At 39.2% G+C, this 72,089-nt stretch overlaps 2 protein-coding genes across 2 annotated transcripts; both read left to right on the top strand.

The window, feature by feature from the left end:
* Positions 1–2,618: 2,618 nt before the first annotated feature.
* On the top strand, positions 2,619–37,720 carry CPLX4 (complexin 4). The gene is made up of 3 exons (XM_001373890.4): positions 2,619–4,216; positions 9,873–9,960; positions 36,607–37,720. Exons 1-3 carry the CDS (start codon positions 4,050–4,052, stop codon positions 36,832–36,834), a joined length of 483 nt encoding a protein of 160 aa, XP_001373927.1. The 5' UTR covers positions 2,619–4,049; the 3' UTR covers positions 36,835–37,720.
* Positions 37,721–61,214: 23,494 nt separating this feature from the next.
* On the top strand, positions 61,215–67,070 carry RAX (retina and anterior neural fold homeobox). Its single transcript, XM_007487510.3, has 3 exons — positions 61,215–61,705; positions 62,102–62,355; positions 65,340–67,070. Exons 1-3 carry the CDS (start codon positions 61,381–61,383, stop codon positions 65,847–65,849), a joined length of 1,089 nt encoding a protein of 362 aa, XP_007487572.1. The 5' UTR covers positions 61,215–61,380; the 3' UTR covers positions 65,850–67,070.
* The last annotated feature ends 5,019 nt before the right edge of the window (positions 67,071–72,089 follow it).

Raw genomic sequence — 72,089 nt, 5'->3', positions numbered from 1 at the left:
ACTATTATCAAATTTTGTCATTTTTGACAATTTGCAGAACTTGAGGAAATAAGTTTTGAATTTTTCTTTCCTCATTAGTAATTTGGAGCATTTTAAAATGTAGTTGTGAATACTTTGGGGTTCTTTTATGAACTTTTTGTTCATATCCTTTGACCACTTATCTAGTGGGAAATGGCTATTAGTCATGTATATTCATAAAATTTTTATATCTTGGATATCAAACTCTTATCAGAGAAAGCTGATACAAAGATTTTTTTCCCATTCAAACACTTCCCATCTTAGTCTAAATGCATTAATGTTGTCTGTCTTGATTTAATCAAGTTTAAGACTGTATAGTTTTTCATTTTGTTGGTTTGTTTGATGCATTTACCTTTGAAGATATGAGATTTATTTTTTCCCCTCCATTTGTGGCTAAAATTCTTTTTTGGTGTGTGTGTGTGTGTGTGTGTTTCCCACTTTCCTGCTGAAAATACACTGTTATGCTCCTTCAGTTACTTTAATCTTTTTTTTTTTTAAGATGATCTTGATTCCCACTGGCTGTCTTCCCCCTATCCTGATTCTCAACCTTTCTCTTTAGGATTTTGTTTATTAGTCCCTTTCTCTCTTCCCTGCCTAGTTATATATTTCTTTCTCTCTTTTTTCCTTCTCAGTTAGTTACTTTGCACTTCTCTCCTTCAGTTAGTTCTGTTCATAAGTTTAAGAAAATTTTTAGAATCATTTTTCAAAAAGATTTTCTCTCCTTATCTTCATTCTCTCTACCTACTTTAGACTCTCATTCTTTGATTCATGATCCATATAATATTGTTCTTTCTCTACTCTATTCGTGTAATCAAAGCTTCCAAGATATCCATTCTAGGCTCTTTCCCTGTTAGTGGCTTTCTGCTCGTGCCTTGTAGGGTTTAATCCATGCATTCCCCCTTTCTATTCTGCCTCACCTTCAGAACTGTACCATTTATTGCAGTACCAGAAATGACCCTGCCCCATGATAAGACTCTTCCCTAACAATGTCCCTGATTATGCAGCCTGCCACTGAGTTACATCTTCTTGGGGTTTTTTTCCTGCATTTGCTTGGAAATCTCCCCATGTCCATTTTTTCCCATCTTTCAAGTGCTAGTTGCCCCTAGAGGTTCCAACTCTTCCACCTCCCAGAACGAATATATTTTCAAGTACCAAATCCTCCCGGCTTCATCCAATTCTCATCTCTTTATCAATTACCGCTTTACCCATAGGAGTATCCATCAGTGGAATGCCCTCTCACCTCTAAAATAAAGCTTCATTTCTTCTCCACCTTTTCCAACCTTCCTTCTCACTCCCTAGCCTCTAGTCTCTCCTCTTTCTGAGACCACACAGGTTGCTCCTACCATGGCACACCACACATTCCTCCCTATCCCCTTGTTCCTCTTGCCCCCTCCCATGTAGTTATGTCCAAATAAAAAGGAACAATTTACCTGAAGACAGTGTGTCATCAGATTCTGTCCATTACTCCCCTTGTCTGTCTCTTCACTGTTACCTCTGCCAAATTTCCACCTTCACTTTTCCCCTTTTTTTGTACATTTGGAAAGTCATCCCCTATTGGTGGTCTTGTCACTCCACTGCTATTGCTATTCTTGCCTGACATAATTATTTGCTGCTCCTGCATTTCTGTTGTGTGGGTATTTGAGAAGTAAATGACCTCCTCAGTTCTAGCTATCTTTCTAAAAAAATGTTTGAACCTCTTCTTTATTATGGGACATACATACGTTTCTTATCCTGTATGGCTATGCTCAGTTTTGCAAGACAGGTCACCTGATTGTTATCCTGAGGGCCATTGCTCTTCAGAACCTATTATTCCATTCTTTTCTCCGTTCACGAATGGGCTTTGTCTTGGATTACTTGAATGTACATTCCTATCTAGTTGAAGCTCCTCCAGATGGCTTGCAGAACTTGTTTCTGAATTGAATTGCTAAATGTAACCACTTGGTGTCTTGAAGTTTGCAGTCTTTGGCTTATTTGTTGTTACAGTTGTTTTCTAGAGGTGGCTTGTGAATGCTTTCCGTTGGAATTTCATTTTCTTTGTTCAGAAGTTGTTTTCTTCATTATGGGGGAAGGTTTCTGGTCTTGTCATATTCTTATGGGAGATCTTTGATCTTTAGGTTGTCTCTACACAACCCAGATTAATATGTTTTGCTTTGCATAGCAAGCATATATTCTTTTAATGTTCTTTTTTTTTCCTTTTCTTCTTTGATTGCCCTTCATTTTTCTATCTTTGCAATCCCTGTTCTTTTGTTTCTTTCATGACGGTTGCCACTTATGAGTCAAATTTTTCTGTTTGGCTCATTATTTTTCCTTTGCAAGATGTGCATTCTGCTCTCATGATTCCCGTCTCTTTTAAACCACTTAGGAATAACATACTATAATTTCATGTTATCAAGTTTTGCAAAATCCTGGGTCATCAAGAAGTGGATTATTTTATTTTGCAATACTTTGGTATAGAAGCCTAAATTCATTTTCTAGATCTGGAGACCTATTTCCTACTTTTTGTAACTTTTCTCCATTGATTTATCTATTTATGTTCAAGGGCTTTGATTTTGTTCTTTCTGAAATCTTTGGTACTTTTGTACTTTGCCCTTATTTTCCTTATCACTCATTTCCTGATTCATCTATCTGAAGGTGGTTTCCTTGAGTCCGGATCTCAGAGTGTCTCAGCCTCCTCCCACACTGGTCAATTCGTGCTCCAGCAGCCTAAGTCTGCCTCAAGAGACTTTTGGGTGGTCAGAACTGACCCTAGCTGGATGCAGTATTCTTTCCCTTAGGCTTGCTAAAGTAGCACAGATCCTCACATCCATGGTGCCATATTTTGGAGACCCCACCACTCATTCTTTTCCTACATTCTATGGTCCAGCACTGGCAGTTCAAAGCCTATTTGCCCTGGCACTGTCACTTCAGAGCTGTACAGTGCTGGTGCTCCTGAGTGGCAGCCCCTGGCAGGCTGTTGTTCCTGAAGGGTTAGAGCCAAGCTGACTGTCAAGGGCCAAGGAAACTTCCACTGTCTAGAGCTAGGGTGCCCATGACACTGGAAAGAACCTTCTCTGGGGTGTAGGAAGGGGTTTGATGTAAGCCTAGGTTGTGTCCTTAGATCTGCTTATGCAGCCTTACCGCTGGTAGGGTGAGAGGTAGGGGATGGGTGCTGAGTAAGTTCAGGGTTAGGGAGCATTAGTTCCTGGTTTTTTTTTTAATCTTCCTTTGGATTCTGGAGGTCCTGGACAACAGAGACAGCTGGCATTATCTTTGGTGTATAATTTCTTTTGGAGAGGTTCACAAGGTCATTGAGATTGCAGAAACGTCCAGTCCACCGGCTTGTTGCTTATGGGACCCAGGAGTCATCCATCCACCACTGCACCCAGTCACAGTTCAAGGGACCACTCAGTTTCCTTTTGGATTTAGAAATAAGTTTGTCATGGTATCCAGCACAGTAGGTATTGAGCAGGATAGAAACCAAGAAAGCTCAAAAGCAAATCCTTGCCCAGTGCTTAGAGCCCAGTGAGATAAAATGATAGATAAAAAAGGATTATTTTTGCTTAATGAAGCATTCTGGTTCTCAAAGCTCATTGCACTGTTTTCAATAGAAATGTTGTGCTAAGGGGCTGGAATTTGGAAATTCCTCTACGGCCAACTAATCGGGCTGCTCTGATTCTTTTAATAGAAACGGTTCCTGATAGGAACCTGCTGCACTTGTAATGAAGAAATTTTGAAATAGAAAAAAAGAAAAGGAAAAAAAAGGTATCAAAAGTAGTCTATTCTATCTAATGATGGTAGGAAGGGCTTTCCCCCAGAGTAATCTGAACCATCTGCCTCTATACACTAAGGAGTTCGCCACTTTAATCCAGCTTATGGCCGACAAACCATTTTTGGTATCCTCTTTTCCCTATCATTATGCCCTTGAAGAGCTGATGAGGCTGTGTAGAAAGCCCTTTGCTGTTAAATTACTTGCTCTCTTTGGGGAAGTTTTGAGAATTTTAATTTATTTTTTAAGTTTTGAGGCTTAGTTTTCACTTTTTTGGGATAAGACCATGACTTTCTTCATCAAAAGCATGCTAAGTGACCAGGTCAAGAATTTAGGCCTTGGCGGTGGTACGGAAGAGAAAAAAGAAGAAGGAGGCACCTCTGATCCTGCAGCTGCAAAGGGAATGACTAGAGAGGAGTATGAGGAATATCAGAAGCAAATGATTGAGGAGAAGTGAGTACATGCACCTTCATTCATTCCCCTTTCTAAACATTGCCCATTTGAAAGTCATTTCCTCTTCCTCCCAGATGCTGAGCTCCCCCCTTTGCACAGAGCTCCATTCAGAAAAGCAATACTCAAAATAGGGGCAAAACTACCGAAGAAATCTCAAAAGACAGCATCAAACCTTCCCCATCTTCATGGAGTGGTCTAGGAATCCCTAGCTGGCTTGCTTATATTCTGCTGTGATGAAGGATTCATTCTGAAGCAAATTCAAGTCTAAATTCCAGTGTCACATCCAGGAATGAACAGGAAGGGATCTTACAGGTGATCTAGTAGAGTTCCCACATGATGAGGAAACAGTCCCAGAGAGGTCCAATGCCTTCCCTATAATTAATTGTTGTAGATGACAAGAGTTGAACCCAGGTTTGCTTTCTCTCAATTGAGTGCTCTTTCCCCCCGTGGCAACTGCTAGGTATGACCCATTTTCTATTCTTTCCTTCCTTTCTTTTTTTTTTTAATGAAAAATGAGCCCAATCTGATTGCAGTACATGGAAGACAAAGAGTTCAGAATTAGAGAGTAATGAAGTGTTAGCATAGAAGAACTTAAAGATCACCTACTTGGACCTCTTCCTTTTACAAATAGTAACCTAAGACTCAGACCGATTTATGACACTTTCATTTGGAGAAGTGAAAAGTGCAGAGAGCTCATAAAAATTACCTTCTGGAAAGGTTCCATAAAATTTAAAAAAGGAAAAAGCAAAGGAATCTGGCAATATTCCAATTGAACACATTCAAGGAAATGGAAATGTATGTATTTTTTGAATGTTTGTGATAATGATAATGTGATGATAATGAAAACTCATTTGGGAGAAAACTTCTTTCCAAGTTGGGGAATTAGCTATTAATAATGCTTAGGAAAACCGATCTTTTTTCAGTGCCAAGCTAATTAAAAGTGTGTTTAAAAGTCAACTCCGAAGCGAAACAAACACCCATAACTGCGAGTATGATTTCAAGGACAAGCATCTCTAATGCGGTGCTTTGCCTTTGCAGCTAGTTCACTAATAATTATGTAATGATTTTCTAAATCTGATGCTAAGGTGATTATGGGTGAGAACGTTAATGACCCAAAGGAATCTAAGGCTCGGAAAGGGTTAGATTTAATGGTCACCATTCCCATTGTTTTGTCGAGAAAGGCAGGAATAGTTCTGTCCAGCCCAAAGTGGGCCGGGGGCTAATGGGGATGAAGCAAAGGGAATGCTTCCGTAAGGCAAGGTTCCGGGGCAAAGGCAGGCCAGGCAATCAAATGGAAAGAAGCTGCTTTATACCAGTTGGAAGCCCTTCAAGCCTGCAGGACACATCGTTAGAAAAGCAATAAAAAAAATTTAATGAGAAGAGTGACGGTGTTTTACATATTTTTGCCAGTCTCTTTAATGTCTGCCTTAACGAGAGACAGCTGGGTTCTCATATCTGCTTCTGCATTCACTCTGGTTCTGGTTGAAGTACACAAAGAAAGTACAGCCTCACACAGGTATAGCGCTGGAACAGGAAGGAGCCGTTCTTAGGCAAAGAATGGCTTGGTATTAATACTAATTATTAGGAAAAGGGTCCTCAGATCCCATTCTGAGAACTCCTGCTTTAGAAACCAGCTCCTCAAGGAGCTCAGTCTCAGTCTTGATGTCTATACTAATCTATACAGAGAGAGAAGGAGAGAGAGAACGGTATCGGTCTTTACACTGACAGATGCAGGCAAAGCTTTGCCCTCGTAGGTATATGCGCACGTGTCCGGGGACGAGCATGGGCGTGGGGATTGGGTGCATATATATATTATATATATATACCGGATATTCCCACATAACCCCGCTCTAATCAAAGAAGAGCAGCCTCTGCTTAGCTGCCAGTCCCGGTGCTCGGCATAGAGGAAAACCCAGCACCACGCCACAGCACTGGCGCTCGGAGCAGGGGAGGCTTAGCTCACATCCCTGCTTGCTTTAATTTTTGCCTCTGACCAGACCATACCTCGGAGGAGTCAAAAGGCAGAGATCAGCCGCACCGCCCGAGCGAGGGGGCAAGTCCTAGTCTCTCCCCCCGGCAGGGCAGGGCGGGGCGGGGGAGGGGGGTGGGGGGGAAGGGAGGAAGGCCGCACAAGAAACTTAGGAAATGAATCTGTTAATAGTTCAGCCATTACGTCTGCAATGAAAGGGCAGCTCACCTGGCCCAACCCCCTTCTTCAAGAAGATTGCCCTCATTTGGCTTTTAAGTCATCCCCTGATTGGATAGTCACTACGCAGGGGTCACCCTCAGACGGAGGAGGAAAACGGAATCGATGAGTGAGCAGGGCCTTTGCCGCTCTTAATAACTACAGACATCAGATCTTCACCTTTATAGAAAACTTTATTTACAAAATGCATCGCATCTGCGACCACATATTTATAACACTTTATCAAATTGCTAAGGAGGGACGGAGGGAATTTGGAATTCAAACTTTTAGAAAATAACGAATATTTTCCCAATATTTACATGAAATTGAGAAAAATGGAATATTATTTTTAAAAGCTTTGGATACATTGTCTCATCTGAACCTCACAATAATTCTGTGAAGTACATCTGTCATCCCTTCCCCCCCCTTTCTCTCTCTCTCTCTCCCTCTCTCTCTCTTCCTTCCTCCCTCCCTCCCCCCTCTCTCCTCCCCCTCTGTCTGTCTGTCTCTCTCCTTCCCTCCCTCCTTCCCTCCCTCCCTCCCTCCCTTTCCCGCTCTCTTTCTACTCTCTCACTCTCCCCATCTCTGTCTCCCTCCCTCTCTCTTTCCTCCCTTTCCCCTCCCTCTCTCCCCTCTCCTTCTTTCTTTCCCCTCCCTCCCTCCTTCCTTCTCTCCCCCTCTCTTCTTCCCTTCTCTCCCTCGCTCTCTCTCCTTCCCGCTCTCGCTCTCTCCCCCCCTCTCTTTCTCTGTCTCTGTCTCTCTCTCCTCTCTCTTTCTTTCCCTCCCCCTCTTGTCTCTCACTCCCTACCCCCTCCCTCTCTGTCCCTCTCTCCCTTCCCCCCATCCCTCACTTTGTCTGTCTGTCTTTTTTGATGAGGTAGATCACAGTGATTCACTCAGGTTAACTTGAGGGCCCTAAAAGGATTCATCAGGAGCAGGATGGCCCAAAAGACAGGACTGGATTCAAATTCTGCCTCTGCTTAAAGACTAGTTGGGTGACATCAGCAACTCACATAACCTTCCCATGGTCCAGTCAATGTTCTAAGACTGGAAGTTGAAGACAAATTTCAGATTTGCTTTTTCAAAGTTAGTTCTCTCCATTGATGAGATAAATGATTTCTATAACATTACATTCGTATTTAATTTTTTCAAAATTGGTTTTGTCTAACTGGACAGTATTCTGAGAATTTGCTTTTTTTAGTTGCTCAACAGTTAGATGCAACTGTTGCTTTACAAAATTAAACATGATTCAGAACATTGCTTTATTTCAGTTCTTCAGTAGGAATTTGCTGAGGACTTGAGTTTGCCTGTTATAATATGCAATGCTTTGTGCCTGGGAAAAGTGACTCAAAATGTATGACTTTTGTGTCTGGGGCAAGTTAAATCCATCCATTTCCATGGATGGAAGGTCAATGCAGAATTCTCAGAGGGTACAGCCACTGGGAAGCAAGGGAAGAGAGCGTTATAAGAGGAGGCTTTGGGGAGTTTTTTGAGCAGAGGGCAGTATGAATATTAGTTGAGAAACTGTTTACAGTCTGGAAAATTCATGCTTTTATAGCATGAGGTGATAAGATTATGGAATGGGGTGCTAGCTAGGGTAATGGAGAAAAAGGATTTGGATCAGAGATAATAATAAAGTGGTTATTTAACCTTTTAAAATTTTATTGCTAGCTTTTACTCTCATATGATCATCATTCTCCAATATTTATTCCTTCCTTCCTCCAAGAGAGCCAGGCTTTGTAAAAAGAATAAAAAAGAGGTGTGTGGGGGGGGAACCCTTAATAGTTAAGCAAAATTAATCGGCACATCAACTGGGTCTAATGTTATGTGCCCCTTTCCAAGACCAGAAGCCCTGACCTCTGAAAAAAGGGGAGAAAAGTTCATTTTCATATCTTTTGAGGGGAGCCAAGCTTGATTATTATACTCACACAGCATTCAGTTTCAACTTGTGGTTGCTGTCTTTCCATTTACATTGCTGTAATAATCTTATGTTCCATTTTCCTCCCTCTGCTTACTTCATATTATATTAAGTTTCCTACATTTCCCCATGCTTTTCTATATTCTTACTTAACATTTTATTTTCAACATTTTAACATTTCAGTTGAATATAAGATGTTAATTTAAGAAGGTATAAAGTTTACTTTGTGGTATTGACTTTTATTTCAAACTTTCACATTTTACTAATTAACACTTTCCCATTCTACCTTTTTTTTTTTATAAAAAACAACAACAACAACAACCTTTTCTTTCTGTTTTAGAATTGATACCTGGTTGCAGGACCAAAGGATGGAGGTTAAGTGACTCTACTAGGGTCACACAACTAGGACATAGTTAAGGTCAAATTTGAACCTAGGACTCTACCAAGAGACATACCAAAAGACATTCTTTTTTCATACACATTCATCCAGAGACATAATTAATTTCAAATTATTTTTAATTAATTTCAAATTGATTTTATTTATTTTTATTTTATATTTAAAATTTTTAATTATATTATAATTTTAAGTAATTTCAAAATGATTAGACATCATCAATTTGTAGGCTCTATCTTATCATGCCCAGTAGGAAATCTTTCCTTATCCTTTAGGGTTTAACACTAGGGATAAAAAATTCAGTTACTACAACAGAGGGAAAAGGGATTTTTTTTTTTTAAAGATTCATAGGATCATAGATCTAGAGCCAGACAGGAACTGACAGATCATATAATTTAACCTCTTCATTTTATGAATGATGAGAAAACTGAGATCTGGAGAGGTATAGTGACTTGGCCAAGATCATATAGTCAACAAGCACTTGTTTCTGTTCTATATTTACATATTAAAATATCTTATATATCATAGATAACATTTATATATGATGTAGGCATATAAGATATTTTCACTCTTTTGACCCTAAAAGCATCTTGATCTTTAACCTCATCTATCTCTGTGTATGTATATTTATGTTCTACAATATAGTATAACATCTATATATATATCTATAATAATACTTATATCATAAATGTTATGTACATTATATAACATTTATTCATTTAAAAAAATATATAAAGACATTTTCATTCCTTTTAAGTATAGATATTTTCCATTCCTTTTAAATATGGTATACATAGATTATATATATGTAAATTATTTATTTTAATTTAAAATTTTTAAAAAATAATATTTATAATATATTTTATATGATATATAATAAATATAATATTTATAAAAATAAATAATAATAAATAAAAATTAAAAATTTTAATAGTTTTACATTTAAAATATATTTTAAATAAGTATATGTATATTTATATATGCAGTACAGTTGATATCTGGGGGATGGGGGATGCTCTTCATCTCTACTTGATTCTATTGACATTGCCTCCTTGTGGGCTTTTTTGGGTTCAGAACCTTCCCAGCAGTTCTCTTCAGTCTTTTTCACTCTGCTTTCTCCTCGCACCCTTGTTTATTCTGGCTCTGTTCTGACTTTCAGAATGGAAAGGGACGCTGCATTTACACAGAAAAAGGCGGAAAGGGCATGCCTCAGAGTTCATCTCAGAGAAAAATATCGCCTCCCAAAGGTAAGATATCTGACAAGAATAATATTCTTTTTTTTTAATTATTAAACATTATTTTATTTGGTCATTTCCAAACATTGTTCATTGGAAACAAAGATCATTTTCTTTTCCTCCCCCCCCCCCCCCCCACCTCTCCCATAGCCGACACATGATTCCACTGGGTGTCAGATGTGTTCTTGATTCGAACCCATTCTTTAAGAATATATAACTATTCTGTCTACTCTGGGGGGCGGGAGGAAGAAGAGAAAGAACAATTTGTTTGCTATTTTTAAAATTGATACAAATATCCATTCCAAGACAGAAAAGCAGTCAGGGCTAGGTCATTAGGATTAAGTGACTTGCCCAGGGTCACACAGCTAGGAAATCTCTGAGGCCAAATTTGAACCCAGGAAGAGGAGAATCTATGCGATGATGTGATCTCCTCCCCAATCAGGACCTTCTGGGTTGGGGGGGGGCGGCAGTTCCAGAGCCGGGGCTCTCGGGTCTCAAGGTCATTGTGGCTTCTGGGAGATCTAGTGACCAGGAGGGAACAAAGTGGAAGCCCAGAGAGATGATAGGACTGCAGACCAAGGGTCTGACCTGGCATCCTCTCATTTCAGATTCAGTGGGCATTTTTCTAACCTTATCACCCTGCCATCCCAGGCTCCAGGAGAAAGAAGCAGTTGGCATGAGGGCAGTTGGAGGGAGGGTCTTCATTCTGGGGACTAAGAATATAACTGTGGTCCAAATTGAAAGAAGAGAGAAGTTTCCAAGGAAAAACAATATATTCAATGGGATTTTAGGCTTTATAAAAGTGTGGCCATTAATAATGATATCTTATAACGTGTTTCTTTCATGCTTTTTTGTCTGAGCCCAGACCTCATTGTCCCTAGGCGCCTAGTTCTTGAGCTGGAAGGGGTCGCAGAGGCCACCTGGTACACCTTTCTCACTTTACAGATGAGGAAACTGAGGCCTCAGGAGATTAAATGACTGGCCCAAGGTCACACAATTTTGGAAAGCACCAAAATTAACTTTGGAATCCAAGCCCTCTGATACCAAAACTTTGTACCAAGTCAGTGAAGAGAAGAGAAATGAACAGAGATAAAATTGAAAGGAGGTGGCAGATAACTAACCACTCCTACCTCTGCTTTAGCCCACCCATACAAGACTCCAGGCTGGGTCCACTGATAGAAAGATGGTGGCATCAGTAGGAGCAGAGATACTGAGATAGATAAAATTTCAGGGAAGAGGATGAATTCCATGTGGGATATGTTCATTTTGAGGTGTTGATAGGCCCTATAGGTAGAGAGGACCTGTGACAATTTTTTTAAAATTTTAAATAAAAAAATTTTTAATTAAAAATTTTAAAATTTTAAAATGTTTTTAATTTTAAATTTAAAAATATCAGGGTAAAGTTGGGAAAAGAGATATAGATTTGGAAATCAGAGACCATGAAAGCCTTCTAATCAATCAATATTTATTAAGTACCTACTATGTGCTGGGCACTGCTAGGCACTAAAAGAAGATAAGGCCAACGAAAGTCACTCCAGGACAGCTTTCTGGGGAGTTTATGTAGGAGGTTTGACCCCCAAAGTAGACCCCTCATTTCCTCCACTCCCCAGCCTCAGGAAGTTATTGTTGAAGCTGCTCTTCAGAGAAACACAGTGTAATTCTAAAAGGTCCATCACTGGGCAATTGTCTGGGAGGTCAGGAGAAATGGGGCTGTGTTTCAGGTCGTTTCACCTCAGTAGGCAGCAACAGGAAAGACTTTGAGGATTCTAGCCAAGGGTATTCAAACAGACCACTGTTCCGCTCAGGAAATGGAAGGTGCCACCAAACTGGTCAATCCTCTGTATTCTGAAGGCTACTGCTGACAATGCAGTGTGTGTGTGTGTGTGTGTGTGTGTGTGTGTGTGTGTGTGTGTGTGTGCCGGCCCCCAGAGGATTAAAACCAAACAGGCTAGGATAGTATCTAGTGCCATGGGGATGGGGTACCTTGCTGCCCTCCATTTCCACCAAAGCCCCCCAAGAGAGCATAGCTCAAGGGTCTTCAAGCAGACTTTAGCAAAAGCCTCCCCTTGCTGGTGGCAATGAGCTACTGGTATGTGCTTGCCCAGGATCTTCTTCCCTGGAAAATTTTGAGAAGAGAGAAGATTAGATAAGGCTGTTTGTTTATTTTTTAAACCCTTAGCTTCTGTCTTAAAATCAGTACTGTGTATTGGTTCCCAGGCAAAAGAGCCAGTAAAAGCACTAGGCAATGGGAGTTAAGTGAATTGCCCAGTGTCACCCAGCTAGTAAGTATCTGATTCTGGATTTGAACCCAGGACCTTCCATCTCTAGGCTGGGCTCTAAATCCATTGATCCACCTAGCTACCCCATGGGTCTAAGGTTTGATCCAGGACTCCATGGTATGACAATATTGTTTCCCCAGCATGTTTATGGTCTGAAGATTCCCCTTTCCCAAGACTGTCTAAAACTGATAGTGTTTTTGAATTCCTGTAATATTATGCCTGATTTTTTTTTTTTTTTTTGGTGTGGAAACCTAGATTGATAGAGCTAGAAAAGGCCTTAGAAAACATCTAGCTCAGACCTCTCATTTTATGGATGAGGAGCCTGAGACCAGGACTTGCTCATCCAGAAGATTAATTAACATGTCTAGAATCAGGATTCACTCTTTAAACTTCAGGGCAATTCACTCATTCAAGAAGATGGGGCATGTGCTCCAATATTTTAGTGGAAAGCCAACACAAAGATGTGCAGAACACAATACTCTACCAACTCCATTCTAGACACACTTGTTTCCCCAGCATCCTTTGTTATGACTTTCTGAGGGCCCAACCAGAGAGGCATGGGGGTCAATATTTGAAAGAAAAACCAAATTCATAATTTAAACAAATAAACTAGCATGTGATAATTCACTTATAAGCAAAGAAGTCACTAAGTTTCCTTTAAATAGAGCTCCCTCTAGTGTATTGAAAACCAGTTATTCTTACCAACAATGTTACCCATTACTTTTTCAGAAAAATATCTATTGTATAAAAGGCAAATCACTGGAACTAGATATATATGTATATATATATATATATGTATAAAGTACTTTTTCCATTTTCTTTATTGTCATGCAAACACACTTCCATAATGATCATTATTGTAAGAAAGAGCACATTCATATATAACCAAAACCCCAAAATAAAGCCATAAATACATTGCTGTAAAAGACAACTCCAACAGTTCTTTCTCTGGAGATGGATAGCATCCTCCATCATAGGTCTTTCAGGATTGTCCCAACTCATTGCATGGCTGAGAGGAGCCAAGTTTTCACAGATAGTCATCGTCCAATATTGCTGTTCCTGTGTACAATGTTCTCCCAGTTTGAAACAAAGCACTTTTGCATGTTGCAGTGATGGGCATACCATTATACTTTTAAAAATAAGAAATTAAAATTTTAAAACTTGAAACACCAATTTTTTTATTCTTCTGCTAAGTCTACTTCGTCCTAGTTTGTCCAGTTCTGTTTTCATAATGTCAAACAATGTACTCTTAATTTCCTTTTGATAAAAGGGATTTTTGAAATACTTGTTTGTAGAGGGAAATCCAATGTGCTTTAGTTTATAAAATATTCTTTCTCACTTTATATCTCCTTGACAATCTTCTCTTAAAACATCTATGCAAGAAGAATAAAATCATCTCAATAAAAAAAAGCCTTGGGTAACTTGATATCAGTAATGCACTCATAGCAGCCCACATTTAGGTGTATTTATGGGTTACCAAATGGTTTCCTTCCATCTGGGCGACAGATTATCTGTCCTATCTGAGCCTCAGTCTTCTCATCTGTAAAACGAAGGGAAGGACTAAATGGTCTCATTGCCCTGAGCTGAGTTCCTGTCCCATATTTTTTCTAGAGGTGGCTGAGACCGTTTAGTCCTTCCCTTGGTTTTACAGATGAGAAGACTGAGGCTCAGAGAACTTCAATGACTTGTATTAAGCATGATAGCATGATGGCTGGGTTTTGAATCCAGGTCCTCTTTGTCCAGACCCACTGCACTCCAACTTTTCTGATTATTAGTCCAGGGAAAATGAACCCTGGGTTTTCTGCTCCTGACAAGCCGTTGGGGGTGGCCATCATAAAGACGTGTCCCTTAATCACCGAGAGTTCCTCCTAGAGACAGCCAGCTCCCGACCCTCTTGCTTCTGCCCCGCAAGGAAGGAAAATTGACTTTTGAATGTCGGTCTAGTCTGTCCCGTTGTAAAAGGTACCTTCAGCAGCCCCCGCGAGAGGAAGCGAGATGCTGGTGAAAGCTCAGGGATTCAGGTGGACAGCATGTGGCACAGCCCTCCCTGTGCCGCCTCGGAGCAGGGAACACATGGAGCCCACGTGGGGGATTAGGGGAGCATCTGGTCCCCACTGGTCGCAATCCCAGGGTCTGACCCGGTGCGCCACCTGGTGTTCCTGTTACAAACAGCCGGTGCGGCGTCCTGTTAGTGATGGGAAAGAAATTCACTAGGAACCAGATGGAGAAATGGGCTGAGAGAGTTCTTTGTACGAGACTGCGGATTGGAGGTGGCGCGTCCAAAGTGGAGCAACAGTAGTTCAGAAATATCCAAATGAGACTTCGGGTAGTTTTTGGTTTGTTCCTGTGAGTGAAGGCTGGAAAATAGAAATCTGGAGCAATCGGGAAATATCCTCCTGAAAAAACAAAAACATGAAATCATAGATCAAACTAGACAGGACCTCAAGACACAAAAGACAATTGACTCCCCCACTTTGTCTCCAAGCAACTGAATAAGAGTGTGAAAGAAGATTGGAACATATTTAAGAAATCATGTATTTTCAATGATTCCAAGTTACTCCGTGATTGCCCGAATCCATCTTTTTTAGTTCCATTGTTTCCCCAGAGATGCTCTATAGTTACAAATCAAAGAATACTGCAGCAATCAAAAAGTTAAAAATGCAAGCGATCCAGAGAGCAAAGTAGAACCAGAGTATAGAAGTATAAGCAGGCTACAATGATGTGGGCTTAAGAAGTAGTAAAAAAAAAAGAAACAAACCAAAAAAAGGAATTTCATGTAATGGAAGAAGGTTCCTATAAATAGATACAGAATAAAATAATAAGAACCATAAAACATTTTCTCAATGACTGCAGTAAGATAAATGGAAATGATACTAAAACAAAACCTTAAAACCTATTTAAGTATTATGTCCAATCTTGGTATGGAGAAAAGACAATGAAATATATTTTCCTCCCTTCCTTGGAGAAGTGGAGGAATTATGGGTGCGGAATATTACATATGCTATGTTGTTCAGTTTTGCCAGGCCTAGCGATGGGAGGCACTGGGTTCAAATCTGGTCTCAGACACTTCCTAGCTGTGTGACCCTGGACAAGTCACTTAACCTGCATTGCCTACCCCTTACCCACTCTTCTGCCTTGGAATAATACATAGCATTGAGTCTAAAACAGAAGGTATGGATTTTTTTCCCCAAAAAGAATATATCTTAGTTTTCCCAGGATGGGGTGGGGGGAATAATGTATTGGATTACTATTCTTACTGTGTTTTGTTTTGAGCTAATTATGTCTACTGGTTGGCCATTAATGGGAAATGCATCAATGAGGGTTTGTGAGCTATAAATCCATAGATTACACTCTAGAACTTGGAAGTAGCAACTACCCTCTGGGAAATTAGCTCAGAGGAGGGCACTAGATGAGCCAAAGGGGAAGACTCACTGGATGAACAGTGGATTCAGAATGGTTGTGATACAAAATAAATAAATAAAGAAAGAAGTGATTAAAAAAAGATGTGACTGAAAAAGTATCTCTGCTAAATCATTAAGGAATGAAAGAGATAATGGATGAACAGTCTGAATGCTGCAACATAAAACACCTTCAAGGAAGACCCTTAGTATTTTAAGTAGATTCTCTGTGGGGAAATTTATGGAAGTACAAACACACACACATATAGACAAGAAGGCCTGGGTGGACAGTGACCCGTACTTTTGGAGGCAGCATACCTGTATATGTGATCCATTAACTGACCAGCTGGTATTTATTAAGTTTCAACCATATGCCAATACAATACAAATACAATAAAGGAAATAATCGCTCCCTACAAGAAGCTTACATTCCATTGGAGAAAAGGAGAGAAATCACAGATCAATTATTGTAGGGAAGCAAATATATTTGCTTCACAGAGTTTTTATGTGAAAAGTGTTTTGTAACAACAATAAATATTTCTTAAGCCCCTACTATGTGCTAGACTCCTGATATAAATAAAATGAGTGTTATCACATACACCCCAAGACACAAAGATACAAAGTAATTTTCTGAAGGAAGGGTAAGAATTGGCACTCAGGAAGGACTTCGAGTGGGAGCTAAGCCTTGTTAACCACCAGGTGTCATTGATAGCCACTATTCTGATTCTGTTTAATAGCTGGATCAGAAGCTGGGCTAGTGCTTGTGGTTGAGTGAAACTGCTGGCGAAATACTGTTTTCTTTTTTGTTATTATTCAATTATCTTAGTCAAGCCCTATTCTGGGGTTTTCTTAGATACTGAGTGATTTGCCATTTCATTCTTCAGCTCATTTGACAGATGAACAAACTGAGGCAAACAGGGTTAAATGACTTACCCAAGGTCACATAGCTAGTAAATGTTGGAGGTCACATCTGAACTCAGGAAGATGAGTCTTTCTGATTCCAGACTGGGTGCTCTATCCATTATGCCACCTAACTTTTTTGGATCTAAAACTATTAATGACTTTCTATCTTCCAGTTCTACTTCTTTCGAAGAGGCTGTGTTGACTCATGATCTAGAGCTGTATATTCTTATGGATTTATCTAACTGAAGATCCCACCTCTGGCAAATCCCTCCTCTTCCCTGAACTTGCTATTTCAATAATAACTAGTTATGTAACCTGGGAAATCCTGGAGTGGCATCCCCACAGTAATGGATAGGTAAATTTACTTGGATTCTGCCTATAATTCTTCATTTCCAACATTGAATCAATTAAAGCAGCGAGAACAATATATTAAAAATAAATCTTTAGACTTTGAAGCCATGCCCCAGTGTGAATAGTTTCATCCTCCTCATTTCAGCTCCCTTTGGTACCTTTGTCTTTCTCCATTAGAATGTAAGTTCCCTGTACCCAAAGGGTTTTAAAACTGTGCATACCTTTTGATCTGGTAATACTACTGCTGGGTCTGTACCCCAGAGACAATAAAAAAAGAGGAAAGGACCTACATGCACAAAAATATTTAGAGCTTTTTTTTTTTTTTGGTGGCAAAGAATTGGAAAGTGAAGGGATGTCCATCAGTTGGGGAATGACTGAGCATATTAAGGTACCTGTTGCTGATGGAATACTATTGTGCTATAAGAAATGATAAGATGTGATCAATGACACATGTAAAACCCAGTGGAATTACATGTTGGTTATGGGAGGGGGTGAGGGGAAAGGGAGGGAAAGAACATGAATCTTTGTAACCATAGTAAAATATTCTGAATTAATTAATTAAATAAAAGTTTCCAAATTAAAAAAAAAAGGAATGATAAGATGATTTCAGAAAAAGCTGGAAAGATCCGAGGAAACGGATGCAGAGTGAAATAAACAGAACTGGGAGAACACTGTACACAGTTACAGCAATATTGGATGATGATTATCTGTGAAAACTTGCCTGCTCTCAGCAATGCACTGATCTGGGACAATCCTGAAAGACTTATGATGGAGAATGCTCTCCACCTCCAGAGAGAGAACTGTTGGAGTCATCTTTCACATCAGTGTATTTACGGTTTTATTTTGGGGTTTGGGCTATATATGAGTGTGCTCTTACCAGTGTGTTTTGCAAGACAATTAAAAAAAAAAGAATGTAAGTTCCTAGAGGGCAGGAACTGTCTTTCTGTTTGCTTGCATTTGTATCCTCAGTGCTTAGCCCAATGCCACACAAATAGTAAACACTTAAAACATTCTCATTGCTTTGCCCAAAATAGTAAAAACGTTACCCTTTGGCTGCCTCTTCCCTCATTGTCCTAGACTCAGGCAACTTTTAGTTACTACACAAGCCACTTGGAACACAAGAGTTCTAGAAAACACAGTTTGGTTTGCTTGAACCCCATGGCCACTTCTGTAAATGGGCAAAGAAGTCCAGACAGGGCAACATAGCTGGTAACTGAGGTTCTGACTCATGCAGTAGATGAGAAGTCAGAAATGGAGGGGCTTGGACAAGGCATGGCCTTAGATCTTGTGTGATATGGTCCTCCTGGAGGCTGGTGCTATTCCATTAGTGTCTTATTGTTGGCAGGGACTGCCACTTGAGCCTGTTTTTCTCTGTAGCTAGCAAAGAGAAGGACTACTCCTTTGCCAGTGATTGGGATAAAGGTAGAAAGAATGGAGAATAGGGATTATCATATTAGAGAGAATAGGAGATAGAAAGAAGGGAGGAGTGCTTGGGACAGATGGCCTCTCTTTTCTTAGTAAGTGTGGAGCCTAGGTTCTCTTTTAACAGTGAAAAGGGAAGAAGATTTGTATTGAAGAATTGAGAAGAAAAGAGAAGGATTGTAAGGACTGCTGTGGGCAGTACAATTGTAAAAATTAAAAAATAAAGAAGAGCATCAATGACAGAAGGATAAGATTACCCTGCAGCAGTCAAGAGAAATAATTCATGATTTTGTAGTGGCTCCAGTTGGCATGGTTATTTGACTTCTTGGAGCAGTTTTTAGGAACATGTGAGTAGATGTTAAGAAGGTTGATGGTGGAGTTAGCCCAAGATTAAAGTTGGACAAAACTGAGTTATGAAGGGACAAGGGGAATTAAGGGTGTAAGATAGAGTGTGACTGAACTGATTCTCCCTAGGGTCAAGGTCCTCAACTATCTTTATCTGAGACCTGAAGGGGTTCAAGAGAGGAGGATAGTGTAGAACTGAATTGGTTCACCAAGAAGGCAATGGAGAGAAGAGGAGAGAATGACTAGTGCAGGGGAAATGACCAGGAAGAGAACTGAGTGGTTAAGGGATTGGAGGTCATTGAAGGATAGGGTTATGTAAAGGAAGGCAGAGGGAGTGATAAAGAGCCAGTAGATTATGGTCAGATAAGGAGATTTCAGAATTCTTGAACATAGAAGCGGTGCATTTGTGTGTGATGGACAATTAAAGGTTATGTGGCTAAGGTTGTGCATGGCTAAGGTTGGATGGAGGAGTAGATCTTGAGAGATGAATAGGTTAAAGTACTAAGTGGCTAGGATATTTGAGGGAGAATCAATAAGTATAGTGAAGCCTCCTAGTGGGAGGGCAGGATAGAAAAATTGTAAGCCAAGTATTAAACTCACAGGAGAAGGATCTCTAGGCAATAGATACTGGGATTTTGATTGAATGGTAGATATGAATAGCATGAACCTCAAAGGAAGAGGTTTACTGAGTGATGGAGGAAGAGAGAGAACCTGGAAGTGGCAATGGGGAGCAAGATCAACTCCCCTACCTTGAGCAGTGATCTGAGGAGAATGAGTAGAGGTGCAATCAGTACTGGAAAGGGTGGCCAGAGAGGCTGCATAATTAAGGGGAAGTGTGGTTTCAGTAAGAGCTAGTAGGTGGAAGGAATGAGAAGAAGAAAAGATTTAAGACGAAGGGATCTTTGTTACCTATGGAACAGGCATTCCAGAAGGCACAGGGAAAGGACTGGGTAGAACAAGGATGAAACTTTGGGATGGGAGGATTGAAGGAAATGGGAATGAAGAACAGTGGTAGAAGGTGAGAAATGAAGTTTGGTTGATGATTTCCAGGAGATCAGAGTTGCTGGGATGTGAAGGACATGTGAGAATGTTCACCACTGAGCAGAGAGGGCCAATCTTCTATCCTCATAGAATAGGTGCAGTAAAATCCTGAAGTCAATGGGAGGATTGTTCTTTTCACTGGAGGTTCTCCCCATTCCAGTTGGAAGACTGGGCTGGCAACAAGACAGGGAAGATGCTTTGTGCTGCGACAGATGGAAGTATTGGCAAGTCACTTAACTTCTATTTGCCTTGATTTCCTTGAGTATAAAATGAGGATTATAATAGCACGTCCCTCCCAGGGTTATGAGGACCAAATGAAATAATATTCACAAAGCCCTTAACATGGTGCCTAGAATATAGTAGGTATTTAATAAATGCTTGTTTCTTTCCAATTAAAAGTGGAATAGATTGTCTCAGGATTTCTCTCCCTGGTTACCTTTTATGGTATGTACTGGATGACCATTTGGAGATGTTGCTGAGGGGATTCTCATTTAGGTAGGGAGTGGGTTAGATGAATGAGATCATAGATCCATTTGAGTATTTAGGAGAATAGACAATGGAAGCTGGGGTATTTCATGAGTGAAACATATAAAAGAGACTTTTAAGTCCCTTTCAGCTCTGTGATTCTGTATTAGAGAGCAAGGTCTCATAAAGCAAACTGGGGCCACTAATACCCCTCTGACCACTGGTTTTGAAGACTGTTGCCTTAGAGCCTGTTAAGAAGTCCTTGTAATCTTATAACATCTATATCAATTAGGAAGCAATAATGACATTAATAAGCCACAGGGAGTGCAACACATTCAAAATGTCCTCAAGCTAACAAACAATTAATCCCTTCAGATGCTTCATTCATAATTGCTCTGGGTTACCATCCCAGAGGTTAAATAACAGCAGGATTCAGTTCTTGGCCCCCAGGACAGCTCCCTTATTAAGGCCTAACTTAGGAAAAAAATTGAGGAAAATGGCCTCCTAGGAGCTGTCACATCTTATAAAGATTACTTTCCCAAATTTTCGATTGGGGAGTGAATTTTCTAAAAGAACGATTTGACTGGGATCTCTTGTTAAAAGGGCCATACTCTGCTGACTGGGGAAAAACAAACTGGGTGACAATTAAATGGAATGACTGACTTACTTTGACAGGAACTAGAAGTCATCTTATGATTGATTATATTTTCTTATTCCCTATTTATGTGTGTTATCAAGCAAACTGATAAACCTATCAAACATTTAAAATACCACTAAAAAGAAAAGAATAGTCATAAACAAGGACATGGCAAAAATGAACAAGTAGCTAGTTTTCAGATTCTTAAAGATCCCCCCCCAAAAATTCACACTTCATTTGGAAATATATTGGACAAGATGATCTCTAGTCTTTCAGGTCTAAAATTCTATTATCCTATGACTCTGAAAGTAACCCAGAGTTAAATTCAAACTTAGCTTCACACAATGAGTATGACTCAGTGAGGGTATTCTCTCTAATATACAATGGGGATCGCAATCATACATGCCTTCTCCATTCTATTGGGCTTTTTGTCCATATATTTCTCTAAAATCTTCCACAGGTAGACAGCCTCATCTTACTGGGAACTTTTGATCTTCCTTTCTAGATCTTTTAGATTTTTTGTTATTGTGTGGGTACCAATACAATGTATGACCCATCCATCTTTGATTTCTCACTATTGCTACAGAAATAGAACAACCTCATTTCCCAGGCATACATTTTTTACTGATTCTTTTTGTTGTTTTACCACTTCATTTCTGGAGGTATACCTTTCTTCTGCCCATCCCAGATAATCATCCCTTGCAACAAGATGTTTAAACAGGTTGGGGAAAGCAGTTCAGCAAAAACCAATCAACATGTCAACCATTTTTTCCAGAATATGTAATATGGCATACTTAGAGTCCTCCATGATGATATATTTTGTATTTTTATTTACATAAAATTTATCACTAGTTGCAGGCTGCAATATATACACAATCACCATGTGCCTTCTCTCAGATGACCTTTAGTTCTCATTCCTCAGAAGTTATGGTAAACTATGATTCTAAGCCATATAGCATCACTGCAAAACTATTGGTCTTCTAATACCATTCCAATGGTCCTTTCAAGGACCATTCAAAATATGGTCCTTTCTTCAGAGAAACTGTCAGGTTTATTCCCAGCTAAAATCCAACCCCTTTCTTAATGTGAGTAAAATTCATTGTCTAGTTCCAGTGCCTGTCAAAAAATATGTATTGATTGACCAGCTATATGAAGAATCCACCCCAATGACTTTTTTTTAAACCATTACCCTTACCTTCTGTCTTGGAGTCAATACTGTATATTGGCTCCAAGGCAGAAGAGTGGTAAGGGTAGGCAATGGGGGTCAAGTGACTTGCCCAGGGTCACACAGCTGGGAAGTGTCTGAGGCCAGATTTAAACCTAGGACCTCCCATCTCTAGGCCTGGCTCTCAATCCACTGAGCTACCCAGCTGCCCCGACCAATGACTTTTTTAAAAAGGAAATTCCATTTTGGATCTCAGCTCCTCAAGGATGCAAGTTCTTAAATAATACAACAGGCAGGAATGTTAAACAATCTCTATAATTGTAGCTATACTTTTTATAAAGGGAACCTATAATTGTATATGTGTCTTCTGATTTCTATTAAAATCCTTATTCTTTGTGACATGGAATTGATCTGGGGTTCAACCTGAGACAATGCCATTGGAGCACAAACTCTACCAATTCTTCCCAAACAAGAAAGATTAATATGAGCCTTGTGAGAGACCGTATGTCTGTCGTCTAAGAACTAATCATGAATTCATAGACGGGCATTACTAGTTTGGTCAAAGGGTGATGATTCTTTTAGCTGCAGCAACTCTTGAAGACCATTTACTAAGTTGTCATAGTTATATTATTAGATACAGTGGATATACTGATTACATCATGGTTCCTTGAAGGATTGAAGTATATATTAGTTACAGACCAGTGGATCTTATTCTAGGAAGACATTGAAATGGTATTTTTTTTTATCATCAAAGGGGACTTGAACCAAATGAGTTATTGGGTTTTTCTTTTGTTCAATATCCATATTGTATGATGAGGAAGATAACATGGTTGCCTACATTGGGTGATTGGAGGGGATGATCTAAATATCCTCCTCTCTCGTAAAACAAAATCATGTCACTGTTAGAATTTCATTTCTTTGGGTTCCATTCCCCAATAACACTTTTAAAAAATCATAATAGAAAAGAAGTGAGTGATCAAATCTCTTTCTCTAGATAGAAGAGATGGGGCAGTAGAGTTTTCCTTTCCAAATTGTACTTAGGGAAGGCCCTGTACAGGTTTTGAAAAGATAAAAGATTTAGTCCTGATTAGCACAGATTTGTTAGACAGTTTAAAAACAAAAGAGAACTTTGCATCCATGGATCAGTATGAAAAAAATTTGGGGGTTTGGTTTTCTTTGAGGTTCAGCAAATTAGAGTGATTTGTTTTGACTTTTGATGAATAATTTGGATCAAATCCCTGTTTTTCTGAAAAGATTGTGCAAATCAATAGAGTTATTAAAACTGATCTAAGTGAAAAAGAATATTCTAAGGTAATCAAAGAAACTCAAACACCCCAGAGAGAAGAATATAAAACCAATGGAAATATGTTCTCTGCCACAAGTCATATTCATATTAGTTCCTTTAAGACTTACAAGTCATGGTGCTTAATTTTTATTTTAAAGTAAGTGATGTTCTTACTATAAGGGACAATTGATGTTACTAGATTCATATCAAAATGTTATAATTTTTCTTCCTCTTAAATAAAATAAACAAAACCACCAGACTGTTTTGAGACTAAAACGTGCCCCTCCTCTTAGCAAACCCCAAATCCATATGCAAGTCAAACCAAATTAATAAAAGAAAAGAGTTCCATAATGAACCTTAATCCTATTAACAGAATTGTCAATCTTGGTTAGTCATTGAAAAAAATGTCTCACCCCCCACTGAGGAATATGATTTATTTACACCTGGTGTTTGTCTCATCTATGTAGGGCATCATTTGTTTTGAATTGACTATGGGTTTTCTCTGAATAGCATAGAAAATGTATTGAATAAAGCAGCACTGTCTTTAAAAAGTGTTCCATTTAGGGAAAAAATGTATTATCACAGGAGTCTGCTTTGAGAATTTAATCCTTGAATTGTTTTCAGAAAAGAAAGAAGTCCCAAATGTCCATAGCTTGAACCTTGGAGCATTGCACTCGTCCATTATTCAATACAGTGTCTAGCCCATGATAGACATTCAGTGAACACAAATCATCCGAATCCATTTTCTAACAATTAAATCCCAAGCCAGTGTAGGAAGGGGTTGACTGAATGATTGAGGAAGGGAAGAACAGTAGCAGCAACAATAGCAGCAGCAGCAGTAAACCTCTGATTCTCTTCTCAAACACAGCAAAGATTTCGGATACATTTCCACAGTATCCAAAATCTTTGCTGCCTTTGACAAATACATGTATCTAGTCTTTTGTAGTCCACTTCCCAAATTATTTTGCCTTTGACTCTTTTTTTTTTTTGCCTACAGCAATAATTTCCTAGGTGTGTAGAATTTCCACTATAATATCCAGTCTCAATTGCTTGGAACAACAGGTATAAGAGGATATAATAGAATAGGGTAAATGACTTGCCCACAGTCCCATAGTGTTAGAGGAAGGAATTGAACTCAGGATGACATCAAGGTCTTTCCTCTATCCATTATATTATGACTTTTTCCTTGACACATGTTTACATGGAATGCTACTTAGTCAATGTTTCTGCTGAAAGATTTTTGTTCTTTGTATGGCCTCTATGTTTGGGCATTTCAATGTGTATGTCTTTGATTATATGCTTCTTGAGGATAGAAACCATCCTAGTTTACATCCTGCATACCCCACACCTCTGATGTTTTTTTACCCTATTGGTACCATCCACAGCTGGGCATCCAATGAATATTTTTTCCAGTAATCACAAAGACAATTCTCATTAATGCTGTGGCTCTGCAATGGCAAAATAAGTAGCCAAAACACAATGAAACAAAACAATTCATTATACTAGTTACTTGTTATCATGTAGACCACAATATCAAGTGTTTACTGAAATAAACTGGTTTTTGACTGACTTTAGTCAAACTGATTTTTGTTTATGGACAAAACTTTTTACCATGTAGAAACTGAGGTATGGTGAATGTAAGTCCTGCTGAAGAATTTGGGACCTCACTTCAGAAACCAGTGGATACAATCATCGTGACATGGATTTAGAGTCATAGTTCAATTTTGGTGCAAAAAAGAATGCCATTTTAAGGATCTGTGGAGTGGCAAAGGCTGAATAAAACTCATAACAAGGGAACAATAAATAGTCACATTAATTTTTAGGAGAAAATCAACAGTAAATGACAGTAGGAAAAAAGTAATCCTTTAAGGAGGAGAGTGGATTCTGGGCAAGTCACTTAATCCCAATTGCCTAGTACCACTCTTCTACCAATACTTAATATTGATTTGAAGACAGAAGTTAAGGGTTTTTGGAAGGAGGGTTTTAGGAAGGAAGGAGGGAGGGAGGGAAGGATGGAAAGAAGGAAGGATGGAAGGAGAGAAGGAAAGAAGAATAGGGCAAATCTAATCACTATAGGACAAAATAGAGAACAGAAGGCTAATTCTATAATGGGCAAAAAAATTAATAGGTTATTTTCTCAGTTTAAAAAATGCTGATGATAGAATTTGCAGATAGGTTTCCAAACACTAAAGAGTATACCATGGGGCTCTAGAGTTTCTAGGTAAATAAATGGTTAACATTAATCGGTCCCCCCTTACTCAAGGAAAAAAATATGGGAAGAGCCTAGCAGCCCCCTGATGTTGCTAGTCTTTCATTCATTCATCCATTGGTTTATTCAGACTTGGGACGTCCGTCCCCTCTTGAACACTTCCTGCTGCTAGCACTGATGTTGGCTCATATCAGCTTGTAACCACTGTCATGTCTCATTTTAGGGATGTAATGAGGCATTAATGCTGATCTTTGATGTGTGAGCTGTGTCAAAATATCCTGGGTTCTCCAGCTTTGGATTGGTCCACAGCAACAGAGAAGTTGGACAAAACAGTCATTGTTTGAGTTACCAACACTCTCCATCAGGAGAGCTGTTCAGCAGGAAAACAGGAAATGGGCCTGAGTAAGACCCACCATATATACTCCACTTCTGTTCTCTTCATTCCTCTATCCTGGCTCTTTCTTTCAGGCTTAGTTAGTTCCATTTCCATGTTGCTATTTGTTGTATTCTTCACCCATGTGCTCATTTAGCAGAAGGTTCTGATGCTGAGAAACGAAACTGTATACTAGAAAGAGGATTCTAAAGACTTAGAATGGGAAGACACAGTTCAATGTAGTCACTAACCTGTATTAGTTATCTGCACGAGAGCTAATCCCTCTGGATTCCTTGGTTTCCGTTTCCTCTTATGTAAGTGGAGAAAATACCTGCCTTTCCTTGTAAATTTAAAACTTTACTCTGCCATCAGGAACAAGAAAAATGAAGGTCTTTTGAGAGATCTGAAGATCCGTTCTTTTTTTTTTTTTTTTCATTAGACAGTGAGTTCCTTGAGGGCAGAGACTGCTTTTTGGCTCTTTTTATATCCCTAGTGCTTAGCACAGTATGATGGTACATAGCAGATATTGAATAAATATTGCTTGATTTGATGGGTTTTCCTATCAAAAGCACAAAATACTTTTTAAAAAACAAGGTGAAAATCTATGCAGTAAAAGTTAGAAAAATAATCATACTTTTTGATCCAATAATTCCATTGTTGGCAATATACCCTGAAAGGATTATTGAAAGCAAAAAGGAGTTATCTGAGATTTTCAGAGCAGTCTTATAGGCAATTTCAAAAAACTGAAAGCCACCTGGATGTTCAACAAGGGGATGCTTAAACAAATAATGGTTCCCTAAAGTAACTGAGTACTATACCAAAATTAAAAGTGACAATCAAGAGGACTACAAAGAAATATGCAAACACTTTCATGAAATAGTACAAAGCAATTAAAATAGCGGTGGAAGAATAGAATATATCTTAACTATGACCATAGTTATATGGAGGAGGAAAAGTGCATGAGAATGAATAGAAAAAGAATGCTGATGAGAACTGACTGAAAAATTATGATGACATTTTCTGCATTGGCCTTGATTTGTGCACAGTTACTAAAAAAGCATATATAATTGATGAGAAAATTTAGCTGTTCATATTGATGTTCAATATTAAGTTTTTAATGAAATAATTCATTATAAAAAGCAAATATAAGCTCTAGGTCCAGGAAAATTAGAGCTTCACAATCTTTTTAAATTACATTGTTATGGCTACTCTAGGTTAGTTGGGACCCACTGTCAATGAAACCAAGGAGATGGACTTAATCCCAATGTGAACCAATTAGTTTCATTCTATTTCATGGTCATAGGCTAACCATGTCTTTCTGTCTAGGGTAAAGGGGAGGGAAGGGAGAGTTTGAAAAGACTCAAAACAATGTCTCGCAATTACCAGAAAACCAATATGAAGCACAAGTCCCATTCAACGGTTGTCCTATATCTTTCCTCCCTGTCATAGCAAACCTCCAAGAACGCTTAGGCTATTTTGGTGTTTTTCTCTCCATTTCCTCATCAACCTCCTCATCAAGTTCTTTTAACCTCTTGCAGTCTGGCTTCTGACTTCCATCACTTGAGTGTAATAGTTCTTTCTAGAGTAATTGCTTTTAAAAAAATTTTTATTTATACCACTATCACATCCCAGAAAACTCCACACATAAATGTAGAATCCTATTATGTGGCAATGCAGATGCAGTAAATATTTGTATTAGCAAATCACCTATCAACACAGTGTCTAGGACAAAAGTCCTAACGATTCACACTTGTAGTTCAACACTTCTTTACCAAGAGGAAGTAGCCAGTTGTTTTCACCATGGGTTCCTGGAAATCAAGCTACATTTTAAATATAATCTGAATTCTTATTTCTTTCAGTGTGGTTTTCATTTACACTAGTTTAGTCATTGTATGTATCTTTCTCTTGGTTCTCCATTCTGAGTTGGCTTACATAAGTTTTCCCATGTTTTTCTGAGCTTGTATTCATAATTTCTTATGATATAATCCTGTTCCCCAATTTGTTTAGATATTCCTAATTGAATGGACACCCACTTTGTGTCTAAAATATTTGCTACCATAAAATGTGCTTTTTCTCACTTAATGGCAAGCTGATTTCCTGAATGGTTGGACCAATTCACAATTCTACTGAGGATATTCGTGTTCCCGATTTCCTATACTCCCTCCAACACTATTTAAAATTTTTTGACTTATCTTTGCCAACTTAATGGTGCTAAAGGGAAACCTCAGAGTTGTTTTAATTTGTGTTATTCATAGTTTGGAAATTTTCATGTGATTATTAATTTTAATAAGTATAATAATAACTAATTTTCATTTATTATGTTGACAACTATCTATTCTTGTCCTTTGTCTATTGTTGGGAAAAAGTTTTTTTAGTTTGTATATTTGAATCACCAATGACTTTTTCATTGTTGCTTCCAATGGATTTTTCTCAGTCCTCATCCACATAACTCTTTCTGTAGTATTTGACTTATTGGCCACTGCCTCTTTTTGCATCCTCTCTCTCTTCCCTTGGTTTCTGTGCTGCTAGTAAGTCCTTCCTGGTTTTCTTCCTAGCTCTCTGGCCAGTCCTCAAACACTTTCACTGATTCTTCCTCTTGCCCAATGACTGTGTATCTTAATGCTCTTTTTTTTTTTTTTAACCTCTCTGTCTCTCTCCATTCTCATCTGCTCCTAGGGATTCAGTTACAACTTCTTGGCAGATCCACAGCCTAATTTTACCCTTAACTTCCCATACACCTTGGGCTTCTTGTCTTGTGCCTTGCTTTTGCCTCTCTTCTCCCCAACTAGAACATCATCCTATGGAACAGATTTCTAGGGACCATGGACTTCTTCCCCTCCAGTTAATTCACTCAGCTTTGGAAGTTAATTTGAGCTGTCCTGATTGGTGAATGAGTAAGGACACAGTCAACTAACCAGCATATCTAGTCGGTTCCAAACCAAATTTTACAACCCACTTAACCATTTACCCTAGATACTTTGCCATCTGCCCTGCCACTATTCCTGCCCTCCTCCCAACTTCTATCTCTTGCTCTGAGAACAATAATTAAATTAATATGTTCATTGCTTCTAGAAAGGGCATGGCAATCTACTGCCATCTGGCTAGCTCCCTGTTACTCCCCAGAAAAGAATTCACTTCCTTTACTCCCATATATATTTAGACACACACACACACACACACACACACACACACACACATGCACTTTTATATTTATACACAAAGAGACACATGTAGTCTCCCACCAATACAATGTAAGTTTCTTGAGGGCAGGTACTTTCTCAGTTTTTAATTTGTATTCCCAGAACTTGGCATAGTATCTGGCACATAGTAGGTACGAATAAAGGTTAATGGGCCAGTGGGAAAGTCAGTAGAAAGAGTAATAAAGATATCAATACATTTTTTTTAAAAGGGGAGATTGGCTAGGAGCCTGGGTTGGACTATTGTTAGAATTAGCCAATTAATCATTACAATAGTTTGATGAAGAACTAATTAATCTTTTAAGCGTTCAGAGAGTTAAAAAGCCCTGTCCCAGTCCACAATATTTGCTATGACACCACTATTATTTCATGTCTCTCATTTCCCAAGGCAGATTTCATTTCATTTCATCATTTTAGGGTTTAATTCTTTCCTCTGAGAAAAGAGCTTTCTGAATTCCTTTTCCATCATCTATCTTTCTGTGTCCCAAATAAATAAATCGTCAACTGCTTGCTGATCAAAATTTCTATCTGATTTTTCCATTGGTATTTCATGGCTCATCATACCCCAAACATATTACATCTTCTCCTTAGTTGATTTGTCTGTGATAAACCCCTTCCCCACTCCAGTACAGTCTTCATTGCTCCCCCCCCCCACCGCCACCAGCCATTTTTTCCAGTCTTCTTGCACCTTATCTGCCCCCATCCCTCAGGTACTCTGCAAACTGGCAATTGTGGTCTCCTTCCTGTTCGTTGGACAAGCCACTTCAACTCCCCACTTCAGTTATTTTCACTGGCTTGGCTCTCCTGCATGGAATTCTCTCCTCCATAGTTTTCTTTTTTCATACCTCCTGGCTTCCTTGGATTCCTTTCCTCATGAAGCCTTTCCCAAAACCTTTTAGTTATCTTAATATCCTGCTATCAATTATTTCCTATTGGTCCAGTTGGGTACCTATTTTGTCTTGTTTGCATGTAGTTGTTTGCATATTATCTCCTCCATTAGAGTGTGAGCTCCTCACTAGCATGGACTGTCTTTAGTCTTTCTTTGTATCCTCAATGCTTAGCACACTGCCTGGCTCATTAATAAATATTTATTGACTGGCTGGCCAATTATGCTTTCCCCTTTTCCTAACTTCTCTATCTCTTTGGATGTAAACATAATTATCCTAATCTCTTAGGCTTAAAATTTTAGGATCATCTTTGATTCCCTCCTTTCCTTCACCTTCCACATCTGGCCATCTGACCAGGGGGCCATCAGGGCATCCTGGTTTGACCTTGACACTATCTCTATAGTCCACATTAATACTAATTTTAAAAAAGACAACTTTAGATAAGCGACTCTACCTCTTAGAGACTCTGTTCCTTTGTCAATGAGAATGTTATTCAATAGTTTCAGTCCTGTCTGACTCTTTGTGACCCTATTTGGACTTTTCATGGTAAAGATACTGGAATAGTTTGCCATTTCCTTCTCCAACTCATTTTTATAGATGAGGAATTAATGCAAACAGGGGTTAGTGGCTTGCCAAGGGTCACACAGCTAGTAAGTGGTAATGGGAATAAGGATGAGGAACTTGACTAACTGATTTGTAAGGCACCTTTGAATTCTAAATCTTTGAACGACAAGCTAAGGAGGGAGGTTGGTGGATGAAGAGGATTATGCTAGATTTGTTGAAGGAAAAACAGAGATACTTTTTCAGGGAAAAAAGTGTGGCAAAATTAATCAGCCAATGGACACTCCTGAAGCATCTATTATGTACCAGGAATCATTACTGAATTAGAGGAAAAACAGAATAAAAATCAAGGAGTTTATTTTAAGCCAGCTAACAGACCCAGATATCACTGGCCAACATCCCTGGCACCAGAGACATAGGAGGCATGGTCATAGAGTCTGCACTGTCCTTTTTGAGCAATCTCCTTTTGTTGCCAATTTCAGAAACACACATAAGCTATTTTTCCAATTGCTTAATAAAATATTATATTTTTACTTAGGGTTGAAAACACCCAAATTTCGAGAAAACATAAGGGTAAAGAACAAGCCCTGTATACACTTGGCTTATAAAACACATCAGCAAAGGGCATATTTTTGTTCTACCCCATGAAAAAAAAATGCCCAGAGGCCCCTGAGCTAGTGGGAGAGCCACTAGAAAGAGTAATAAAGACATAAATACATTTTTTAAATGGAAGATTGGCTAGGAGCCTGGGTTGAGCTATTGTGAGGATTAGCCAATTAATCCTCACAACAGTTTGATGAAGAACTAATTAATCTTTTAAGCATTTAGAGGGTCAAAAAAACCTTGGCCAGGGCCAGGGTAACATTTGTTATGACACTATTATTATTCCATGTCTCTCTTTTCCCAAGGCAGATTTCATTTTATTGTTTTAGGGTTTAATTGTTTCTCAGAGCTCCTCTGGGAAAAGAGCTTTCTGAATTCCTTTTCCATCATCTACCTCTCTCCCTCCCAAAGTATCTGCTTTTGCTCTTACAGTAGGAAATCTTGCTTCAGTATTTTTCTGGGGTTACTGCTGTAGGATCTCCAAGCTACTCCAGGAGAAACAGTAAATTTGCTGGAAGAAGGATGTGCATAATCTATTCTCCTTAAAACATCTCCTATTGTTCAAAGCTTCATAGAATTTCAAGCTAGAAAAAGGACATCAGAGTTCTTCTAGCCTAACCCCCTGCATTTACAAATTGGAAAACTGAGAACCACAGAAAGGAAGTGACTTAGCCAAGGTCAAATGGGTAGTAGATAGAAGAACAAGGATTTGAATGTTGGTCTTTGGACCACAAATATAGTTTTTAAATGTTAAGTCAAAGAATCATAATAATGGATAGTATTTATATGATGCTTTAAGTTTTGCCAAATGCTTTAGAGAGGTTTGTCTGAGAGTAATACTTCAGGTATTTTCATAATCATTTTACAAACAAGGAAACTGAGGATTAGAAAATTCAAATGACTTGCTCGTCATCAAAGCTGGTAATATCAGAGGTGAGATTGAAACTCTCATCTGTCTGACTCCAACTCCAATTCTCTATTCCTTAAACCACAAGGGGCTGCAGAGTGCTCTGAGAATTCATTGACTCATTTCACAGAAGACAGGACAGTCACTCTTTGTACTATTCAGAAACTAAAGATACTTCTTTTTATCACCTGAACAAAATATATTCCCTTCTCATTGGGGGTTTATCCTTAAAACAGTCTGGTAACTCAATCAAGGTCCATCTCTTCCCGAGGCCACGGCAACTTGTCTGAGAGTTTGAAGATGTTTCTTTCCAGAATCATAGAATCTTGGAGTTGGAAGTGACCTCGAGGGCCATGTTGTTTGGCTCATACCCAACTGAAAATGATTTCCAAAGAGTGCAAAATCAGGCATAGATTGCTAGAAGAAACGATGAGCAGGAGGATTTCAGAAAAACCTGCAAAGACTTACTTGAATTGATGAAGAGCGAAGTGAGCAGAACCAGGAGAACATTTTACAACAGTAACAGCAATATTGTACAATAAACAGTTGTAATGATTTAGCTATTCTTTTTTTAAAGAGCTGACTATGTTGTTATAGGTAAGCTCAAAAATGACACAGAAATACTGTACTAACAGCATATTTGGATTTCAGATAATTATATAGAAATGCACATAATTCAAATACTTGCAGTTCAGAAAACCTTCCCCATGAAAATTTAAAAATAGTCATTTGAGACACAAACTATTTAGAATTATGAGATTAACTATATAAAAATAGTCACTTTTTCTTACAAAATTTTTCTTACAAAAAATTCATTATCTCACAAAATATTTTCTAGTTGTTTTTAAATTGGATTATTTTTTACATCGATATGCCCAACATTAGATTTTGATCAGAAAAACCCTCTTGAAAACATACTTTGGTATGATTGAGCTGATTTTTTAAATCCTCTAAACTACTTTTAGGGACTTGTAAACATTTCTATTAAAGCATAGTAGAAAAGGCAATGTATATCAGCTACATATAGAATCAGAATATGATTTATTATGATCCATTCAGAGAAAGTTACCATACCCTAAAGTAGCTACTCTTAAAAAAAAAAAACCAAACAGCTTTTACCTTCTGTTTTAATATCAATTCTAAGACAGAAAAGTGGCAAGGGCTAGGCAATCAGGATTAAGTGACTTGCTTAGGATCACACAGCTAGGAAGTATCTGAGGTCAGATTTGAACCCATGGCCTGTATCTCTCTCCACTCTGCTGCCTAGCTGCCTTGACTACTCTGATGAAGATAATGATCCAAGATAATCCCAAAGGATTCATAATGAAAAATGGTATCCACCTCCAAGGAAAGAACTGCTGGAGTCTCTATTCAGTTAGAAGCATTAATATTTTATTTTCTTCAGTTTTTTTTGTGTGTCTCCTTCCACAACAACATGATGAATATGGAAATATGTTTTGCATGAAAGCACAGGTATAACTAGTATCAAATTGCTTATTCTCTCAGGGAAGGAGAGAATTTGGGAATCCAAATCTTAGAAAAAAATACCAAAAATTGTTTTTATGTGTAATTGGAAAAAAATAAAACTTTACCAAAGAGTAAAAAAATTTTAATGAAAATTAAAAATGATAAAAAAATAAAAAACAAAATCATTCCTCCAGCCTTCCTTGAAGGACCCTCCAGTGGGGTGGTTCCTCCAAGCTCTGGATAGCTCTCATTCTTGCTATGTTTCTCCTGACATCAAGTATGTCTCTTTAAAACCTCCATTCCTTTTCCAATTCTTCCCTATAGGGACCAGAAGAATAAGACTAATCCCTCTTCCATGTGACAGCCCATTAAATACTTCAAGACAGCCATCCTGCCACCTGGCTAAGTCTTCACCAGGCTAAATATCACCAGCTGCTTCAACTGGTCATCCTACAGCCTGATCTTAAGCGGTGGTGTCAAACTCAAGCAGAAACGGGGACCATGAAACCATACAGGGGACAGCGAGGTAGCAAAGCGGATGGAGCACAGGCTCTGGAGTTGGGAAGACTTGAGTCCAAAGATGAGCTCGGGCTCTTACTAGTTTTTTGACCCTTAGCCCGTCACTTAACCTTGTTGGCCTCTGTTTCCTCTTCTGTCAAATGAGCTGGAGAAGGAAATGGCAAACCACTCCAGTGTTTCTGCCAAGAAAACCCCAAATGGGGTCACGGAGAGTCAGACACTACTGAAAAATGACTCAGTGAAGACAACAAAATGATCCATGAGGATCCCCTCCCTATTGGCTTATAAGTCGATAAGTGAGCTTCCTATCGATTTAGAAGATCACAAATCGATATTATCGGTGTTCTGCTGTATTTTCCTTAATTTTGTTAAATATTTGCCAATTGCATTTCAATCTGATTCAGATTGTCCTCAGGAGTGTTGCATGGCACCTCTGGGCCATGTGTTCGATGCCTTTGTTCTTGAAGATTCTTTCCACACTGGTCACCTAGGTGGCATCAAGGACTGGATTTTGAGCGTGGAAGACCTAGATTCAAGTCCTGCTCCAGACACTTACTAGTTTTGGCAAGTCACTTAACCCTCATTTGGCAAGTCACTTAACCCTCAGTTTCCTCAACTATAAAAGAGGGATTTAAAAATTTTTATTTTTAAAATTTTATTAATTAATTTATTTAATCTTGAATATTTTTCCATGGTTCCATGATTCATGTTCTTTCCTTCCCCTCCTCCCACCCCCTCTCCTATAGCCAATGAGCCAATGGGTAAAATAGGGATATTAACAGTGTCAATCTTACAGAATTGCTCTAAGTGAAATGAGAAGAAATATATTAAGCGCTTCTCAAGCCTTAAAGAACTATATAAATGTTAGCTATTTTATCAGGGCCCTTCTAAAAATGTCGTACTCAGAACTGGATGCAATACACCACACGTGGTCTGGTCAGTGCTGAGGATGGTGAGACTATCTCCTCCCTTGTTCTAAACTCTCTGATCCTGGTAGAGAAGCCTAAGCTTAATCATCTGTGAAGAAAAGTAGCACTGTCCAAGCCGCTTTATCTTCATGTGACTTTCAGGGTTGGCACTTAACAAGCTGTGAAGTTGGCAAAGGGTCACCAGTCTCCCCTTCTCCCTGCCCGGTCCTCTCCTCCTCACTCTCTTCTATCCCACTTTTCTGTTCCTTCCCAATTTCTCACCTTAAGACACTCAGTGATGCCCTTCCATGAAAAGCTGCCTTTAGCAAATATAATAGCAATCATTTACCTCTTAGTGTGAATTTAAGCAAAGTGATGACCTCTCCAAGAGGAATTTTCATATTAAGCTTTAGATTTTTGATTACAGAGAGAAAGGCATTATAAGGGATTTCAACAAGCAGAGGGCTATTTTGGAGAAAACTGCTCTCCTCACTACTTAGAAATAAAGCCACATAAATTGCTTGTTGCCTCTGAGAGCGGGGAGGGAAGACAGGAAGGAAAGAAAATTGAATCATGTAAACATGGAAAAATATTTTTAAAGGAATTAAAAAGAAATCAAAAAAAGAAAGAAATCCATACAAACCATAAGTTCCTTCTGTATGTTATAGATTTTTACATGTTAGGAGTCTCAATATTATTTATATAAAATTAATGATCATAATAATACTTTCTCTGGGAAGGGGAGTGGGAGGCGAAGAAAAGAACATGAATCATGTAACCATGGAAAATATTCTAAATTAATTAATTAATAATTTTATTTTAAAAAATAATAATACTTATAGTAATATTAACATAGAAAAAATATTCTCCCTCCCACTCCCCCAATGTCACTTTGGCATGGATGGGAAAGTGTCTTATTTTCATAATATCATAGAGCTTTACAGAAAGGCAGCAGAGTAGAGCATCTACAGGGTCAGCCTTGGAATCAGGAAAACCTGAGTTCAAGTCTTACATTTGACACACACTAGCTCTGTGACCATGGACAACTCATTGAACCTCAGTGTCCCAGGCAACTCTTTAAAAACTCTAAGTTAGAGGACAGGTTGCTGTCTTACTTTTGTGGAAGGAGTTTCCATAGCAGGATTTCCCTATGATAATGAAATCACAAATATGAAAAAAAAATAAATGGATGTCTATGTAGATAAAATATAGACCAACCAGAAAAGAGAAGCAGACAGGTAGATAGAAAGAAAGTCAGACAGAGAAAGGCAGATGAACGGATAGACATTCAGGAGGATAGGCAGAGACAGAGACTAGCAAGAGAGGCAGAGATGGATGGATGGATGGATGGATGGATGGATGATGGATGGATGAATGGCTAGACAGAGGCAGAGACCCAGAGACAGAGAGGAAGAGAGATACAGAGACAGAGAGGGAGAGAGAGAGAGAGAGACAGGAAGAGAGACAGAGGGAGAAGGGGAGAGAGAGAGAAGAGAAAAAGAGAGAAAGAAAGAGAGGGAGAGAAGAAACAGAGAGAGGGAGACAGAGAGAGAAAGAGAGAGAACTATTCTAAGTCAGGTTCATTTTTATGTAGAAGCATTTCTATATATAGGTTGAGACTGACACTAACCTTATTTATGGACAGTGGCATGGCACAAAGTAGAGCAGTTTGTTATTACTCAATAACATTAGACCAACTAATATTCTTTTCACTGATTTTCCCCCCTTTCATATAGAGTGAAATGGATGAGAACCAGATACAGATGGCTGGAGATGATGTGGATTTGCCTGAAGACCTTCGGAAAATGGTGGATGAAGATCAAGAAGAAGAGGAAGATAAAGATTCCATCCTTGGACAGCTGCAGAATCTCCAGAACATGGACTTGGACACAATCAAAGAAAAGGCCCAGGCCACCTTCACTGAAATGAAACAAACAGCAGAGCAAAAATGTTCTGTGATGTGAGAAAGCTAGGAACTGGTGTAGTCTGGCAGACAATGGGTAAATATGCCGCTGAGGGGATAGTACCATTGAATGGCATTTCAGAAAGCACCGTGTGTCTAAAATAGTGACTAGCATGAGAGACTGAGCCGCTAAAGCATCAGACAAATTCTTAGTCCTGTAGCCCATGTAGTACCATGTTGAGGCCAGAGGATATTATATTTTAAAGGCATAAATTCCTATATTTGTATGGTACAGAAACCACATTATTTAATGAAATGACCCTTAAAATAATTAATGAAGCCTAGAGAAAGACAGACTGAAATTCTCTGTCAAATTCTCTCCTACTCAGTGACTCATTTTAACTTGTATCTTGGTGTTTGGCATCCCTTATTGTAAAGAAAGTGTGGGTGTATTTTGCATACCTGGACCTGGAAAAGATGCATAAAACAGGAAGCACAAAAGCTAGAAGAGATAGTGTCTGAGCTGCTAACACTGCTAAGTTTATTACAGTTTCTTCCAAGGAATATGAAAAAACTGACCACACATTTCTCAGGCTCATGCTGCAAAAGGCAATTCATGAAGGCCCAGGTCATCTTCCATATCCATCTCAACGGGACAGGTTTTTCATCAGATTAGCTATAGAGCTGGGTGAAAAGTCCCGTCTTTCTCCCTTAATACACAATCCTGCTGTCCCACCTTCCTACATCATAAAATGAAGTTGAGGGTTATTGATGATTTTGTGGATTTGAGGTATAATTCAGCACCATCACCACTGTAGAAAAAGGGAGGATGGACAAAGCAGCTATTCTTGATCAAGAAAGAATCGCACTTGCCTACAAGAATCCAGCATGCTCTGGAGGGAACATATCCTGTGCACAGAAATGAATGTTAAAATAAAATGTAATTTCTGGAAATGGCATCCCTTGTTTTACATTTATCACTACTGTGACAACAAGCTTCTTTGTTCTATTCCCTTCTTCACTTCCACCACAAAAGGCCCCTTAAATAGTAAAAGGATACACTAAATGTGTGTCTTGTTAACCTTAAAATTTTATATCTTTCTGTTAAATTATTTCTCCTCTATGATCCCTATTTTCTCTGCCTGCAAATTGAGGGGATATTCTAGCCCTAGTAGTCTATCCTTGTTTGATTCCTCTTATCTCAAATTCCTGGCATAAATAAATTATTTTGGGATTTGGTAGTGGTGAGCAGATCTTCCTGATTCCCTAAATAGGCTGTATATTCATGTTTCCTGATTGTCCAGCTGTCTCCTCCACCAATTGGCACCCATGATCAGCTGTGGAATTTGCTATTACAGAAGATAAAATGGAACTCTGGGATATATGTGTTTTAATAACTTTAATAACTATTTTCTATTTTCTAATAAATTCCAAAGTTCAAATCTAGGAGTTGTGGTGGGGGGCAAGGGAACACCTAAGGTACAAATTCCCTCCATCAGAGCTAATCAGCAATTTGTTTAGAACATACAGTATATGTATACAAACATACACCATGTAAATGAAGATACTCCTAGAGGGAAGGCACTAACTTGGAAAAGTCTCCTGCAAAAGTGAGTTTTGGTCTGAGTCTTGCTGGAAAGAAGAAGGGTGGAGGAAGGAGAGGGAAAGAGAGAGAGAAGAGGTAGAGGGAGACAGAGAGGAGAGACAGACAGGGAGGGAGGGAGAGAGAGAGACAGAGAGATAGAGAAGAGAGGAAGACAGAGAGGAAGGGAGACAGAGAGACAGAAAGAGGAAGGAACAGAGGGAGGGAGACACAGACAGAGAGAGACAGTGAGAGAGAGACAGACAGAGAGGAGAGGAGGAGACAGAGAGGAAGGGAGGGGGGGGAATGGAGAGAGAGACAGAGGAGCCAGAGAGAGAGAGAGAGAGAGAGAGAGAGAGAGAGAGAGAGAGAGAGAGAGAGAGAGAGAGAAAGAGAAATAGACAGACAGAAAGAGAGAGAAAGAGACAGAGACAGAGAGGACAGAGACAGAGACAGAGAGGACAGAGACAGAGACAGAAAGAGAGAGCCCATTCCAGGTATGAGATACACTAGTGAAGAAGAATAATCAGGAAATGTCTAACTCTTAGTTCACTGACTAAACTGAACTGACTACCTATCCTTAGGTCAATGGGTACATATATATGTGTGTGTATATATGTACATATACATATATATATACATATTGGTATATAAATATCTTTATATAAATTCACATATAAAATATCTCCTTTTAAGTCATAATAATTAACATTTCTATAGTACTTACTATATATGCACCAGGCACTGTAATAAGTACTTTATAAATATTAATTCATTTTATTCACAACAACCCTGGGAAATAAGTAGTATTATTATCCCCATTTTAGAGTTGAGGAAACTGAGGCAAACAGAAATTAAGTGACATACCCAGGGCCCAACAGATAGTAAATATCTTAGCCTGCCTTTGAACTCAGGTCTTCCTAACTCTAAGTGCTCTGTCCACGCTGATACCAGCTGCCCCAATACCCATTTCTTCCCCATGATTGGTCCTGATGGATAGTATGCTTGTATGTGTTTGGGAGTAGGGTGGGGGTATGCTCTAGGTCACTCTCCAAGATGATAAATTGCAGAGAGGACACTGTGGTTGACACATAGAACCATTGCCTGGGAGATGGCATGATGCTGAGTTTCTCAGGAGAACATCAGCAGCCGCCAATGGAATGAATGGGATGGCCACTAGCACTGCTTCTAACCCTTTTGTGGATCCTCCAGAGGTATTATATAGCTCTAACAGCACCAAGCCATGGTTCCACTTGTAGTCTTCTTGTTATTTGTATTATATAATGTGGGAAAGGACAGGAAACTATCTCCTTCCCAGAGATATTTCCAGAATAAAACTGGCCTTTGGAGTAGCCAAAGAAGGCATCCATCCAACTAGCTGGCAAAAGGGTCTTTTCAACAACGAATATATCCCTCGGTGACTTATTATTTCCCTATACTTATTCCTTCCTTGAATCCTCCTTATCTCCAGAGAAATCAATATTGAAATGTGTGCATCATACAAAGAAGAAATACATTAATCATTATTTCTGGAATAGAATGTGCTTGTCTGATTAAAGAGAACAAGTTTGGAAGGGAATGAGCCTGAGTGTCATGTAAGTTGGATGTAGGGGAGAGGGTTCTTTAAAAACTTCTCTAAATAATACTTCCATCAGGTTTTTTAAAAAGTGGTTCTTAAATAATTAAGTATCCCAAGTTATTGGGAGGGAGGGGGAAGAGGAAGGGAATATATGTATCTCTTCTACATAGTGACTTTCCCCATCATGGTTTCCTTACAATGAGAGTCAAACACAAAATTAAATTGGAATTTTGAGGGAGTTTTGCAGAAGCTACAGATGACACACGAAGGCCAGCAGATGACACAGAAAAACTTTTAAAACTCAGAAATGCATAAAACACGTAGAGTATTATATAATATCAACACATTTTTATCTTTTAATATCATAACTATACACAGTAAACACCTCATAAAAGAAAAAAATACAGATTTCTCAGGTATGAAAGGAGCGCCAAAATTTTCACTCAGATTTTCCAGATTCCGTGGGGGTGCTGCTCCCCTACCCTCAAGATGTGAAAGGAATACCTATAGTTTTTAATCTAGATTTAAAATCAGTGAAGCAGCATGATGGAGTCAGAGAGCCAGCCAAGAATATTTGGGTTTAATCATGCTTTTTGATACACATTTGTTGTCATCCAGAACAAGTCACTTATATTCTCAGTGTTCTAGTCAGCTCTTTTAAGACTAGAAGTTGCAGAGAACCTGCATTGTCAGAGGGAATTTCCTTATTTCAATAGTTCCCAATACTCATGAAATCACGAGACCAGTCTTTTTATCCCTTTAAATCTTATGTTTCTTCCCAGAAAACTTAGCTGGATGAAAGATTGGCAGGAAATTTGATGCCAGGAGCAAGCTGAATTAATTTCAACTAAAATAGTAGACAGAACTGAGCAGGCCTTCATGGTTTTAAAACAAAGTTGTTCTATTATAAATATATTAGGATGTGGAGTTATACTTGGTGTTGGTTTCTTAACAAAGCATTTTCCTGGGAGACAGAAGCTGAAGCTATTTATCTCAGTATATTCTCTTAATGATGGCAGGAAGAACCAGTCTCAAAATTCACAGTTCAGGGATGGAAGTGAAAACTTCTTATATTGATGCAGTATTCCTGCTTATCCTTAGTTATTTAAATGAGGTACAGTTGGTCCTTCTGTCTACATCCTCAATTCCAGAAATCTCTCAGTGCTCTTGGAGAGAATTTAGCATCGTCATTTCAAATGAATCTCTACAATGAGTGGCTTGAACCAAAGAATCACAACAAAATACAAATTGCAAAACAGCATTTGGTTTCTCAAATTCCAAATGAAAAACAAGCAAGCAAAACAACAATTTCTTCAGCACAGTTTTTAGACAATCCTAAAATTCCAGGGATCTGTTATAGTTTTCATTATCTCATTGTTGGGGCCTCTTGTGCTATCCCTCAATGGTTGTATATGTTCATTTACAAATATAGAATCGAGGCAAGCCTGAAAATGGGAGGTCCCAGGTTCAAATCTGTTCTCAGACACTTCTTAGTGTCTGAGGATCCTGGGAAGTCTAATAACCCCAATTGCTTAGCCCATACTGCTCTTCTGCCTTAGAACCAATACCTGGTAAAGATGATAAGACAGAAGGTAAATATTTTCATTCTTTTTTAAGATTTCCAATTTGGTGTTTAATTAAAAAGATGTTTTTGATATGGTCTTCTAGGTTTTTTCAATATCACTCCCAAGTTATTAATCTTTTCTTTCTTTGTTTTGTTGATATAAGTATTTAGAGAAATAGATTTCCCTCTTCTGCTTTTGCTGTATCCCATGGGTTTTGGTATGTTGTCTCATTATTGTCATTTCCTTTAATAGAATTATTTATTGTTTCTTTGAAAAAACAAACAAACAAATATAGGCCTGAGGACTGAAAGTTCAACTGCATTGTCACTTTGGAAAAGGCATTGAAAACCAATAAGTTGACATAAATATTACTTCCTTTAAGCTGAGATGATCTTTTTCTGGGTATCTTCCCTGGAGGATATTGGGTGATAAGACTTTTTGCAGGTACATAGCCCCAGTAAGGTTTGAGCACAACTAGTTCTTCAGAATTTGTCCTTTACTAATAAGGGGAAATTCTTTTTATCCATTGCTCAAAATTCAATCCTTCCAGGATCCTCAGAAGATAAAGTGAGTTCCACTGAAGAGACAATTTTTTAACACAATTTTTTTACCAGAATTATTTTCAAGATAGGATTCTTTTTTCTTCTTAATTTTTCAATCTTTATTTAATTAATTAATTTAGATTTTTTCCCCATGGTTATGATTCATGTTCTTTCCCTCCCTTCCTCCCTCTTCCATCCTGGAGCCAATGAGCAATTTCACTGAGTTTTACATGTATCAATATTCAAAACTATAGTACTTAATAACACAAAATATATTTACTTTGTTCTCTTCTTTCTGAATGACCACAGACAGTTTTATTTTTTAATCTTCCAGGGGTGAGACTCACCTTGAAATAAAGAGCTACAACTTCCTTTTTAAAATTTTACTTTTTTAATAACTGACTTTCTGCTGACAAACAGCTTTTTTCTGTTTTTAAACTCCTGTCTTTCATTTTAGAATCAATACAGTATATTGATTCTAAGGCAGAAGAGTGGTAATAGCTAAGCAATGAAGTTAAGTGACTTGTCCAGGGTCATTCACCTAGGAAGTGTCTGAAATCATATTTGAACCCAGGACCTTCTGCTTTAGGTCTAGCTCTCTATCTACTGAGTCATCCAGCTGTCCCAAGGAACCACCATTTCTTTTTACATTTAATTATTTTATTTTAATAACAAATTTCCATATGTTTTCTAAAATTATATGATCCAAATTATCTCACTCCTTTCTTCCCTCCCAGCTTCTGGAGCTAGCAAGCAATTCAATTTGGGTTATATATGAATGATTACATAAGACATTTCCATAATTTTCATTTTTGTAAGTAAAAATAATCTTATATAATCAAAAACCCCAAATCATATACCCAAATAAACCAGTGAAATATCATATGCTTCCATCTGCATTCTGACTCCCATAATTCTTTTTCTGGAGGTGGATAGCAGTCTTTTTCATTAATTTATCAGAATCTAGATCGTTCATGTTGCTATTAGTAGCAACAGTTGATCATTTCACAATATTGCAGTTACTGTATACAATATTCTCCTGGTTCTGCTTATTTCACTCTGCATCAATTCCTGTAAGTCTTTTCACTTCTTTCTGAAATCGTGTTCATCATTCCTTACAACACAATAGTGTTCCATCACCATCATATATCATGTGCAGCCATTCCCCAATTGAGGGATGTCCCTTTAATTTCCAATTCTTTTCCCCTCCAAAGAGAGTAGCTGTAAATATTTTTGTACAAACAGGTCCATTTCCATTTTTTTACATCTCTTTGGGATACAGACCCAGTAATGGTGTTACTGGATCAAAGGGTATGCATAAGGAACCACCATTTCTTTTTATTTTAAACCTTACTTTTCATCTTAGATCAATACTGTAGACTGGTTCTAAGGCAGAAGAGCGGTAAGAGCTAGGCATGGGGGTTAAGTGACTTGCCCAGGGTCACATAGCTAGGAAGTGTCTGAGTCCATATTTGAACCCAGGACCATCCATCTCTGGGCCTGGCTCTCAATCCACTGAGCCACCTAGCTGCCCCTAAGGAACCACTATTTCTAAAGGCACCTATAAAACATGAAGGTCATCTTCCCCTGTACTGACTATCCCCAATTCCTAGGACCTCATTATACTCCTGTACTTTGAGACCGAGCCACTAGTTCTGGGCTAGAGCTGACTTAATCCAATTCTCTCACAGTATAAGTTTAATACTAGAAAAATTTAAGACATTCATGGGGCATTCAACAGTTAACAAAAATATTAGTCACAGTAGGAGAGGATATTCAACAAGGTTAGGAATTGAAAACACCTTAAGCTGATCCAAGTGGGCAAAAATACCCACCAGCAAAAGATCAGAGAGCTCCTGGTATTCTTTGTGGCTGCTTTGTACTCTGGTGATGAGGAAGCTATGTTAACAGTCTGAATTCAGTCCCCTGAACGAACCAAGGCTCGAGGAATACCTCAGTACCTTTGAGGGGAAAATTAACTTAACTTGCATGGGGAGATGTTAAGCTATTGCTCTTAATACAATATGTAATACTAGTGTCTATGGGTAATTCTCTGGAGGGGACAGTTAGCCAATGGATAGCAGATACTCCTCTGAAAATTTAAATGCTCACATCCTATAATAAGAATTAGTTCTTCTTTAGCCTAGAAGAAATATAAGGTCTCTCAGGTTCTCATAGTCTCCTCATCTGCTGCTTTAGGATGTTTATATTAAAGTTAGAAGCTGATGATCACATGGTTTGATGGACTCTAAGCAATCACCCTAATGCAAATATTAACAATATGGAAATAGGTCGTGATCAATGACACATGTAAAACCCAGTGGAATTGCTTATTGTCTATGAGAGGAGGGTGGGAGAAGAGGAGGGAAAGAACATGCATCATGTAACCATGGAAAAATATTCTAAATTAATTAATTAAATAAAAAATTTTAAGACCAAAAGAAATATAAAGGAAAACAAAGCAAAGCGAAAGAAAGAAAGAAAGAAAGAAAGAAAGAAAGAAAGAAAGAAAGAAAGAAAGAAAGAAAGAAAGAAAGAAAGAAAGAAAGAAAGAAAGAAAGAAAGAAAGAAAGAAAGAAAGAAAGAAAGAAAGAAAGAAAGAAAGAAAGAAAGAAAGAAAGAAAGAAAGAAAGAAAAGTTAGAAGCTGAATCCTCAGTCATGAGGGTTCTTAACATTTGGACAGAAGTTTGGCTTTCTGCCTAAATTTTAACTTATACATATTTTTAGCTAACCCTTGGTCTCTTTATAGTTGGGGCAGAATTCACATTGCCAAAAATGTTTGGGGAAAGAAGCAGTGTAGGTTTCCAGTGATTGACTGTTAATGGACAAGCAACAGAAAGTGGTTGGGGAAAGAGTATTATCTTTTCTTGGGAATTCTCTCAGTCTTTGAAGAGGTGGGTCCAATAGTGCTTCTCTTCTGTCCCAAGATGTCTAGGGAGTCTGTGGCCCTCTTGGATGTCTCTCCTTTCTGCTGAAGCTCAGCCCTTACTTTTTCTTTCTCTTTTAAACATTTACTTCTGGACCAGTGATTTTTTTATGGCTTAGCTTATAAAGTCCTGGGCAGAGATAGAGAGATTGACCCCATTCCTGTTGCTGCTGCTCAACTCTTAAGGTTCTGATCCTTCCTGACTTTTATAGTCTGTGTTTCTCCTTAAGAACTCTGGAGTACCACCATTTTACTGTCTGGCTCAAAGATTTCCAAAGTCCCAAGTCAATCACTTTCAAACTAAAGAGAAGAATGCTTGTCCCTCTGAACTGCAAAATTACACATTTGAGGAGGTTTTTGGTTTTGTTTTTAAAGAGGGTTCATTTAACTAGTGCTTGATTTTTCAAGAGCTGATTTACTTACATCATTTGTAGAATATTCAGGCTTCCCACTTCTTTCCAATGAGCATGTGATCATTTCAGTACCCAAGGAGCACTGCCTTCCAAGGTCACCAGAAAATATGACCTCTTCTGTACTTGTTAGCAGTCATAAGGTTAAAAGTCTAATAGACAGCAAAGAAGTTTCAAAGTAGGGGCTGGGGTGGTGGTGGTGGGGGCAGTTGGATTGATAGCCAGACCCTGGGACAAGAGGTCTTGGGTTCAAATGTGACCTCAGACACTTTCTAGCTGTGTGACCCTGGGAAAGTCACTTAACTCCCACTGCCTAGCCCTTCACTTAACTCCCACTGCCTAGCCCTTACTGCTCTTTTGCCTTGGAACCTATACATAGTATCAATTCTAAGAGGGATGGTAAGGGATTTAAAAAAAAGGAAGAAAGTAGGAGCTGAATAAGGTTTCAGATTATCTGTGGATTTTAAATACCAGAATTACAGAATTTCAGGCTTATAAAGGAATTTAGCATCTAATTAGTACAACCATACTTTCTTGAGAATCTATTTATTAAAATGCTCCCCTAACTTACCTTAGCAACCTGTTGTTTGATAAATCCAAAGATCCCAGCTTTTGTAAATAAGAACTCACTATTTAACAAAAACTGTTGGGAAAACTGGAAAACAGTATGGCCAAAGCTAGATGTAGACCATTATCTCACCCCCTATACTGAGATAAGGTCAAAATGAATATATGATTTAGATATAAAGAGTTATGCTATAAGTAAATCAGGGAAACATAGAATAGTTTACTGGGCAGATCTTTGGAGAAGGGAAGAATATTATGACCACACAAGAGATAGAGAGTATTATAAGATGTGAAATGAATAATTTCAATTACATTAAATTTGAAAGCTTTTGTACAAACAAAACTAATCTAACCAAGATTAGAAGGGAAACAACAAACTGGGGAAAACATTTTTATGACAAACATCTCTGAGAAAGGTCTAATTTCTCAAATTTATAAAGAACTGAGTGAAATTTATGAGAATACAAACCATTCCCCAAATGACAAATGGTCAAAGTATATAAATAAGCAATTTTCAGATGAAGAAATCAAAGCCATCAATAATTATATGAAAATAATGTTTGGAATCACTTGATTAGAGAAATACAAATTAAAAAAACAACTCTGAGGTATCACCTCACACCTAGAAGATTTGCTAACCTGACAGCAAAGGAAAGTAATGAATGCTGGAGGGGATGTGGCAAAGTTGGGACATTAATGCATTGTTGGTGGAGTTGTGAATTGATCCAATCATTCTGGAGGGCAATTTGGAACTATGCCCAAAGAGCTATCAAACTGTGCATACCCAGTAATACCACTACTGGATCTATATCCCAAAAAGATAATAAAAAAGGGGAAAGGACCTACTTGTAGAGAAATATTTATAGCTGCGCTCTGTGGTAGCAAAGAATTGGAAATTGAAGGGATATTCCTCAATTGGGGAATGGCTCAACAAATTGTGGTAAATGTTGGCAATGGAATACTATTGTGCTATAAGCAATGATAAGCCAAGTAATTTCAGAAAAAGCTGGAGAGATCTGCAGGAACTAATGCAGAGCAAAATAAGCAGAACTGAAAGAACACTGCATACCATAACAGCAATATTGGCCAATGATTATTGGTGAAAACTTGGCTCCTCTCAGCAATACACTGATTTGGGATAATCCTGAAAGTTATGATGGGGAACGCTATCCACCTCTAGAGAAAGACCTGTTGGAGTTATTTTTCACATCAATGTATCTTTGGTCTTACTTTGGGAGTTTGGTTATATATGAGTGTTCTCTTACAGCAATGACCAATATGGATGTGTGACAATAAAAAAAATTTTAAATTAAAAAACAAAACAAAACCCTGGCAACTGGTCATCCAGCCTTTTCTGAAGTCCTTCAGTTAGCAAGAACCCAGTTTCACTTTTGGATAATTCCTTTCTTCTTTTTTTAAATCCTTCTGTTCAATACTGTGTATTGGTTCCAAGGCAGAGGATCAGTAAGGGTTAGGCAATGGGGGTTAAGTGACTTGGCCAGAGTCACACAGTTAGGAAGTGTCTTAAGGTCAAATTTGAACCCAGGACCTCCTGTCTCTAGTCCTGGCTCTCAGTCTATTGGGTAGCTCTTTTAAGGAATTTTCCCTTATTTTCAGTCAAAGACTGTCTCTACCTAATGTTCCAACAACAAATCAGAAGTTTAATTCATTTCCCACTTGATAGCCTTTCAGATACAGTACTTAAAAACAGCCATCATCTCTCTACATCTCTCTCTCTACACTGTTTTTTCTCCCCTAGACTAACCATGCCCAGACCCTTCAGCTGATTCTCATGTGATCTCTTCATTCTGCTTACCTCCTTTGGATGTCTACCATTTTATCAATTCCCTCCCTAAAATGTGCTGTCTGGAATCAAACACAATGATCTAGATGTGGTCTTATAAAGGAAAAGTCCAGAAGGACTATTTTTGTAAGTTCTTCTGATAAATTATACCCCTCTTACTGTAGCATGAAATCACATTTGCTTTTTTTTGCTGCCACATGATAGTACTAATATTGAGCTTTGAGTTCACTAAAATTCCTAGCTAGTTTGCAGATGAACTGGTTCTTCTCCTATTTTGTAGATTTCTTGAACCCAACAGTAAGATCTTATATTTATACACCCTAAAATTCATGTAGTAACCTCAGCCCAATTTTCTAGCCTGTCAATTTCTTTTGGGATCTTGACACTATATTTGTTAGCTCTCCTTCCCAGATTTGGGTCATCTATAAATTTGATGATGTCATTTCCCACTTGGTCCAAAACATGGGATAAAAAAACGTCAAGGAGCCCATGTCTGTTGGACTGATCCCTGGAGCCCTCCACTGGAGACTCCCTTTCAATGAAGTGTCAACCATGCTTTCTCTATCTCATCAGCTTGGATGACCAAGAGATGATTCATATTTGTCCTTTGGGAATCTTTTTTATTTAAGAATTTCATAGCTCTTTTGAAATATACTGATACCACTCTTATCACAAAGAAAAACAATGTTCAAAATCCACTGAGACAAGAGTCAATGAATGGTCAAAGGAATGAGAGGTAGTATTAGATGAAGGAAAAAGAAGCCTTGCCTATCATCTGCTTGTATCACCAAATGTCATTTTCACACCCCCCCCCAGGCATTTCATTTGTGATCTTCAGAACATTTCTTGATAGGAACTGACAAATAAAACGAGGAAGTTCTGAGTTATCTTTAAGGGAAAGGGCACTACTATGACAGATCACCTTTGTTCTAATGAAACTTGTCTCTAAGCCTATTGAAAAATGATTGCTTCTTGACTTTCAAGACAGGAAGGACCACTGTAGACTTGGTATACATTTTTAGAAGCAGTTCAGCCCAGAGGCTTCAGCTGAAAGGTCACAGGATCCTAGATTTCAGGATGATCCGGACATCAGAGGCCATCGATTACAAGCACCCTTCAGGTCTCATTTTACAGAGAAAATTGAGAGTCAGTGACTTACTTGCCCAATGTCACTCAGGAGGAGAGTGGCAGACTTGTAGTTGAAACTCAGGTGCAATGATGCCCAATCTACTATTCTTTGAGGGTACCATGCTCCTTCTTCTGTGCATGCATTCCCTGTGCTGCTCTCCTAGCTGTCTTCATCCTTGGATGCTAAGAGAAGCTCCATCCTTTTTCCCTCCTCTCCTGAATGCCTGTTTGGGGTTCTGAGTAAGACTGGTGTGAATGAATCTAAACTAACGCTTTCTTTAGGGTTTCATGGAAATAGCTTTCAGTACCATGTAGCTCAAATCCCAGCCCAACAATTTAGAGGTCACAGAAATGCCTGTCTAACAGAAAGATTTCCAAACCCCAGCTATTTTGAGCCTAACAAATATTCAGGACAGCTGTCCCAATATTCAGCATGACAAAAGAATGCGTGTAGCCCCTTGGAGCTGCCTTGCAATTGAACCAGTCCAGAATGTTATTTCCCTTTACACTGGGATATTTCCTCCAATGGGATCTCTACTGTGCAAAGTTACCTGTATTTGGATTGGTAGTGATAGGTTTTTTTTTAATTGCCCTTCAAAAACCGTTATTACTTAAGGACAGTATGATGAAAAATGCCATTTGCCTTCAGAGAAAGAATTGATGGAGTCTAAATGATTTAATGATATAGGGAAAAAAACACAGAAGAGGGCTGAAAGTGATCTCTGACCTCAAGGCCTCAATTTAGGTAATAATAATAATAATGGATGTTTCCACAATGTTTTTAGGTTTACAAAGTACTTTCTTTAAAATAAAAACTATCAATAAGTATATAAAATGTTCTAAATCACTCTTGAAACTATGGGAGTAGAGATGCAAAAGAAAAACATATGACTTGTCACTTTATATATGGACATATGATTTAGGATTTTGGCTTTAAAAGATTGCTCTAAAGCAAAAAATGAATAATACGGAAATAGGCATCAAGTGAAAACATTTGTACAGCTCTGTAGAATTGCTTGCTTGATCTGGGAGGAGGGAAGAAAGGGGGAAGGAAAGAAAAAGAATCATGTAAACATAGAAAAATATTTTTAAAATAAATAAAATTTTTAAGACTCACTCTTGATTAAGGAAATGCAAATTAAAATATCACTGAGGTACCATCTCACACCTATCCGATTGACCAATGTGGCAGTAAAGGAAAGTGGTAAATGCTGGAGGGGATGTGGCAAAGTCAGCACATTAATGCATTGCTGGTAGAGTTGTGAATGGATCCAACCATTCTAGAGGGCAATTTGGAACTATGTCCAAAGAGCAATAAAATTGTGCATACCTTTTCATCTGGTAATACCACTACTGGGTCTCTATCACAAAGAGATCATTAAAAAGGGGAAAGGCTCTACTTTTACAAAAATATTTATAGCTGCACTCTGTGGTGGCAAAGAATTGGAAATTGAGGGGATGCCCATCGGTTGGGGAATGACTGAACAAGTTGTGGTATATGTTGGTGATGGAACATTATTATGCTATAAGAAATGATAAACAAGATGATTTCAGAAAACGCTGGAAAGATCTGCAGGAACTGATGTAGAGCAAAATAAGCAGAACTGGCAGGGCACGGACACAATAACAGCGATATTGGATGATGATTATCTGTGAAAACTTGGCTTCTCTCCGCAATGCACTGATCTGGGATAATCCTGAAGGGAATTCTATCTACCTCCAGAGAAAGAATTGTTGTAGTGAACATCAGTGTATTTTTGGTTTTATTTGGGGGTATGGTTTTACTCTTACAACAGTGACCAATATGAAATTGTGTTTTGTATGACAATAAAAAAATGAAAAAACAAAGTATTTTCTTCAGATTATCCCTGTGAGATGACTGGTGCAGCTATTATTATTTTTACTAGAGGGCTGTGGAAACTGAAGTTCAGAGCATTAAGTAATTTGTCAAAAGTCATTCAGATAAAAAAAAAAAACAGTCAGAATTGGAGCCCAGATCTTTTGACTTTAAATCCAACAGTGCTCCCGTTGTACCTCATTGTTTCTATCTCTCCTCCATGATCCAGGGTTTTAGAACTTGATTACCCAAAGTATTTCCCCTTTGCTCAATCTATAAGTAAAGGCATTTTTCAAACTTCCTTTAGAAACTCATTAAAAAATTCTCCCACTTTTAAGAGATGAGATTTAGCATATTAATTTGTTCCACTTATAATAAAATATTTAAACCAATTATATCTAATCCAAACCATATTTACCAATGTGTACGTATAAGCAGAGTTGTGGAATGTGTATATAATCCATGTAATAGCTGTCTTTTTTTATCAAAAGTTATAAACATTATTGTTCCTGGCACTGATATCATGCACACACCCAAGTACTGGTATGTTAATGTTCCAGGTTCAAATGATTAATTACACATATGTCATAAACTTTCTAAAGCATGTTTATCATTCAAAACCATTTTTTAAAAAAAGTAAACTATAAAAACTCCAGGAGGGTTGTCAAGGCCATGTCATTTAAAAAGTCTCATTAATCATCCATTCCTTCCTGTACGATCATTCCCATTGCACAGATGAATAAACTAAGGCTCAGAGAAGCTAGGTGGCCCATGTAAGTGAGTAATAGGAAAAGAGATCATATCTACAATGCCAACGTTGGCTTTAACTAGATGCTGGTGAGATATAATGGAGCCACAGAACTTAGAAAGGTCCACAACTGCTTCACAGTTTAGACCTACGCTGGCTCTAGAGGATAAAAATTGCTAGCTTGGCAGACAGGTAAAGCTCCTTCCCCAAATAAGGGGGCAGCAGATTTCCAGAGTTCCCTGGCCTTGGGGCCCAGGAGGAGGCAAGGCTGTTGCAGAATTAGTAGCCTAGGATTGGCCTTCTTAGCACTAATAGGATAGACAAAGTTCAGAACTGTCATCCCATCAAGATAAATGTCTCTAGTGCTTCCTCCGAGACAATCTGATTTCAATTAGACTAATTAGAAAATAAGTAAAGAGGAATTACATTGCTTCACTTTTTGCAACTCAACTCCTCCCACCAGAAAAGGCCATTCTCTCTGAAGAAATTCAATATCCCAGTTTCCGGGTTTTGAAACTCCCTCCCTGATACCTCCAAAGGAGAAGTTTAAAGGGCCACATTATTTTGGGGAAAGAAAATTATCAGTTCGCCCTTTCCCCAAGTTTAAGTGTCTACATGTTAATGAAAATTCATCTTGCGTTTTCTTCTCTAGAAAAACAGAAGGATGGCAAGGATTTGGCAGGAAACACATTCAAGTTAAGTGTGGTCAACATCTTTGCTAATTCCACCAGTACCCAAGGAAAACACGAGACCCTGTAGCTTTGTCTTCTGCAACAAAGAAACTGATTTGTTAGGTATTTATGTAGTGTGGGGAAAACGCTTTGGATCCAGTTTATTTTAGATCCATCGTTCAGGAATTTGATAGGTGAATTTAAATACCATTTTAAAAATTGTAAAATGCTTTCTATTATGTTGTCTCTCATAAGATTCACAACAAACCTTATTAGAGATGTAAGGCAGATATTACTATCCCCATTTTACAGATTAAAGACCAAAAGGCCAGAATTATTTTGTGACTTGCCCAAGGTCACAAAGCTAAAAAGGGTCAGGTCCAGGATCTGAACTCTAGTCCTTCCTGCTCCAAGTCCAATTCTCTGTCTGCCGTGCCATGCTTCTAGGAGGAGAAATGAAGGCATTATCTTTATTTTTCCATGCAAAATATAAATATTTAAGATAATCTCACTATAAACTATATGAGCGTTGACTTTATTCTGGTCGAAGTAGGGTGCAATGAAAAGAAACAAGCGTTATCAAGAACCCACCATATGCCAAGCATTGTGTAAAGCACTTTACAAATATGGTATCATTTGTTCCTCATAAGAACCCTAGGACATAGGTTCAGTACTGTTAATACTATCCCCATCTTACAGTTGAAGAAACTGAAGTTATGTGGTTGCATGGAGTTACACAGCTACAAAAGGTTTGAGATGGGATTTGAACTCAGATCTTTCTGATTCCAGGACCATCATTTTATCTGCTGTACCACCTAGCTGCCCCTACATGTGAAAGGTTTGGGAATCCAAACCCAGTTTCCAGTACTGACTTTACCAGTAACTGGTTGTACAATGTTGTGTGGGTCTTGGAACCTAGATTTCCTCATCTGTAAGTGAAAAAGTTGGACTAGATGATCTCTAAAATCCAGCCGGGTTTTAGCATTGTCCAGGTTTATGAAACCACTGAAATTAAAATTGGAAGATTAGGGGCAGCTAGGTAGTACACTGGACAGAGCATCAAGCCTGGAAAGAGGGAGATCTGGGTTCAAATATGACCCCAGACCCTTCCTAGCTGTGTGACCCTGGGCAAACCACTGAACCCCTTTTTAAATTTAAATTTAATTTAATTTAATAATTATTTAAAATTAATATTCAATGCTCCAAGTATTATATTTATTAATATTTAACTTGAAACAAAAGAAAATAAAAAGGCTAGAGAAACAGAGAGAGTTCACCAGTCTGGCACGTGAACAAGAGAGGACACAGGAGGCATTACCCAAAACTTATATCCAAAGGTAACAAACGCAAACAGGAATGAAGGGGGAAGGGATTCTTGGGATAAGAAAAGAATTTTGGGAGATGGAATCCAAAGGATACAAAATTTCCACTTATCCACTCCAATTGCCTGGTCCTTGCTGCTCTTTTGCCTTAGAACTGACACTAAGACAGAATGTAAGGGTTTTAAAAAAATTGGAGGGTTAGTTTTATCTGCTTATACTTTTCACTTCACCTTGTTTGCCTCCGTTTCCTCATCAGTCAAATGAGGTGGAGAAGGAAATAGCAAACGGCTCCAGTATCTTTGCCAAGAAAACCCCAAATGTGGTCACCAAGAATTGGACACGACTGAAAGACAACCAAGCAACAAAACTTCATCCAAGTTTCTTAATTGAGAGACAATGGGAATATGAAGAGAACAAGCTCCTTCTGAAGTGTTGGTAGTTGACACAGAGTTGTGGTGCCTGTATTTGAATAGAAATGTCTTTCCAACCCAATAGTTATTCCTGGAAAAGACAAAGGCATCTAACTGTTTTGGTTTCTCCCTTACAGTTACAATGTGCAATTCTATCTGTGCTCTTCTGAGAGGTGTCCCAAATTCCACAGACTAGCTGCAACACAAACCTACCACTGAACTACTTTTTATTTTGTTTGGAGGGTCGTATAATATATCCCAGAGAATGGATATATATATATGTGTGTGTGTGTGTATATGTATGTATGTATATATATGCTTTTTTCTTTTTTCTTGTTTGTAACATCTTCAGAAATCCCTGACATTAAACATTTGAAAATATATTTCAATTGACCCAGACTTTCTCATCTTATATGCTTTTTGTTCATTTCTTTCCATAAATCCTTTATAAAGAATCCAAACCTCCCCATTGGCTGATTTTGTTGTTGACTGGTTATTTTTTGGTCATGTGCTACTCTTTGTGACTCCATTTGGGATTTTCTTGGCAAAGATACTGGAGTGGTTTGCCATTTCCTTCTTCAGCTCATTTCACAGCTGAGGGGACTAAGTAAACAAAATCAAGTGACTTGCTCAAGGTCACAAAGCTAGCAAGTGTCTGAGGCTGGATTTGAACTCAGGAAGATGAGTCTTTATACTCTGAGCCCAGCATTCTGTGCCACATTGCTACCTATCAAATTGTATACCTTATTAAAAATTAAAAGATTAGGAAAAAAACACAACATTGTACATTTAAAAAATAATAATAAATCATGGGAGAAAATCCCCAAGCCCAAGAGAGAAACACAATGAAGAATATTTGTGTCAGAATAAATAAAGCAACAGAAGCAACATCAGGAGAAAATGGAGTTTAACTTGCTAGTACATTGCCTGGCATATAGCAGGTGCTTAATAAATGTGTTTTTTTTTACTATTATAAGTAACCATATAGTTCAATCATGGTATATCCAGCTTAAGAGAATAGTTAAGAAACTAAGTCTGGCATCAGGAAACTTGCCTCAGATTATTATTACCTGTGTGATTCTAAGTGAATCATACAACTTCTGAACCTCAACTTCCTCAGCTGTAAAATGGCTGGATGGGGGAATAACAGTTTCTTCCCAAGAAGGTTTTTATAAAAATCAGATAAAATCACATGCAGAATGCAGGTGGGAATATACTAGAGAATGTCAGGCCAGAAAAAAGAAAAGCAAACATCACAAAATTTCTGACTATAGTATTGTTAGGAGTCTTTAGCTAGACAGACCCTCTGAGAAAATAAAAGCAGTTGATAAATATATGGAATTGAATTGAATGATAATCTAGTTCTTTAAAAAATAGAAGGAACAATAAGGGGGAATGGCTTGTACTGAATGTGTTTGAGTTTTTTTAATTTTGTTTTGTTTTTACCAGAAAAGAAGAAGTGAAAGAAAGTGACCTCTCAGGAACTCAGTTTGGACCACTTACTTCTTCTCCATTAAATTTTTCTTCATTTAAAAAAACTCTTTATCTTCTATCTTAGAATTAGTACTGTATATTGTTCCAAGGCAGAAGAGCAGTACGGTCTAGGCAATGGAAGTTAAGTGACTTGACCAGGGTCCCACAACTAGGAAGTGTCTGAGGACAGATTCGAACCCAGGAACTCCCATCTCTAGCCTGACTCTGAAACCACTGAGCCACCCAGTTGCCCCCCTGGACTACTTACTTCTAATGTAAATGTGAAGTAGAAAATGTATAATTAAGAGCAAAAAAATAGGTAGGATAGTAAACTTTAAAGATCAAAATTCCGATAATGAAAACATGCTATTCTGATGGGGATAATGGAGGTGTGTGCTAAAAAGAGAATTTAATATGACTGCATAGGGTATTTATTGACCAACCTCGATTTTTGATTGATATATACAGAATCAGTGAGGGAAGAAATTGTGGAGAAGGAACCCACTAGCAGCATCTATCTCATCACCACCAGCAACAACTACTGGCCAACTGCCAACAGGCAGAGGAGTGCAAGAGCCTCCCTACCCACTGATCCTGCTTACTGGTTAGCCCTCACAGACATCATCTTGGGAGGCGGCTCTTATGGAGAAGAGTGCCCACTGCCACTCACAGGGCAGGCAAGTCAGCCTAGCTGAAGCAGAAAGGCACCCTGGGGGAAAGACAAGAAGGTCAACCAACACCTTGATGACCATTTCCCCTCTGACCCTGATGGAGGCAGCCCAGGACCTGGCTTCCAGCCCAACGTCAAATGCTTCAGCATGACAAAATGATAGGATTTTATTAGTAGAAATGATACAAAAAAGGAGGCATTATCACCTGCTTTGCCACTCTGCCTTGCATCTAAAACCACCCATAGCATTGTTTCCCTCTTTCTTGAGAGCACAAGACTGACTACTTTGCTATCTCTATTTCCTAGTTCTTTAGATAATGCTTTTGCACATAGTAGGTACTTAATGATGTATCCATTCAAGAAACCAGGAATGGAAGACTCAGGGGATTAGGTGATAATTGTCTTCCTGGACCTGAGAGACTAGAGTGCTGAATTAGAGGGACCAAGTTCCTTCTAACCTCAGCTGCCAAGTTGTTCAGCCTCCTCATTCAATAGTTAAAGAAACTGAGGCCAGAAAAGATGAGACTTACTCAAGATAATAAAGGTACGAAACATCTGAGACAGAATTTGAACCAAGGTCCTCTGCCTCTAATCAGTGCTCTTTACAATACCAAATTGTCTGCTAAGAAGGATTAGATACCTTTTGTTTGGATACAAAGAGCTGAACCAGTAAAAATGTGTGGAAGTTGTTGAGGGCAGATAGATTTCTCCTCAAAAGAAGGGGGGGGGCTTTCTAATATGTAGAAATATCCTGAAGAGGAATGGGATGTCTTGGGAAATAGAGAGTTCCCCCACCCTGAAGTTCTTCAAGCCATAGTTGAATGCTATATGGCAGAGAGAGATTTTGTTCAAAAACAGGTGGGATTGGGTGATTTTGCCAGTCCCTTCCAACTCTAAGGTTGTGTATTGTGATGAAAAGACATTCAATTAAATTTTTTGATCCCTGAAATTCACTATAATGCTGTCCTCGGATCCATTTCTATAAAGAGTATAACAGGTAAGACAACCCTTCTATTGCTTCAAGAATTATCCCCACTGGACTCAATACAAAATAAAGAAAACAAATGCTGAATTCTGCAATGTAATAGGGCACACAAACTTATGCTTTGAAAAAATGTCCTTCATCCTATTCTTCCTCTGTCATTCCCCCCACTCCCTCCCTCTCCGAAGTTTCTCTCCAACAGCATCCCAGGCCTTCACCTTCTCTTCTCCCTGCACTTCACAGCAGGTTTTCTGTTCTGGAGGGTGTCCCAGAAATTCTTGCCACCCCGCTTTTGTAAGCAGTCTCTTTACCTAAAGGCAAGTTTAAGAGATGGAGAACGGTGCCCAAGAGCAGCCAACATGTGAGAAGGCTGGGGGAGAGACATTTTCTTTTCATCAGTCTAATGAAATAATGAATTAAAGAAAAGCTGAGTTCAGAAGCCAGCCTCCATGCTTCTGGAGCAGCAGGGCTGATTGTGTACTTGTGTAACTGCTGTAAAAATGCAGCTCCACATTAGAAGAATTAGGGACATGGCAAAGCCCATTCATCTTCACTAATAGAGTTCTTGGGAAATACACATGTAGATTAGACCCTCACAATGACCCCCGGCTGATTGCTTTGAGTACTCTCCAGTGCACCCACAATGGTATTGACTTGCTTTTTATTCTGAGCACAAAAGATGCCCTAACCTTTCCTTGTCCCTCCTTGCCCTGTTTCCCCTACAGGGCCCTGCCAGTGGCTGTTGAAGTCCCTTTTTTGCTTTTCTCCGGAGGCTCTGAAATAAACAGTAAATAAAGGATAACCTCACCTGGAGCTAGGAGGGTGAGCTGGGCAGTTCCAAAGGGAATTAACTTTAGAAAACAAGACTATAAGCCCCTTAGCAGCGTGTGGGCAGGAGCTTAAGAAAATGCGGCCAATCTTTGTTTAGGAGTGATTACAGAGATCAAGTTAATATTGGGGAAGTTTACATATAATGTATTCTCATTCACACAAGGAAAAACAAATGCCAATTAGTTATCCTCACTTCCATACTCTAGAGTCTAGATGATCATACACTCTAAATTAAGGAGCTAATGCTTTAGGCTGCATTGGCCACCTTTTCTGTATAATTGGTACACTTATCTATGATGGATTGTCCTAATGACAGTATTCTAAAGCACAAAATGCTCCCCTATGATAGCTTCCCTGCTAGAATATCTGAGACCAATGTAGAATGCAGAGATGAAGTTAATCTACTTCATTGTAGTTTAGTGAGCATGCAGCAGACAGAAAATTGGGCTAGAAGTCTGGAGGTCTGGATTCTCATCCTGATTCTGCCTTCAATTAGTTTTTAAAATTTAGAGGAGACAATTTAACACCCTGGGGTTTGGTTTTCTTACCTATAAAATAAGGAGCTTGGATTAATTATCATTAAAATCCCCTTTACCCCTAATATTTTGTGTATATCACTTGGACAGGGTTTTGTCAAGGAATCAATCATCACTTAAAAAAACAGCAACTTAGTATCAGTTCTAAGACAGAAGAGCATCAAGGGCTAGGCAATGGAGGGAGGATAAGTGATTTGCCCAGGGTCACATAGCTAAGAAGTCTCTGAGGACAGACTCGAACCCACATCTTCCATACTACAGACCTGGCTCCCTATCCACTACACTACCTAGCTGGCCCCTAACATTCACTTTTAAAGTGCCTTTTATGTACTAGAAACTGGGTCAATAAATTCTGGATAGAGAGTCCCACATCTTTGTTCTCTGATCACTGTTTTTGGAGAGCTAAGCTATAGTCACATCAATTCCTTAAGGTTCTAATTCAGCCTCAGGAAGTATAAAGCATATATTTTTATTTGCTATAATTAAAAAATTACATATAATTTAATATAAATATATATAAATAAATTACAATATAATTAATAAAAAATTTTGGAGACTTTTGATTTCATCAACTGACAACTCCTCCATAACTTGCAGTTTTAGAGAGTTGCCCGAGGCCCTGAAAATTTAAGTGATCACAATAGGTCAGGCCTTGATGCAAAATTCTAACCACTAGTCAAAAATTACATATATCAATAATATGTCAAGATAGTGAAACCACAAATCATCCAGAAATAAATTCCTACTTTCTTGAGATGCATGTTTTTAAAGAAACTTCCAATGTCCCTATTTTACCTCTTCCTTTAAAAAGTAAATCTATTTCTTCCAAAAATTTAGTTTTAAAAACTGAAATCACAGCGGAGATCAAAAGTTCCTTTTTGACAAGTCTACCTCAAATAAATGTGAATCGTGGGAAATTAAGTGTATACTTCATCTTGGTACTTATGATTAGGCATTCTAGGGTTGTGGGAAAATATTGGACTTCAACAGTCAGGAGAACTGAGTTCTAATTCTGGATCTTGAGCAAGTCCATTCTCTTCTCTTGGGCTCAAGTGCTTCATCTGTAAGATGAGTGTAGGTATGTATGATTTGGGGTAGTAGGATGTGGAGAGTAAATTGCCTCTAAGGGTCCCTTCCAAATCTGTGACTCTATTTATATTTTTATATATTTATTTTATTTTTATTATATTATATATATAAATATATATTTATACATAAATATATATATTTTTTATAATTTAGTCTCTTCTTCATTACCACCCTGTGATCACAGGTGTGGACCAAGTTGTATATTTCATATCACTTACAACGAAGAGGATCCTTGAAAAATATTTACTAAATGAGAAGGGAAAGAAGCATATCATTTTCAAAGGAAGAGCCAAATTACAAAATATTTTTTTAAGAATCTTGTTCTTGGAATCCTTCATCTTTAAAGGAATATTTCATTGTTTCTCTTCTGGCCCATGGTCACTTCTCTGATCTGTGACAGCTCAGCCTTTACAAAGCAACACATGGGCACCACCTTTCTACCTGTGGATCCTAGAGTGGGCTTGAGAACATCACAGTTGGATATTCTCAATCCTCTCTTTGCTAGAATCAGAGATTTTATTAGCTGCCTTTGAGTGGATCCAAAACACAAAAATTTGACAAAAAGCTGAAAGGTTAGTGACAGGAATCCTCCCAAAACATGCACCAAAGTCTCACTCTGCTATTCCCTGGCAATGGCACAAGAAGATGGTTTGGTAGACTTAAGAGAACTCCGGGAAAAGATAACAGAAGTAAACCATCTGGTGACTCAGAAAAGTGGCTGAAGCTGAGGGTGGTAGGTCAGGGCAGGGCCAAGGGGCTTGAATCAAAGGGCCTTTAGAAAGGAATCCCCACCATTAATACAGAGACCCAAAGAAGGGTGGAATCTCCCAGCCTCTATTCTGGACTAGTTTGTGTCACCTCGCTTGGAAAGGATGCAGTTAGTCCCACCTTCTCCTGGGGACAGAATTAGGGAGAGGAAGGCGTGCTGGAATCTCAAGTCGAAGAGGAACCTCTACGAAGTTTAAAACATACGGGCAATTCTGGTAGCGGACAGAAGAAATACTTCAAAGACGGAAGTAGTTTTGAGTGTCCCTGGCTTTCATCTCTTTCGCTCACCTCCACTCTCCAGAGCTGGAAAGACCCTTTCCCAGGGCTCACCAACCCCTGCTGGATCTTCGTAGGCTTCGCAGGTCTCTAGCTGCTCTGAGTCCTGAGAGTGGGTGAGGTGAGGGTCACCTGGGGGTGACGAAATCCAGAGACGAACTCCTGCCAGTCTCAAGAAAGGGGACACACGGGCGAGATCTCGTTAGGATAACATTCACTCCCACTTCCCCCACATACACCTGAGGGCTCAGTGGTAGGGAAAGGGGGGCGGGGTTCAGGGAAAGGAGAAGGCCTGATGGAGGGAAAGGGGAGCCTTCTAAACTCAAGCCCTGGTGGAGTCTGAAGTCATCCAGGCTTTTCTCCATCTCCCCAGTCCCTCCCACTGACAGCGAGATGATCCCAGAGTCAGCCGGGACAGAGCTCACAGGGAGGAAGGGTTCTGAGAGAGCAAGACCAACTCAGCTGGGGAGGGAGGAGCTGGGTGGGGGGAGGGGGAGCTGGCGCCCCGGGGTGAAAGAGAAGGAGGAGCTGAAGGGGGGGGGGCGAGAAGACCCTGAGCCAGAGGGCATTTGCTGCTGCTAGCGCAGGAGAGGAGTTGGATCTCCTTGGCTCTTGCAAAGAAAAGGAGGGAACTTCAAGGGGGTACTACTTACTCCACGGGGGAGAGGAAAGAGCTGCCTATTGTCCCTATCGGATCCTTTAAAGTTAGTTTAGTTGGAACCTTCCGAATTTTGACTGTCTAAACGGGAAAGAAACTGAATCGAGTCTCTTCTCTCCTTCTTGAAGAAGCAGAAAGAAGAGTGGTCCTCTTCCTTTCCTACTTTCCTCTTTCCCCCTATCCCCATCCCCCTACCCCACCCCGGCCTCTCCTCGGACTTCTCCCACCCCCCATGCACCTGCTAGGTTCCGCTGTGACCATGGCAGACGGGAGCTTCTCCCTCTCTGGACATCTGGTTCGGAGCCCCACAGCAAACCCCTCGCGGCTACACAGCATCGAGGCCATTTTGGGATTTACCAAGGACGATGGGCTCCTCGGCTCCTTCCCGGCAGACAGAGGCGCCCGTGCCTCTAAGGAGCAAGACAAGAGGGCAGGGACCCGCCTCAACTTACCCAGAGCACCGGGAGAGGCAGAGGCTCCACCGCCACCCCCGCCTCCTCCCCAACTCCCTGTTTCCATGCTGCCCCCAGCCCAGTCCCAGGCCGAGGAGTACGAAGGTGAGTGAATGGTCCCATGCTGCTTTAGAGCGGGGCCCAAACGAGAAAAGGAGGCTGCGTCCAAGGTCCAAAGTAGTACACTCTTGGGGGGGATGTTTCTTAGTCTGTACTAGTTGTCGAGATCTTAAAGCTTCTTTTTAAAGGCGGAGGACCAAATAAATGTATCGGTGTGTGGCTGGGAGTGGGGGGAGGGGGGCGACGAGGGAAGCGGAAAGAAGCTTCCTTCCCAGGAAAACTAAGACCCCCATCCCTGGAGCCCAGAATTTAGAGAAGGGGCCGCCTAGAGCTTGAGGGAGGGAAGAAAGAAAGCAAGGAAGATGAGCAAAGAAGTGCCCTGGGACGGAACTTCTAACTGAATAGGCTCCCCTTATGTCTCCTCCATCCCCCTTCCCAAAGATGCTTGCTCTTATGGCCCCAAGGAGCCGGGAGAAGAATGTCTAAGCCCAGAGCTGCCTGCCTGCCACACCCCTAGCGACGGGAAGCTGTCAGACGAAGAGCAGCCCAAGAAGAAACATCGTCGGAACCGCACCACTTTCACCACCTACCAGTTGCATGAGCTGGAGAGAGCCTTTGAGAAGTCCCATTACCCAGATGTTTACAGCCGGGAGGAGCTGGCCGTAAAGGTCAACCTGCCTGAGGTCCGGGTCCAGGTAAATAGAGGGACCAATCTGAAAGATGGATAACTGGGGAGAGTGGGAGGGGCTACCTTAGGTGTTCAAAGATGTAGAGAATAGATTCCTAATCCAGGCTGATGGTGGGTGGCAGGCATTAGAATGGGTTTATGAACTAAACTATATTTAACTTCTGGGTTTTCCTTTCTCAAGAGCCCCCAACCATGGGACCCACAGCTGAAATTCTCTCCCTTCCCAGCTAAAGATACTTGGTAGAAAACTTGCAGAATCCTCTGCTCAGGCTTTAGGAGAGACAGAGACACTTTGGAAATCATGTCCAAATTAGAGTTGTAATATTCTCATACTCCATATTCATGACCATTAAGGACTTGAATATGCAGTGTAATGGAGACTGGGGGAAACTGCAACAGCAGGAATAAACACAATTCAGGATAATTAAATTATGGTATAAACCAAGCCTTCACTTGGATACACCCTCCCTCAATTATTTGATCAGCCTTGCTGTCAAAAATTCTACTTTGAAATTGTGTCAGCTTCTTGTCAGCTCCTCTTCTCAGTTGAGACATAAAGTGTTAATTTGTGTGAGAATGCCTATTTCAAATCCACCCCATTCCCAGGGCAGAGGGCTTTTCTTTTATGGTATGGTACCTTTTTTTTTTGCCTTTGAGTCAAATTATCTTTAATCTTCATCATTAAAATATTTAAAAGCCTTATATATTTGTTAATCATCTGTGAAAACTCTGGGAGGGTTTCCAAAACGTTTGGGTTTAAGTCAAACCTAAAGAGGAGAAATTGGGAACTGATTTTCAATGGATCTTCAAAAAACAAAACAATCCCTAATCTTCCATCTTAGAATCAATATTGTTTTGGTTCCAAGGTAGAAGAGTGGTAAGGGGTAGGCAATGGGAGTTAAGCAACTTGACTGGAGTCCCCTAGCTAGGAAGTGTCCACCCAGCTGCCCTCTCAATGGATCTTAACAAAAGTGAAGCTAAATTGGAATAGTAAGTATCCATGTAGTTACCTTTCCACCAGGGAGACCAACTTGCTTTAAAGCATTTAATTTTCTCTTGCAAATAAAGGAGGTGCTATTTCTTTATTAGAGTTTAAGGCAGTTTAGGTGACTAGAGAATTGAGTGTTAGTCATTTTAAAGGATTTCACAATCCTGACCTGCTATCTAAGAGCATGCAGTGAAGTCAGCTAAGGGTACCTGAGAAAAGAGTGTTGTAGTATGCATACATAAATTGATTTCATCTGGAATTTTTGTGTATATGTACTTAGTTTTGTATTTGTGTATGTGTGTTTAGGAGTAGAGTATATAATTGGCTTGATAAGGAGAAAAAGAAGGAAAGTAAAAGAGAGGCAAGAGACAGAAACGAAGAGAGAAGACATGTGCAGAATCCCCCCAATTGAAACTTTATTGAATTTTCTAAGGGAGACATCATGACTAAACAGTCCTAGTTTTCCCTCTTGCTGACTTGGAAACCTTGAACTCCTATTCACTTTGACTCTATAAATTAGGGATATGAGGAATTGAGGAAATGAAAGAGAAACTGGGAGAATAGCCATCATCTAAAGGAAAGGAACCTTCCCCATCCTTCTTGCTATTTCTAGGAAATTGAATATCCCAGAGTCTTCAAGGGGGAAAACAATTCTGTGTTAAGAGTTTCTGGAAAGCAAAAATGCCTCAAGATCTTAGAGCATATTGAGGGTTAGGGAGGGGAGAAGAGAGGAAGAGAGTTCTTCCTTTTTCTACTCCAAATATAGGTGTGTTTTTTTCACAGGGGTATCTCAAGTTAAACTATATATTCTAGATTCACTTTGGTGTTTCTTATCTCCTCACAGCTTCAATTGCCTTAGGCAACTCCTGCCACCCCCCCCTTTTTTTTGCAGCAATATTCTTCCAAATAACCATTCTTTCTCTCTTATTATTTCCTCTGTTCTTTTTGGTTTATTTCTGGGAAAAGTGAGACTTTTTGGCTTATCCTCCCAGAACATAACACCCTTGGGAACTAGGTTTTACTCCTGCCTTTCTTACAGTATTTTTTAAAAAATCACTTTGTATCAGTTTCTAGATCCCTGGATAGAGTTGAAATTATGTGTGCATGTACACACATGTATATGTATGTGTGTCCATATAGGCACATCATATATTCATACATGAGCATATACATATATACAGTCATGTACATGTTTATAAATACATATATACATCTGGGGGGTGGTATTACCTCATGCTGACCACTATCGAGTCTGAGCAAATAAGTTGATAAGGGAAAGGATAAGAACTAAATCCAGAAGAAAGATGATTGAGATTTGCTGGGGAAAAGGAGGAAGAAAGAGAGGACAGAGTATGAGGAAGGAGAGAAGCAGAAGGGGAAAAAAGAGATAATAGAAAAGAAGGGATAATGAGGGGGAAGAAAGAAGAGAGAGGAGTTGGATTTGCATTGGAAAGACCTCAACCCTCTCGCTCCCCTCCCCCCCAAAGCCTTACTACTTTCCTGGTCTTGTGTTTTCTTAGACATGTCACTTAACTTCTCTCGGTCTAAATTCCCACCCTTAGTAAAATTGTAAAATTAGGGCGTTGGTCCGCCAAGTTCTTGGACCCGGGTTCGTGAGTCTTTTAAAAAAAAATACTCTATAGGCATTTTAATAGATAGGATTTCCTTTGTATTATATAGATTTTATTTTATGCATGGAAAAACTTTATTCTGAGAAGGAATACATGGGTTTCTTTTTTTGCCTAAAGATTGCCAGAGGTCCGTTACACAGAAAAGGTTAGTAGCCCCCTGGATTAGGTGATCTCTAAATTCCTTTCAACTAGACTCCGATTTTAAAACGGACAGAAAAAAAAAAAAAAAACAGGGTCTGAGCGGGGCTACATAAAAAATTGTTATTGTTAGAATATCAAGTAGAGAATAAAAGTCTGCAAACACCGGAGCAGTGAGGGAGAGATGGGGCATTCTTCCTCGCCTGACCATCCCGGCTCGTTGTGTGTCCGCAGGTGTGGTTTCAGAACAGGAGGGCCAAATGGAGAAGGCAAGAGAAGCTGGAAGTGACCTCCATGAAACTGCAAGACTCTCCCATCCTCTCTTTCAACCGCTCCCCGCCATCCACTGCCTTGCCACCCATCGGGGGAGGGGTGGGAGGTGGCGGCGGCGGCGGCGGCGGGGCGACCCTGCAGCTGGAGTCGTGGCTGAGTCCGCCGCTGCCGGGCAGTGGAGGAGTCGGCGGCGGCAGCACCTCCTTACAGAGCCTGCCAGGCTTCGTGACCTCCCCGCAGGGCCTTCCAGCCAGTTACACCCCACCACCACCCTTCTTGAACTCCCCTCCTCTAGGGCACAGCCTGCAGCCTCTAGGGCCGCCTCCGCCTCCTCCTTACCAGTGCGGAGCTAACTTTGTGGACAAGTTTTCCCTGGAGGAAGCAGATCCCCGGAATACCAGTATCGCTGCGCTGCGCATGAAAGCTAAGGAGCACATCCAGTCGATTGGGAAGCCTTGGCAAGCCATATAAAACCATCGACTTCTCTCTACTCCTAACCCCCCAAGGGAATTAGGCTTTAGCCTTTCCCGGAACCAAACAGAGACTTACTTCCTTCTAATACACTTCATACCGATTCTGTGACTGGATCGCCTAAGCTGTTGCAATGGATTCGAACCTTTCGAGGGCGTCCCTTCCCTTTCTGGATGTGCTCCCTGTCCCCCCCCTCCCCCCCTCCCCCCCTATGAAGCATTCCGCTTCAGCCCCAGGGAGCCGGACTGCCTCCAATAAGCCAGGGACCATGGAGAGAGTTAGCCCGGGCTTTGCTAAAGCAAGGGGATGGGGCTTGATGGAAATCCTCCGAGTATCTGTTTAAGGAATAACTAAAAGCATTCCGGAACTACCTGTCCTCTCCATCCTATTCCACTAACTCAACAGTTCCATGAAGTAAATGAGCGTTCTCTTTCTAAAGTAACTGAACTCATTCAATTACTCCTTATTTAGCCCAGGCTAAAAGCAACCCACCAAAGAGAGGGAAAGGTCGCGGTGAGCATTGGGACTTTTTTTTTTTTACCTGTTCTCTAAATTGCCGGTGACTAGCTATCCTCTCCAAGATTATATCGACTGGGACACGGAGTGAGGCTGGGGGGAAGGTTGGAGGAAAAAAGCAGGACAAATAGGTTTTAAGAAGCGGTTTATACTTAGCATAGTTTCTAAATATCATTGGAGAGTATTAAAGACTACTTTCTGTGATTATACTTGGGTTGTCTGAGGTTGTAAGGACCACGGGAGATGGTGGGGAAAGGGAGGCCGAGAAATGGGCAAATTTTCCCAAAGTAACTGAAGTCTGATGTTTTGGCAGTGCTGAAGATCTTAGAATTTTCTGATCAGACTGGTGGAAATTCCAGAAATCACCTCAGTGTCTTGACTCTTGAGGAAACAGATTGCTGCCGTTCTCTGTAGCTCTAATTCCCGACGACTGGCAGAAATGCCCTCCTCTTCTTCCTCTTCCCAGAGAGACCACAGAGAAGAGTGTAAGAAGGGTTACTTGCTCTCTTCCGGAAATTATTTTTAGGCAAGCTCACAATTCACTTATTATGCATACTGGTTGCTTCTTTGTCTAATTGCTGCAGGCGGTTACTTTGAGTAAATGACAGAAGCAGGAAGGTGCCTAGGCTACCTTCCCTGGGAGTGGATGGAGTGTTGGTTATATCTACTCAATTGGTTCAAAGTATCACACCACAGAACTGCCTTTAAAACATTACTGGGTCTGTGGACTGTACTACACAGTCAATTTCCAGGTAATTTTTACCTCTGAGAACTTTCTGCCTTTGTGGGGTTAGCCAATTAACATTTCAAACAAAAATTCTGTGTTGATATAGAATCTTTTCTGTTTCCCCCTCCTACTTCTCCTACCCAGGCTTCCTGCCAGAAACTATGCAATGGTTCCTCTCTGACTCTTTGTCTGTCATTCATTTGAGCATATGCAAGTCAAACTAATGGCTTCTTTTGCTATAAATCTAAACAGAGGTTGTCTTTGGCAATCCCTTGGCTCCAGGCAAAACAAAATACAGATGTCCATTCCTTCATTTACTAAGCATTTATTGAAAGCCTACTATGTACAAGTGACATGTTGGAGAGGCAAAGATGACTGAGAAAACATTAAAGTCTAGTCATGGAGTTATGATAATGGACACATATTTACAATATGAGTGTAGAAGCATCTATAAGTGTCATGGGAGCAGTGAACTGAGTGATACAGAAACTCAACATTGGTTGAAAGCCCTTCTGGTTGAAGTACAAAATAAAATTTTTTTACGAGATGGACTGCTTTTACCCAAAACAAGCATGGTATAGTGGGAAGAGTACTGTGCCAAAATGTTAAAGGACCTAGGTTTAAATTTTAACTCTTACTATGTGCAGGGGAGATTAATTTTCCCCATCTGTTAAATTCAGGGATTGGGTAACATTTTTCAGTAAAGTTTTGGATTTGGAGTCAGAAGTCTTGGTTTCAAATCCTGGTTCTGTCTCTTATCTGTGTAATCTTGAACAAGTCATTTCTTATCTATGGGCCTCAGTTTCCTCATTTGTAAAATGGGATTTTCTTAAGGTCTTTTCCAGATATCAGTCTATGATTGTATTATTTAGCTGCTTTGATACACTATGAATTGATATATCACTCTTGTCAGAGAGCTTGCCAATCTAATTTTACTTTAGTGATTCAAAGTAAGCCCAGTCAATTGGTATTAAGGAGTCTTGATCATGTTTCCATAGGCAAGAGATCTCTGAGGTGGAAGCCTAGAGGACAAGAGTAAGCCATTGGAAGGAGCTGGAAGGAATGGTGCCATTGATCTTTTGAGACTTAAATGCAGATGGGTTATTAGTCTTGGATATTTTATATAACCAGATGACAGACTAATTTCTCTATTCTAAGCATCATGGTAAAGGGCTGTTGCCACAAGACAAGGAAGCATAAACTTCTCTGAAATTTCTACCCTTCTCTGGTTCCTTCTGTCCTCATTCCTCATTATGTTATTCACCATATCTCCACATAACCTTCAAGTGTTCCTTCCTTTTGGAAGTCTACACCTCTTCACATAGGGGGGTTTCATGGTAGTCTCTGTCCTCAATTCATGAGATCATAAACATAAGATTGGGAGAGACCTTAGAAGCCAACCCCCTCATTTTCCAGATGAACAAACTTCAACACAGAGATTTTAAGTGACCTAACATGGTTATACTGCTAGTGGATTTCTGAGATGATATTTGACTTAAGGTCACCTTACCTCCAACCCTCGTCTTTTTGTCTACATCACCACTAGGTGTTTGACTGATCATGGTGGGGAAGGAAGAAGTTCTTTGGGAATAAGGAATGAGAAGCCAACACCCTACTCATGAGATTTGTTTAAAGTGGAACAATTAAGAAAAATAGCACTAGTCTTCTAATCCAGATCCGGGATACAAAAAATGATTAAAATTGCTCCTTATTTCTCTGAAATGGTATTCATAGCCTAAGGCCTTGAACTGTAAATAATTTGTTTTGGGAGCAACTGGGTAGCTCAGAGGATTAAGAACCAGGCCTAGAGATGGGAGGTCCTGGGTTCAAATATGACCTCAGACACTTCCTAGCTGTGTGACCCTGGACAAATCATTTAATCCCCATTACCTAGTTCTTCCCACTCTTCTGTCTTAGAACCAATAGATTGTATTGATTCTAAGGTGGAAGGTAAGGGTTTAAAAAAAATAATTTGTTTTAAGCTTTGGTTTATTTTCTCCTCTACTAGATTGTGAACTGCTTCAGGGCAAGCTGTGAGTATTGGAGAACTGAGCATCCTATCTAGCCTCTTGCACATAATGTAGACTCAATAAATATTGAAGAAACTAAATAGTATAGTCAAGACAATACTGGTCTGCAGTCAGTGGAGCTATGATCAAACCTGGCTCTATCACTTACTAGGTGTTTCACCTTGGGTCAATTAACCTCTCTGATCCTTAATTTCCTCATCTGGAAAATAAGGTTGGGCTAGATGGTCTCCAGGTCCCTGCCAGCTCTAAATGTCTGATATTTTCATTCTGTAATGTGAGTTCTTATTGAGAAAAGTGATATGCAAAGCTAAGGAACAATTGTGCTTAAATAGATTTATTTTTCATTTCAACTTGTTTTCTTTGTATATCTTTTACTTCTATCCAATGGTGAAAATGGAAATTTTTCAGGTAACAAGTATTTCTACAATTCAGTCAGGAGGCATATGAAAAGTGCTTGGAATCCCAAAATGTGGGTTCAAATTCTCCCTTTCTAGATGTGTACTTATAGGTAGTTTTCCAAGACTCAATTTTATTTCATGCAACATGGAGGTTGGAAACAAATAGTGGCTAAAGGCTGTGTTTCTGACTTAGAGTTGTTCCTCTAACATATATTGACTATGTGAGGTAGGTAAGTCATTTGTCCTCTGAGTGCCACAGATAACTCTAAAAATGAAGAACAGTTTCAGATCTGTGTTAGTAAAGGGAGTTTGCTCCCTGAAAGATCTCTATTCTAATGAAATGATGGGCCAAATAGGACCACCTGTAGTCTGCTTCACAGGGTTTTTTATGAAGATGAAAATGAGATGAGGTATATAAAGAACTTTATGAGCCTTTTGAAAGTGCTACATCAATGTTATTATTCCCAATAAAAATGTAAGGGCAGCCAGGTGATGAAATGGATTGTGTCAGGTCTAGAACAGGAAGATTCATCTTCCTGTGTCAAAATCTAGCCTCAGACACTTAAATCTGTTTGCCTCAGTTTCCTTGTCTATCAAATGAGCTGGAAAAAAATGGCAAATTACTCTAGAATATTTGCCAAGAAAACCTCAAATGGAGTCACAGAGAGCTGGACATGACTGAAAAGACTGTTGCTTGAGGGCAAGGACTAGTTGTCTTTGTGGAAATTCTTTAAAAAAAAATGCTAAACAGAAGTTTGTTGTAATCAAAAACCTTAAAATGAGAAAGTAGATTAAATGAAGATCCTACCTAGCTCTAATTCCAATGAGATAATACAAGCATTATTATCCCTATTTTATACATAAAAACAGAGTTAGATTCCGAAGGCCACACATAGATAGAAATGATAAAACTCTGACAGATCATAGATTTCCAAGCCTTTTGATTCTGAGCCTCATGGTCTTTCTACTATATCATATTCTTAGATAATGTAAGAAATGAAAATTAAGATTCCATTGCTGGGACAGCTAGGTGTTAGTGGATAGAGAACTAGGCCTAGAGAGGGGAGGTCCTAGGTTCAAAATTTGGCCTCACACACTTCCTAGCTGTGTGACCCTGGGCAAGTCACTTGACCCCCATTGCCTAGCTTCTACCTTGGAACCAATACTTAGTATCAATTCTAAAATAGAAGGAAAAAGTTAAAAAAATGAAAAGAAAGATTAGATTGCTTAGAACCTTGAATATCAGATTAAATAATAGGAGATTTCACTTGGGATCTATGCTAAATTACTTCTCTCCTTGAGAGATGCTGCCAGCATGGGAGTAATCTTCAGGGGAGGGGAATGTGGAATGAAAGAGGGGAACAGTCTGAAAAATTCTGAACTTCAGCTAGTAAAAGCAAGATTATAATCAAAGAAGGGTATTAACAGGAATTGAAAATACTGCAGGAAAAAAAAACAGAAAGAAAGAAAATACTGCAGAATCCTCAGCTCTGGTTTTATGCATCTTGCAGTTGCTTACAATGATTACAAGTTCTTGAGACCTGGGTGAAATTAGGATCAAAGCTGTCATCAAGGTCCAGTAAGCTGACAGAAGCCTGTGGCTCAGAGATGAAAGCTTTCACTCCCATGTCATTCAGCCTTTCCAGAGGAGATGAAGTATCTCTAGTCTGCCTCTAGGAAGTTTTATGTAAGGTTGCTTGTTCCCTCAGTAAGTCATCCTGCTAATGGTGAGCAAACACCTACCAACACCAAAATATGAAATGAAATGACATCAGTTGAGTTGATTAGATCCAGTGCAGGCTAAGGGAAGAAAAGAGAAAATAAATTCCTCTGAGCACAGCCCTCTGTGTCTGCTTATTATTCCCCAGAACTGGGGCTAATGTGACTTCTCTTGAAGGAGGATCTCAAGGAAATAACAAGAGAAGATAGTGTGGCTTTCACCATGACTGGCAACTCAGAAGTAAGGTCTCCTAGCCAAAGATCTGCCCCCACTTTCCTCTAGTCAATTCTGCTTAATGAAAATAAGGAGAGGGGAGCACATAAGACCAAAAATAGTCAGGGACATAATTTCCTTGTGTGGGATATGTTAGAAGAGGGAATAAAGATGTAGTAACATTTATGACTGGTAATGAGAAATAATCCTTACATAGATTTGTGGTCTTATTGAGGTGGGCGTTCCCTCCAGAGATACTGATCACAATTCATTTGTACCTGCTTATCTTGTGCAACTATTATCCATATCTCCCCTTAGTTTGCTTAAGGGGGTCCATCCAAAGTGCTGAGAGCCTTCCTTTCTTTCTCCTGAGCTTTTTTCATTGGTTTCTTATTCTTACCACCCACCATCTTCCATCTTCTTTTTCAATCATATTTTTTTTATGACTCCCCTTATTTCTATACTATTCCTTATTTGGAATTTGTTCCTTATTGTTCATACCCATCATACACTTCTAGCAGATAATAAGTTCTATAAGAATAGTGATTATATTATACTGAAACAGGAATCTCTCCTGACCCAGAGACATTAATTTTTAATTCTTTGATGTCTGAAATATTCCATATTTCCATGGCA

Source organism: Monodelphis domestica, chromosome 3 (assembly GCF_027887165.1).
Source record: "Monodelphis domestica isolate mMonDom1 chromosome 3, mMonDom1.pri, whole genome shotgun sequence".
In the NCBI taxonomy this organism is placed as follows: Eukaryota; Metazoa; Chordata; class Mammalia; order Didelphimorphia; family Didelphidae; genus Monodelphis; species Monodelphis domestica.
Note: the sequence above shows the minus strand (reverse complement) of the source record. Positions and strands in the feature narration are given on the sequence as shown.

Bases quoted from the DNA above. Each gene is read 5' to 3' on its own strand.
- CPLX4 (XM_001373890.4), top strand. From the start codon at position 4,050: ATGACTTTCTTCATCAAAAGCATGCTAAGTGACCAGGTCAAGAATTTA. The intron at 4,217-9,872 runs GTGAGTACATGC...TCTGACTTTCAG, and splicing joins AAGCAAATGATTGAGGAGAA to AATGGAAAGGGACGCTGCAT. The intron at 9,961-36,606 runs GTAAGATATCTG...CCTTTCATATAG, and splicing joins AAAAATATCGCCTCCCAAAG to AGTGAAATGGATGAGAACCA.
- RAX (XM_007487510.3), top strand. From the start codon at position 61,381: ATGCACCTGCTAGGTTCCGCTGTGACCATGGCAGACGGGAGCTTCTCC. The intron at 61,706-62,101 runs GTGAGTGAATGG...CCCTTCCCAAAG, and splicing joins CCAGGCCGAGGAGTACGAAG to ATGCTTGCTCTTATGGCCCC. The intron at 62,356-65,339 runs GTAAATAGAGGG...GTGTGTCCGCAG, and splicing joins TGCCTGAGGTCCGGGTCCAG to GTGTGGTTTCAGAACAGGAG.